Raw genomic sequence first — 72,089 nt, 5'->3', positions numbered from 1 at the left:
CTTTTTAAATGATATATTCTTGATAGTGCATGGTATCGCCACCGCCCCAGGGTCTCTTCTCTTAATTGGGATTTTTCTTGCTGCAGCGACTATACTACATTTTTCGATTGCCATTTTTGGTTCTCCCTCTAGTGATCTTTTTTTCGCCGATACCTCCTTCAAAAATTTCTTATACACAGGTACGTGTTCCAGTGCTTCAAAGAAAGGTAAATTCACTTCTAACTTTTTGAACAAGGACGTAAATTTCCGAACGTCTTTCTCTTTTGAATCCTTCTTTGTTACTCGCAAAGGGAGGGGTGGTTTAATCACCTGTTCAACATCTTTCTTATTTTTTTCTTCAACTGGTTTCATTGGTAGTATTACAACTTCTGGCTCTTTTAGGTCCTCTCTTATTTCCAGATCTACCTCCATCGCCATAGGGTCACCTATCTCTTCTTTCTCTTTTTCCGATTCTAAATCCTTTTGACTCCTTGTTGTAACAGCATTAATTTTCTCTTGGTCTTGCGGTTTTTTCACGGTTGAGTTTGGCAAGGCTCCTTGTGCCTGTAGAGTAAGCTGATGTGTTATTTGCCCCACTTGAGTTTGCAGATTTTTAATTGCAGCTTCCTGGTTCTTCTGATTTATCACTGATGTTTGAATGAACTGATTCACTGTTTCCTCTAACTTGGATTGTCCTCCTTGCTGTTGTTGCGGTGGTTGAGTGTATGGCTGGAATGCTTGTTGTTGATACCCTTGATTCGGTGGCCTTTGTTGGTACCCTTGATTGTTATATCTTGGTGGATAACCTTGTTGGTATGGCTGGTTCTGATATTGATTCTGCCTTTGTCCTTGGTTATTGTTCATGTAATTCACTTCTTCTTCTTGCACTGGTGGACAGAATCCTGTTTGATGATCTCCCTTGCACAATTCGCACTTAGCAACTTGATATGAATTAGATACCCAGTTCAGCTCCTTGATCTGTTGTGGTAATTTAGACATTTGTTGTGTCAAAAGTTCCACTTGTGAAGTTAGCAATTTGTTCTGAGCAAGTAGAGCATCACTGTTGTTCAACTCTAACATTCCGGGTTTCTTATCTCTTACCGTTCGATCATGATTGCCTTGACGATCATTTAGAGCCATTCGCTCTATTATCTGAGTAGCTTCTTCAGGTGTTTTGGACATGAGAGAACCACCAGCTGTGGCGTCCAAAAGTGTCTTGTTTGTAGCCGTGAGACCGTTACGGAACATATGGATTTGGTCAACGTCTGAAAAACCGTGTCCTTTGCACTTTCTCAACATAGCTTTATACCTTTCCCATGCTTCATTCAAAGATTCATTACTACCTTGAGAAAATACTGCTATTGCTGTTTTTGCTTCGAAGAATCGGTTTTGAGAGTAAAACCTTTCCAGAAATTTTTCTTCCAATGTGTTCCAATTAGTCATCACTGCTTCGGGTTGATCCAGATACCAATCTTTTGCCTTAGATAACAAAGAGTGTGGGAACAACCTCTTAAATAATGCTTCCTCATCAGCTTGAGCGACACCCGTAGTACCCGCTAACTCATAGAATCGAGTAAGATGCGTGTACGGGTCTTCATGGTCCAATCCGGCGAAAGGACTTGCACAAATCAATTGTATGATACCGGTCTTCAGTTCTGTCGGTCGCCCGTTGGCGGCAGTTCTCGCGAACTGAGGATTGAGTCTTGGACTATTAGCACATGGACCATTAGCAGCCATGTTGCCAACAGTAGGTTGTATAAAAACTTCCGGTTCTTCCTCCGTGAATAGTTCGTGAAAGAAGAATCCTTCTTGCGACTCGTCAATGGTTTCAAGTTGTTGTGACGATGTCGCGGTTGCGTTGTCTCTTGCTTTTGCTATGTTCGCTCTCTTTCGTGCTTTGCTATTTAACCTCCTAGCGGTCCTTTCGATCTCGGGATCAAAAAGAAGTTGATCACTAGAAACTTTACTGCGCATACACAATCTTCTGCAAAACTAGCAAACACGTGAAACAACCAAATAGAGAAAATAAAAATTAAAACTCAAAATAAGAACTATTGCAATGCATGCAATATTGACACCAATCCCCGGCAACGGCGCCAATTTGTTGAAAGTATTTGTGGGTAAATATTTTCTGTAATATATCGTATCCACAGGGATTGGTTAATATCACTGCCGTTCTATAGTTGTTTATTTTGAGTTAAGAAATTTGGTTTGGTTTGTTTTATACTAATAATAATATCAAAAGCAAATAATAAAATAAAAGCAAGTAAAGGACTTTGTGTTAACAAATAAAGAAAGATGTTGAGTCTTTAGGGTTCATCAACCTAATCCTATACAATTATCAATTAATTCACAATAGAACAATCCTTTGAATCATTATCTTCACTTATCCTCAAATAAGATTCCATGTCTGCAAATCAAATTAGATAACTTTTACCGGTATGAGATTCGATCTCTCCAAATCACAATAACGATAATAGTAATTAAGAACGATAATTATGAAAACCCAATTACAATTCCATCTCTGCAAATTGCAATTGAATCAATATAGTAACCTAGGGCAAAAGTTAAATCCTTTCTTTCGATCAAAGATTCAACAATGATGTAAATTAAAAGCAAGGTTTCTTATTGATAATAAATTCAAACAATTGTTCACAGGGATTAATCAATGGTAATGTATATTCATAGGTTAACTACTACCTTAGACTCAACAAGAGGGATTTAGCTCTCCATAGACATGAAGAACATACACGAATCAATGGAGGAATTCATCTTCATCAATGGAATGTCTTCGATTGGTAAAGAATCCACCTTCAATTGTTGTTCTCAGCTTCAGAATCAGATAGCTCTCCTAATTTCGCTCCCACAAAAGTATCCTAACCACTTGGAAAAACTAGGGCTTTAAAACAGAACTTTTGGGCTTTTAACACCGAGGCCGCGGCGCGGCAACGGGCTGGCGCGGCGCGCCCCTTAAACAGAAGTATTTTCGCGGCGCGCCTAGGAACTCTCGCGGCGCGCCCTTTGTACTTTCCATCTTTTTCTTCAGCCTTTGAGACTTCCAGCTTTCTTTCCTCCTCATGTTCTTCTTAAGTTCTTATTCAGCTCAAAACCTACAACAATAACACCCACAAGTGATTTGATTTGCTTTACGCACGAACTAAACTTATTCAGTTCAATTCTTAATAAAAACCTATGGATTCATCACATTTTTGCATTGGTTCAGCGAAGAAATCACTTATATTAACACATGAATTTACCATTAATTTACTCCTAACACTACTCCTCAATCTGAAAAATAACAGCAGTAAGGGTGAGTCTCATTCACATTTAACTAATGTTATAAGATATAGATAATAAAATATCATTTCACATGCCATTCACCCAATCACAATTATGATCAGATTCAAACCATACAATCAGTAAGCAAACAACCAAATCAACACATATTATAACATTGGACAATCTTCCATTCATGTTATAATAGCAAAAACAGCCTAATGCAATGCAACTACATGCATGTGGTACCAAAATATGGGATAACCCAACTCACCGACCCACCATCGTCAAGGATACGGTAACACCCACTCACTAATTCCACACAATGGGAATTAGCTACCACTGATCCACGATCGTCAAGGACCAGCCACATAATGATTATGAATGCATGCATCAACCATAACATGCTCATCACCCACATAAATCGATCAATGTCATAATCATCAATAAAACACATATTTCACGCCAACAATACATGTATAATAAACACCAGTTATAACCACAACATCATACAGGTAAAACATTCATTAGTGTACCTATAAGCATAACCCACCACAAACAAATAAGATCGGGTGTTTTAAAAATAATTCAAGCCACAACTCAAAACACCATTTGATTATATAAATTATTTGATTAGCTTCACTGTACTCGAAACGGCACCAAAATCCGGTTTACGGTTTAAAAGTTACACATTTTTAAACTTTTCAAAATGGCCTGTCACCAACAGCACGCGGCGCCAACCTTAGTTCGCGGCGCGAACTGAGCGAGTCAAAAATCCCCAACATTCTACCAAGCACTTCGCGGCGCAAACATGTGTTCGCGGCGCAAACATGTGTTCGCGGCGCGAAACCAGCACATATGTACGCCTTCGCGGCGCGGCCATATGCTCGCGGCGCGTACTGAACCCAACAAAACTTCTTGGCTTTCTGCAAAGCAGTTCGCGGCGCCAACTCCTGGACGCGGCGCTAACTGGCGATTTCCAGAACTCCGAATCGCAGAAAACAACCTGCGATTTTGCCCTTCCTTCACCAATTCATTACCAAACCAATCCCATTCCAACCAGATTTGCATACAGTGAAACAAACACATATTATAACACATTTATAATACATTCAACCATCCAATTAACACCATACATGATCAATACAATCATTATACATCAATTCTCCCAAAAACCTAGCATTTCTACAACCTAAGCATAACCCAATTGATACGAATAACACGATCAAATTCTATCATACTACCTATAATCCCATAATAGAAGATAAACGGAAGAGTCCCCCCTTACCTGAAGGTTGATTCTTCGTTCTTCCTCGCGTCGCACTTCCTCGCTCTTCTCCTCTTTTCACGTTCAGACTTCTTTTCCCAAAATGCTGTAACCCTCTCTATTCCACAACTCCTTCTATTTTTCTATTTTATGAAAATAAGCTTATCATTAGTAATGGGCTTCACAACTGACACTCCCCCTTCTACTAAAAGCGACACTGGCCCATTAGCCTCATTATTTCCATTTTTCTCAGTTAACTCAAATAATTCTAATATTTAATCCAAAAATTAATTAAATTAAATAAAGAATTTTATGGGGTGTTACAGTTTAATCCTGTAGTACGCGACAGGTGTGTGAAACACTGTTGGTACTTATTTGTTTTGTTACAGGAAGTAGTTTGACAATAAGTGGGGGAGAAACCTTGCTTCTCAAAGAGATTTCTGTTGTAAGAGGTAGTCTGGTATGCTGTCGACAAGCGACGATACAAGTGTTGTTGAGAGTTTTGGATGTCACACGAATTCGAAGGCGACGTGAAGCTAAGAATGAGTTTGGGAGATACCATAAAGATTATAGATGCTTGACGTCAATGGTTGCAATTTTGGATAACGTCGGAGATTGTATCTTAAGTTTCGAGTATCAGTTGGATTTACCATTTGAGCCTACTAAGAGGTGAAGTTGTATTCTACCTTATGGAAATGTGTAAGTGTGTTGAATAAGAATGGTTAAGCATAACTTGTTGATGATTAAGATGAGAGGACGAGATGTTCAGTATTAAAGATAATTTAAGTGCTGATGACTCTTAAGGAAGAGTGAAGCAGTAGTGAAGAAAAAGTGAGACTTAAGGATGATTGAAGTCGTATTTGGGATGCCAAGGTGGCGGCGAGTATAAGAGAAGATTGTATAGAATTTCTATCGCCAGTTTATCGTGAGAAGGACTTCGGTTGAGACGAGGCGAATTATGAGATGCGAGTATAGAAGTGATTCCGTAGATAGAAAGATGTTCGACGATTGTGTGATACCAAGTGACTGTGAATCAAACTTTGTATTATGTTTGGACGTTGGTGTCTCATCAACAAGATCGATTGAGTAGAAGGTTGTAGGAGTTGTGAAAACCTAAAGTGGATCATTGGATTATATTGTGTTATTGGATTTGAGTAGAAAATTCGGAAAGGACGCTATTATGATGTAACAACGATTTATACTCCACTATGGTTATCAGATACTAATTGATAAATTAGGGAACTGATCTCCCTCAATCTATAGTTAATGGTAGACGAAACTCATGTTGGATGTTATAGATTTGTCTTGCGGTCTTAATAGTGTGGAAAGAGTATTTATAATTTATCGTGTAGATGGTTGCTAATCAGTTTGTTTAGCTTGTTAAGAGGGATGATTGAGTGAGAATCAGACGAAATGAACAATTCGGAGTAGCGAGTTTTGTGCAAACGAATGTCGCAAGGTGAAAGATTTGGAGGTAGCAAGTGAAACAACGATGAGGATGAGTATTAAGGAATGTCTGCATTGGATTGAAGAATTGTGAACCATACTGTTGACGGGATTTTAACAAGGACAGTGGCTTAAAGAAGAAGTATCAGAGATGCGCAGCGGAAGCATTATGTGGCACTGTTGATTATACGACTTGTAAGAAGTGAAGGACTATATGTCAGAAGTCTGTGAAGTGGAATTATCTTGATGTTTGGATTGATAGACTGTTAGGGTAAGTGTGATGCGCCAGGAATACTGCATTGAGTCGTTGATTATTGCGAATATGGTAAGAATAGTAATGTGTTTCTGTTCTTGTGGAATCGTTGTTCTGCTGAAGAAGTAGTGATTGAAGTGTTACCAAACGCGATTTGAATATTTGAGAATTGGATACGAGATTTGGTTGCGATGGTGTTGTCAAGTAGATTTTCAAGGACGAAAATATTCTAAGTGGGGGAGATTTGTAACGCCCGGAAATTCGATTATTCGCTTAATCTAGATGTTCAGAGTGTTTAGTGAAGTTTTCGTATTTTGAGACGATTTAGTCGATATTAGTTCGGGATAGCGGATTGATATTTAATCAAGAGTTTTGATATTTTTAGTATTAGAAATATTATTGGAATTATATTTGAAGTTTTGGGAATTTTCTGAGTAATTACGATTAGACCGGAAATATGATATATTGGTTGAATTTAAATTGTCGGTGTTATTTTAAGAAGCGTATTTGAATTTATTAAGTTAAAAGTTGGATTTTAGTCGGACGGTCGAAGAATAATATTAAGAATAATAGTATTTACAAGTCGGAATTTATTATATTGTTGGAATATTAATAAAAATGATATTTTGATTTAATTAGAGCTATTTATTTTATTGGGCCTAAATTGCGCTAAAGGCTAAGCCCAATTGGAAAATGATAATTAGGGTTTTAGAGATGAGAATAAGTAGTGTTGTCATTTTGGGAGAAAACAAGATTTGAAGAGAAAGAGACAAGTCTTGGAGAAGAGGAATGAGCTTAAAGATTTTCATCCATGGTGCCAAATCGGAAGTGCAATCGGAGTCTTCATATTGAATAAGGTAAGGGTGAGGTTCTCTTCCTATAATGGGGCTTATGAAACCTTGTATGTTGGGGATTAGAGATTTATGTTATTGCAATTTCTTGTGTTAATTGTTGCTGGAAATTAAGGATTTCGGTTTTGTGGTTGATGGGTTAAATTGCTCAGAAAACATGAATTTATGTGGTTGCTGTGTGTTGTTATTTGAATTGTTGTGTTGTATATGTTACTGTTGTTGTTTGGAATTGCCATGAGTAGTCCTGAAAATAAACTGTGCGAAGCATAATGTGGTGACAATATTATGACGGGCGACAACCAAGTATCATAATAAGCCAATTGACGAACGGCATGGGCTGTGTGATGCTATTTGTATCTTTTTCATGCTCTGTTCTTGCTTCCATGCTTAATTAATGAATATATATATATATATATATATATATATATATATATATATATATATATATATATATATATATATATATATATATATATATATATATATATATAATCGGAACAGAAGGTAATTAGAATAATAACAATAGTAAGTATAGAACTAATAAATAGTTCCGTTGGATCGAAATAGCCGAATTAAGCGGTATAATTAATTGTCTGGAATTCGATGAAAATTTACGTGGTAGCTAAGTTTAATTAGTACATTAACGTGGTGGTGTTCTTTTGTCGAAATTGTGATATTAATCGGTCGATTAAATTAATAGTTGAATTAATTTTTAATAAGTCTATTTAATTGGAATAAACTTGAACTTAGATAACTGGTAAAGAATAGAATTGTATCCGAATTAACCGGTTGAGCGGTGTTTTAGTGACTTGGGAGTATAATCCGAAAATCCGTAAAGTCGTGAATATTAAGAATATAACCGAAAATTAGATAACCGGTAGCGCCCGCGAAATGTGCACACTTAATTGAAGTATGCTTTGTGATTAATTTTGGTTAGTTGATAGTTGATTAGTGAGTTAATTAGAAGACTAATTTATAGAGGATTAGGAGACTAACTTAAATTGACTTAATAAGTCGAATTGTTGTGATATACCGAAGCACGACGTTGTCGTTTTGATACTTAACATGATATCTAATTTAGTTAAATGTTAATTGAAAGTTGATTCGTTTACTAGATAAATTAGCATGTTGAGATTATTTTACGAACTGAGCGAAAGTTGTGATTTTGGTTTGAATGCCTTTGGTGCGAATGATGTTGTGATTGCCAATATGTTTATTATTGTACATTGTATGTGATTAGCCTTATGGCATGAACCCTAGAGAGTTGTCGTTAGTTTAGTCGATTATGATGATATTTATGATAGTCTCGATGAAGTGTGTATTTGTGAAGACGTGTCGAAACATGACGATGTTTGTGATGATTGGTAATACGTGATGTTGTATATATTTGTGATGATAATTTTGTGACTAAGTGAAGATGAAATATTATGGTGACGTGAAATACCTCGTATAACGGTAATTGATTGTGATATAGGCTTATGCCTTGTGACGATATGTGATTGTGATGAGTATGCTGTGTTGTCTTGTTTGTCGAGTCACATTTCATATGCATACTCTGTGACGGCCTGAATTGGCAAACTAGTGACAAAGGCTTATGCCTTGTGCCTCTGAATTGGGCAATTGGTGACGGAGGCTGAAGCTCCGATTGGTACCACATGCATATACATGAGTCATGTCCCATGTGTCTTATGTGATTCATAGTTGTGACATTTTGTGACTATATCATGATTGTGTTTCGTGACTTGTTAAATGATGGAAGTATGTGAAGATGTGAATTGATGATTTTATGAATAGTATGATGATGTTAATACTTGTGATGTGATAACTATATATGTCTGAATTCTAATATACAATTTATCATACGCTCACTTATATGATTTGATATCTCACCCTTTTCTCTTGTTCGCCGTTGTCTTTATATTAGTAACGTGCATGTGTTCGGGTATGAAGATTTAGTAGCTGTTTATCGATTCGGTTGTCGCTCTGATACGTAGCACTCGGGGGGATGATTTATGTTGTTTACCATGTTGTTGTTTATTATTTTATCTTAGCTGAATAATATGTTATTGACTCCAAGATTGAGAATTATGACTCCGCTGTTTTAATGAAAGAAGTTATTCTGTTTTAAAAAGTATTATGTGCATGAGTACTTGTTCATTGATTAAAGGTAGTGTTATGTATCCGCTAAATGCGATTAAGTGATTTGTTTTGAAATGAATATGTGACGTCTCATTCGTTTGTTGAGAAATTTTGAAATTCTGGTTCTTGCATATAATTGCCGGGTAGAAATGGAGTGTTACAAGCATCACTAGAGCTCTTCTCCTTTCAATCACACCTCCCCACAATTTTTTGGGCTCATGGTGTCAGTCATGCAGCTCACATTATCAATAGGCTACCCACTGTTTTCTTGAAACACAAGTCTCCTTACCAGATTTTATATCAAAAGCTACCTGACATTACAAACCTCAAAGTGTTTGGCTCTCTTTGCTATGCAGCCACACTTAAATATCATAGGAAGAAATTGGACTCCAGATCCAGAAAATGCATTTATTTGGGGTATGAACCTGGAGTCAAGGGACATATCTTGTCTGACTTGCATTGTAAGGAACTGTTTCTCTCTAGAGATGTGCATTTCTTTGAACACTTATTTCCTTACAACCTCACTTCTGTTTCTTCCTCTAATCCTCTCACTCATCCACATTCTTCATATAACTCTTGCTTAGATGATTTCTTTGATCATCACTTCAGATCTCTCCCAAACACACCACCTGATAATACTCCTCAACACACCAATACTCCTCAGCATTTTACATCTTCAAATCCTACCATTACTCCTCCTACCAATTATGCCTCAAATAACTCTCCTCCTAGCCATTCCTCTCCTGTCAATGACACACCTCCTGTACCACACACACCCATTCATATTCCTGTCAGAAAATCCCAAAGACAATCCAATCCTCCTCAATATCTTCAAGACTATCACTGCAACCTTCTGTCCAATGCAATGCTCTCAACTGATGTCACATCATCATCTTGTAAGTATCCTATTTCATCTCATATTTCTTATGATTCTTTATCATCTTCACACAAACACTACCTGTAATGTCCTATTTATTCCCTTTTAGAATAAATGGTAATAACATTAGTTGAGATAGAACTGAATGGCAAATTGGACAATTGGACCTAGTTGGAGGGCATTATAGTCGTGCACTTAATTAGAGTAAGGAGTTGTTTGGCTAAGGCAATTCCTCTTCATTGTGAACAAAAAACAGATTTTGTGGGAGGAAGGATTGGAAACGTGAAATAGAAGAGGAAGAGAAGAGAAGGAAAGCCACTCCAAGAACTTCAACCCTTGCATGTTCAAGAATCTGTCCTAAAGCTCCGATTTTCGTCCAAATCTCCCTTGCTCCAGCTCTACTTCGTTCATCTAAGGTGAGTCCATAGATAGAAAATGGGGTTTTGACTCTTTTGGGGATTTTTGGGGTTTAAGGGTTTTGAGAGATTATGCTTAAATCCTTGCTAATAACATGTTTCGATGCTGTTTATTGCTTGTTCATACTGTATCTGCTATGGTCCGCTAAGCGGATGCTGAGCATTTTTCCAGAAATTCGCGGTTCCGCTGAGCGGACCCAGTCTGCCCGCTGAGCGGAGGATGCTGTTTGTGAAGAAAAATAAAAATCGCGAGCCCGCTAAGCGGACGTGAGACCGCCAAGCGGGGAAACAGTTGAGGTTCGCCACTGGAAAGCCCGCTTGCAGGCCGCTAAGCGGCCAGTGCTGGGCAAAATTTTATTTTTCCTTCCCCTGAGGGCAGTTTCAGATTCTAATCGTAATCGGACCCCTCCTTAATTATTAATATGCATATGAATGTCTGAAGAGTGGTGTTTTATGACACACATTACCGATAATTCCATTCATTTTGTTTATGTGGAATATTATACATAATGTTGGATAAGTTTATTCCATAAATCCTTGTCTATTCAATTGTGATTGATTTTGAATACCTTGATGAGATAAGTATGGATCTATATTAATGTCCAATGTTTTGGTTGAACATTCGGATTGGTTTGTATTATGATATTACACTTGATGCGTGTACGTATGCTTGAATCGAAGTGGCCGGGGGCTAGGTTGGGATATACTTCCTACTATGATGTAAGGTATTATCCTGGATCATGTGGTCCGTGGAATAGTCCGATGTTATGATCAGAGGTCGCGCACCTGAGCTACCGTTGTTGTGTACTCATGAGTGCCGTGAGGGGCTTATACTCATTGACGTTGATACACTTGCGTGCTCGGTATGGTGGGGTTATGTGGCCATGTAGGCTATTACATAATGATTGTAACTCACCTCTAGTAAAGTCATGTAGACTAATACTAGGCTTTCGCCCGGTGGGACCATGCGTCAAGGTGGCGGTTTGTACTCGGTGTAACCCACTTGCGTAAAGAAGGTTAATGGGACAATGACGCCATTTAGGCCAATGTCATCTCGCGGCCACTTAGGCTTGTGCGAACCCGTTTAACCATCTTGCAGTGAGCTTGTACAAGTCCCTTGACACTAGGCATGGGTGGACTCATCGAGAGTGCGTTCGTTCCATAATCTAGCCGAGGTTTATTACACTTCTTGATTCCCCATATATGGATACGGGTTTTGCATACTTGTTTGTGATATACTTGTGTGTTTGTATGCGATGAGTCCAATGGTGGATAAATCATTTGGTTGCTCCGTACTTGTACCGGATGTGAGGATTGCCCGAATCCATGGTGGATTCGTTTGTTTTGCATGCACCCTTTAGATCCGAGTGGACTAATAGGATAGATGGACTCACTGAGATTTAGTAATCTCATCCCATTCCAATTCTATCTTTTTCAGGTGGTCCAAGGCAAGATCGTGGCAAAGGCAAGGCGGATTAGTCCTTTGACGTTGTTGCTAGATATTATCTTTTGTTCGCATTTTATGCTTTTGTAGTACCTTGTTGGATATTGTACTATTTTAGATGTATTATCATTTTGGCCATGATACATTTGGCTTTTGTACCTCGTGCTTGTGATGTTTTTATTATCTTTCCGCTGCGACATTATGTAATCGTTGTCTTTATGAAACCATATTTAATACTTTATGCATATTATTCTAGACAAATATGTGTGGGGTATTACAGTTGGTATCAGAGCAGGTCGATTCTCGGCTTTGCTAAAGACACATCATAATGCAGTACAATTCTGCCTCATATGTGTATAGCCGGCATGATTCTGTATGTCTTACCTATGGCATTGAGCCTGATCAACTTAATTCTGTGTGTAGGACAGACAGGGAGATGGCTGAGCAACGCAGAGGTCCCGGAAGGCCGAGAACTAGGAATGTGGAACCCGAGCAAGCAGCTGGGAACGCAGGCGTACCTTGGCAACAGATAATGCAACAGATGCAACAGCAGAATCTGATGATGATGCAGATGATGCAGGGTATGCAGGGACAACAACCTCCTGCTCCAGCTCCTGTTCCACAAGCTCCAACAGGGCCAGATTTTCGTGCTTTCTTCAGGATGGATCCTCCAGAATTTGCAGGTAGTCTAGACCCAGTGGTAGCTCATGATTGGTTGGCTAGTATGGAGAGGATATTTCAGGCAATTCAGTGTAATGAAGAAGAGAAGGTGACTTTTGCTATTCAGAAGATGAAAGGACCAGCTCTTAGGTGGTGGAATACTACATCTACCTATTTCACTACCCAGGAGATCCCTAAAGACTGGCATCATTTCAAGGCGGCATTTCTGGAGAAGTATTTCCCTAACAGTGTTCGAACCCAAAGAGAAAGAGAATTCCAGAATTTCAAGCAAGGCAACCTGTCTGTTTCCGAGTATGCTGAAAAGTTTGAAGACATGGCTGATTACTCACGACAGGATGTTTATGCTCCTGATGAGTTATGGAAGATTGATCAATTCTTGATGGGTTTGAGGGCCGACATTGCTCATAGTGTGTCCCAAAGGGAGTTTACTACTTATGCTGAATGTTTGAGGCAATGTTATGTTGCGGAGAACAGTCTAAAGAGGGTTCAAGAAGAGAGGAACCAGAACAGGACTAACTACAGGGAACAAGGAAAATCTGCTCAACACTTGAAGCCCCGTAGTTTTCCACCAAAGAAGAAGCAAGGATATGGCGACCAATCGGCTCAACCTCCTTATTGTCACAAGTGCAAGAAGAAACATGCTGGGGAGTGCGAACCTACTCCAATTACTTGTTTTAGATGTGGCGAGCCGGGTCACAAATCCCCGTTTTGTCCAAAGAAGAAAGATCAGGAGAGGACTACAGGTCGTGTTTATACCTTAGATGCAAGAAAGGCCAAAGGAAACAACAATCTCATCGCAGGTACTTGTTATGTGAATAACCAACCATTATGTGTTTTAGTTGATTGTGGAGCTACCCATTCCTTCATTTCAACCGAGTGTGTTTGTCAACTTGGTTTGGAAGTTACTCCATTACCCGATCCTATGGTCATTTCTTCGGCAACAGATGATACCGTGGAGGCTCGACTGATTTGTAAGGATTGTTCAGTATCTTTTAATGGCTGTGACTTTCCGATCGATCTAATTTGTTTACCTCTTAAGAGACTTGATGTCATTCTTGGAATGGATTGGTTGTCTCTTAATTCGGTATATATTGGTTGCAAGGAAAAAGCCATATTCATTCCTGCTAAAGAAACATCCTCCGATGATGCAATTACCAAGTTGATTGAAGGTACGATCAGCGCGGTCAATTATCTCTTTTCACAAGAAAGATCTTTTCTTTTGGTTCTTTCCGAGGAACCCTCCGTGAGAGTGGTATTGTCGGAGATACCTGTAGTGTGCGAATATCCTGATGTCTTTCCTGAGGATATCACTTCTCTTCCTCCGGAAAGGGAAGCGGAATTCTCAATTGATCTTATTCCTGGTACTGCCCCAGTTTCTATCACTCCATATAGGATGTCTCCTATTGAACTCAGAGAACTGAAGAGCCAGCTAGAAGAGCTTCTAGCTAAGCATTTTATTCGGCCCAGTGTTTCTCCATGGGGAGCTCCTGTTCTATTGGTGAAAAAGAAGGATGGGAGTATGCGTTTGTGCATCGACTATCGTCAGCTGAATAAGGTCACTATAAAGAACAAATACCCCTTACCGCGGATTGATGACCTCCTAGATCAGTTGAAAGGAGCCAGTGTGTTCTCGAAGATTGATCTTAGGTCAGGGTATCATCAGATTCGGGTTAAGAGTTCAGATGTACCTAAGACTGCATTCAGGACTCGGTATGGTCATTACGAGTTTTTAGTTATGCCTTTTGGTGTGACTAATGCTCCGGCGGTTTTCATGGATTATATGAATCGAATTTTTCAACCGTACCTGGATCAGTTTGTAGTGATCTTCATTGATGACATCTTGGTGTATTCACGTTCTCCGGAAGAACACGTAGAGCATTTGCGGATTGTGTTATCTACTCTTCGAGAGAAGCAATTGTATGCCAAGTTCAGTAAGTGTGAATTTTGGCTATCCGAAGTAAGTTTCCTTGGTCACGTCATCTCAGGAGGAGGCGTGGCAGTAGATCCTTCTAAAGTAGAAGCGGTGGTGAATTGGGATCGACCGAAGAGTGTGACAGAAGTCAGAAGTTTCCTGGGTTTGGCAGGTTATTACCGGAGATTTATCATGGAATTCGCTAAATTAGCATTACCATTGACAAGACTTACTCGGAAGGAGGTTGCATTTGAGTGGGACTCCGAATGTGAGGAGAGTTTTCAGAAACTTAAGAAGAAGTTGACTACTGCACCTGTACTAGTGATTCCAGACCCAGACCGATCTTACGAAGTGTTCTGTGATGCTTCTAAGAAAGGTTTAGGCGGAGTATTGATGCAAGACGGTAAAGTCGTGGCTTATGCGTCTCGACAATTGAAATCTCATGAAGAGAATTACCCTACTCATGATCTTGAGCTTGCGGCAATAGTCTTTGCGCTTAAAGTGTGGCGACACTACTTGTATGGCGTCCACTTTGAGATGTTCAGTGACCATAAAAGCCTAAGATACCTCTTTGATCAGAAGGAGTTGAACATGCGACAAAGAAGATGGATGGAGTATCTTAAAGATTTCGACTTTGAACTGAAATACCATCCAGGGAAGGCTAATAAAGTAGCGGATGCCTTAAGCAGGAAGGAATTTCGGGTTGCAGAGTTGATGATGTTAGAGCATGGATTATTAGAGAAGTTTCGGAACCTCAACCTCCAGTTCGATTGGACACCCAATGGTGTACTAATTAGTAACTTGAGTATTCAGAACGAACTGCGAGAGAGAGTTCGAGTGACTCAAGGATATGACGAACAATTGCAAGCAAGTGAGTGTATGCCCGACTTTAATAGAGCACCTGATGGACTTCTTTTATTTAAGGGAAGAATGTGTATACCGGATGATGTTGAACTGAAACGCTTAATTCTCGATGAGGCGCACAAGAGTAGATTTTCTATTCATCCTGGGTCGACCAAAATGTATCAAGATTTGAAGAAAGACTTTTGGTGGCCAGGAATGAAGAAGGAGATTGCAGAATATGTGGCACAGTGTCCTATCTGCCAACAGGTTAAGATTGAACATCAGCGACCAGGCGGAATGTTGCGGCCGTTGGAGATACCTATGTGGAAGTGGGATTCTATCTCCATGGACTTCATTGTGGGATTACCTCGTGCTCGAGGCGGATATGATTCTATATGGGTAATAGTGGACAGATTGACTAAGTCTGCTCACTTTTTGCCTGTAAAGAAGACTCACCAGGTGATACATCTCGCGAGACTTTTCATAGCGGAGATTGTGCAGTTGCATGGTGTGCCATCCAGTATAGTGTCTGATCGAGATCCAAAGTTCACTTCAAGATTCTGGAAGGCGTTCCATAAGGAAATGGGGACTAGACTGGATATGAGTACTTCTAATCATCCTCAAACTGACGGACAAACGGAAAGAACCATTCAGACGATAGAAGATATGTTAAGAGCTTGTATTCTGGAAGAAGGCGGGAGTTGGAAGGATCATTTACCGTTGGTAGAGTTCGCATATAATAACAGTTACCATGCTAGTTTGGGTATGGCTCCCTATGAGGCCCTATATGGAAGGAAATGTCGATCACCACTATGTTGGGCTGAAGTGGGAGAAAAGAGTATTCTTGGACCGGAGATTTTACAAGAAGCCACTGAGAAGGTTAAAGTGATCCAGGACAACCTTAAGAAGGCCCAAGACCGACAGAAGAATTATGCGGACAAACGAAGAAGACCTTTGGAATTTGAAGTTGGAGACCACGTGTATTTGAAGGTCACCCCGAGATTGAGATTGGGAGGGCCGTTCAGAACGCGTAAGCTTAGTCCGAGATATGTGGGACCCTACCAGATTTTGAGTCGGGTAGGCGAAGTGGCGTATCAGTTAGCATTGCCACCTTTGCTATCTGGTATGCATGATGTGTTCCATGTGTCTCAACTCCGAAGGTTCGTGCCTGACGCTTTTCACCCCATCCTCCCGGATTCCGTTGAGGTAGAACCAGATCTCTCCTATGATCCACAGCCTTGCGGTATTTTGGAGCATGCTAGCAAGTCCCTAAGGAACAAAGAGATACCTCTCGTAAAAGTGTTGTGGGACGAAGCGCGTCCTGAGGAAGCTACATGGGAGCTTGAGTCGGAGATGCGTGAATCCTACCCTCATTTGTTCTGGTAAGTTTTCGAATTCGAGGACGAATCCTAATTAAGGGGGGGAGAATGTAATGTCCTATTTATTCCCTTTTAGAATAAATGGTAATAACATTAGTTGAGATAGAACTAAATGGCAAATTGGACAATTGGACCTAGTTGGAGGGCATTATAGTCTTAGTGCACTTAATTAGAGTAAGGAGTTGTTTGGCTAAGGCAATTCCTCTTCATTGTGAACAAAAAACAGATTTTGTGGGAGGAAGGATTGGAAACGTGAAATAGAAGAGGAAGAGAAGAGAAGGAAAGCCACTCCAAGAACTTCAGCCCTTGCATGTTCAAGAATCTGTCCCAAAGCTCCGATTTTCGTCCAAATCTCCCTTGCTCCAGCTCTACTTCGTTCATCTAAGGTGAGTCCATAGATAGAAAATGGGGTTTTGACTCTTTTGGGGATTTTTGGGGTTTAAGGGTTTTGAGAGATTATGCTTAAATCCTTGCTAATAACATGTTTCGATGCTGTTTATTGCTTGTTCATACTGTATGTTGGCTGGATATTCCTTTAATTCGTGCATGCAGGTGATTTCAAGGGGTTAAAGTACCCCAGGACAGAACTAAAGAGTTCTGCGTTTTTCTGTATCTGCTATGGTCCGCTAAGCGGGCTAAGGCCGCTAAGCGGATGCTGAGCATTTTTCCAGAAATTCGCGGTTCCGCTGAGCGGACCCAGTCTGCCCGCTGAGCGGAGGATGCTGTTTGTGAAGAAAAATAAAAATCGCGAGCCCGCTAAGCGGACGTGAGACCGCTAAGCGGGGAAACAGTTGAGGTTCGCCACTGGAAAGCCCGCTTGTAGGCCGCTAAGCGGCCAGTGCTGGGCAGAATTTTATTTTTCCTTCCCCTGAGGGCAGTTTCGGATTCTAATCGTAATCGGACCCCTCCTTAATTATTAATATGCATATGAATGTCTGAAGAGTGGTGTTTTATGACACACATTACCGATAATTCCATTCATTTTGTTTATGTGGAATATTATACATAATGTTGGATAAGTTTATTCCATAAATCCTTGTCTATTCAATTGTGATTAATTTTGAATACCTTGATGAGATAAGTATGGATCTATATTAATGTCCAATGTTTTGGTTGAACATTCGGATTGGTTTGTATTATGATATTACACTTGATGCGTGTACGTATGCTTGAATCGAAGTGGCCGGGGGCTAGGTTGGGATATACTTCCTACTATGATGTAAGGTATTATCCTGTATCATGTTGTCCGTGGAATAGTTCGATGTTATGATCAGAGGTCGCGCACCTGAGCTACCGTTGTTGTGTACTCATGAGTGCCGTGAGGGGCTTATACTCATTGACGTTGATACACTTGCGTGCTCGGTATGGTGGGGTTATGTGGCCATGTAGGCTATTACATAATGATTGTAACTCACCTCTAGTAAAGTCATGTAGACTAATACTAGGCTTTCGCCCGGTGGGACCATGCGTCAAGGTGGCAGTTTGTACTCGGTGTAACCCACTTGCGTAAAGAAGGTTAATAGGACAATGACGCCATTTAGGCCAATGTCATCTCGCGGCCACTTAGGCTTGTGCGAACCCGTTTAACCATCTTGCAGTGAGCTTGTACAAGTCCCTTGACACTAGGCATGGGTGGACTCATCGAGGGTGCGTTCGTTCCATAATCTAGCCGAGGTTTATTACACTTCTTGATTCCCCGTATATGGATACGGGTTTTGCATACTTGTTTGTGATATACTTGTGTGTTTGTATGCGATGAGTCCAATGGTGGATAAATCATTTGGTTGCTCCGTACTTGTACCGGATGTGAGGATTGCCCGAATCCATGGTGGATTCGTTTGTTTTGCATGCACCCTTTAGATCCGAGTGGACTAATAGGATAGATGGACTCACTGAGATTTAGTAATCTCATCCCATTCCAATTCTATCTTTTTCAGGTGGTCCAAGGCAAGATCGTGGCAAAGGCAAGGCGGATTAGTCCTTTGACGTTGTTGCTAGATATTATCTTTTGTTCGCATTTTATGCTTTTGTAGTACCTTGTTGGATATTGTACTATTTTAGATGTATTATCATTTTGGCCATGATACATTCGGCTTTTGTACCTCGTGCTTGTGATGTTTTTATTATCTTTCCGCTGCGACATTATGTAATCGTTGTCTTTATGAAACCATATTTAATACTTTATGCATATTATTCTAGACAAATATGTGTGGGGTATTACACTACCCTTTGAACTTATCCACCATCACTAAACCTACCACTTATGAGACTGCTATTTGTGATGAGCATTGGAGGACTGCTATCAAATCTGAGTTGGATGCTTTGATTAAAACTAAAACATGGGATCTTGTGTCATTACCCTCTAATAAGAAGGCCATTTGATGTAAATGGGTGTTCAAAGTCAAACTACATGCTAATGGTACAATTGAAAGATATAAGGCACGGTTGGTGGCAAAGGGATTCACACAAACTGAGGGGCTAGACTATATGGAAACTTTCAGTCCTGTAGTTAAAATGACTACCATCAGGGTATTCTTAGCTATTGCAGCAATTCACAATTGGCCTTTGTTTCAACTGGATGTTAATACAGCTTTTCTCCATGGTGATCTTAATGAGGAGGTATACATGAAGCCCCCACCTGGTCTTATTTTACCTCGACCAAATATGGTATGCAAATTACAAAGATCCCTATATGGTTTGAAACAGGCAAGCAGGCAATAGAACAAGAAACTCACTGATACTCTTCACACTTCAGGTTTTATTCAGTCTAAAGCAGATTATTCTCTCTTTACCAAGACTTATCCTTCAGGATTCATTTCTATTTTGGTCTATGTGTATGATCTTGTCCTAGGAGGCACTGATCTTCAGGGTATTCAGCATACCAAGGATTTACTCAACACAAAATTTAGCATTAAAGACTTGTCCTAGGAGGCATTGATCTTCAGAGCTACAAGCATTTCACTTTGTCAAAGAAAATATGCATTGGATCTAATTCAGGATGCAGGTCTTACTGCTGCAAAACCTTGCTCTACTCCTATGCAACCTCATCTCCAACTTCATAAACAACTTGGAACACCTCTTTCTGAACCTACTGCTTATTGTAGGCTCATTGGCCGCTTGTTATATCTCACCCACACTAGACCTGAAATTGCTTATGCTGTAAGCAAACTCAGTCAATTTCTTGCCAATCCCACTGATTCTCATATGCTTGCTGGACTACATGTCCTGAAATATCTCAAGAACCAACCTGGTTGTGGCTTATTTTTCAGTGCCTCATCCCCCATTCGTCTCAAAGGATTTTATGACTCAGATTGGGGTGCCTGTCCTGACACTCGCAAATCCACCACTGGCATTTGTTTCTTCATTGGAGACTCTCTCATTAGTTGGAAAAGAAAAAAGCAAGTGGTGATCTCGAGGTCGTCCTCTGAAGCGGAATATCGGGCTTTAGCTCAAGCTACTTGTGAAGGTGTTTGGTTACTATCCTTACTTGCAGCATTTCAGGTTCCTCATCCCATGCCAATTATCATATACTGTGATAATAAATCTGCCATGCACATAGCCGCCAATCCGGTCTTTCACGAAAGAACCAAACACATTGAAATTGATTGTCATGTTGTTCGCGACAAGGTTCTTGCCGGAGTTATCCACCTCATGACTGTTTCCACCAAGGAGCAAGTTGCTGATATTCTTACTAAATCATTACACCCCGGTCTCTTCAATTCTCTTCAGGTCAAGCTTGGAATGATTGACATATATTCCAGCTTGAGGGGGGCTGTTAATACTGAAGATAGAAACCAAACTGAAATAACTAACTAAGTGTTAGTTATTTCATGGATGATAGTTAGTTGTTAGTTAGTTACAAACTCTCACCTTGTATATAAACAAGTCTTATGCATTGTAACAATTTGAGATTGATGAATAACAAACTTTCTTTCACTCTTATGCAAGTTCTCTATTCTTTCTTCGTTCTCAAGCAATAACCATGCACCAATGTAGTGCATCTTCATAGTGCAGCCATGGCTATGCGAACAATATTATCATCGTGACACATCATGTTTTATTACCACGTTGAAAACACCCTTGCACTTCATGTGAAGGCAAGCTTCTACAACACTATGTTTTGATGAAGACAACTATCATAAGTATGCATCAATAAAGGATGAGCAAAAAGATCAAATAAGCAATGGATCAAGTATTTTAAAAAGAATCAAGATTCAAGATTCTCTCAATGATTTCAAGCTTGGTTGATCTAAGGTATTAAGATTTATGGCAAAGCAAGTCTATTAATGCATAACAAGTGTTTTCAAAGATATATACATCATCTATAAATCTTACATACATCCTAGAATCATTTCAAACCTTTCCATAAAGTTTTTTGGGTTTTTTCATTCTTAGGAACCGGGTTCCAAATTGGAGGAACCGGTTCCCCAAGACTTCTGCCAACTTTTATTTACGATAAAAGAGTCAGGAACCGAGTTCCAGTTTTTGGGAACCGGTTCCCCAGTTCAAAATTTGAATTTCTTTTTAACGTTGGGTTAGGGAACCCGGGTTCCATATTCTGGGAACCGGTTCCTCTGTGCGCAGTTTGAAAAATTATATCTTTTCCAACAGCTTTTATGTCATACCTCTTCACCCTTTGTATTGGCAACCTTCCATGGATTATGATCTTTTGTAGGGGTGTTTTAGAGGGTATAAAACACAGAATTTCAGTTTTATCAAATCACCTCTTTCATTCAAAAATTCATACAAATCTTATACATCAAGAAATCTTCATATAAACACCAAGTGTCATATACTTCAAATTTCATTGAAACCTCTTGCATATATTTTCTTTTAATATTGCAAAGAAACATTTCATACCATTCATAAACACTTGTGTTACATTAAAAGATTTGTGTACTTGAAAGAGAAGATCAATCAAGTGATTGATTCATTGTATCAAAACTTCTACTCAAAATATATTTTGTTATTATTGATTTGCTATCCAGGATTGTTGGAAAGCAAGGGTCTTTGATTAGTGAGAGGATTGTTCTCATAATCAAGTTGATAAATCCAAGAGGATTGTTCTTGGTAGTTGTAACCTTGTTGTCCATAGTTTTGGAAACAAGAGGTATCCTTAGGGAGGGTGTTCTCTTAAGGACTTATTGAAATCCAAGAGGATTGTTCTTGGTGGTTTTGTTAGAAGATTGTAGGAGGAGTCTTAGTATAGGCTTGTACAAAGATCTAACAATAGTAAAATCTCTTTCGTGTTTGAAAGGGGACTGGAGTACTCTCGGATTGTGAGGGGAACCAGTATATATCGTTGTGTTCTTTACTTTTCCGCATTTTACCGCTTCCATCACTATTATCAAGAAAAGAAAAGAACTATTCAAGAACCTTCAAACACTTAACCAGAAAAATAAGTACAAGCATTCTCATAAAACCGGATAAATTTTCAAAGTCCTAATTCACCCCCCCTCTTAGGCGCACTCTTAAACTTACAATTGGCATCAGAGCAAGTTATAGGTAACTTGTTCCTAAAGATCCAGAATGGCTTCCGCAAATCAGAATCCAGTTTTTAGAGATGGTGGTAGTAACAACAAGCCTCCATTATTTTGTGGTGAATACTTTGACTTTTGGAAAATCCAAATGAAGGCTCATTTAGAAGCAAAAGGAGAAGAAGTATGGGAAGCAGTCCAAAATGGTCCCTTTGTTCCTACAACTATCGTCGATGGTGTTGAATCAACAAAGCTTAAAGTTTCATGGAACGATGATGATAGAAGGAAAGTTCTTGCTGACAAAAAGGCGATCAGTCTTCTTCATGGTGCTCTTAGTATGGATGAATTCTTCCGAATATCAACATGTACAACATCAAAGGAAATTTGGGATACTCTTGTAGAAACTCATGAAGGTACCGCTGAAGTTAAAAGATCAAGATTGAATACCTTAAGCCAAGAGTACGAACTATTTAGAATGAAGCCCAGAGAAACTATTCTCGAATTGCAAAAACGATTCGTTCATTTGACAAATCACTTGAAGGCACTCGGTAAGACTCTCCCTACCGAAGAACTAAATTTAAAGGTGCTCAGATCTTTAACAAGAGAATGGCAACCGAAAGTAACGGCGATATCCGAGAAAAAGAATCTATCAAAGATGACTTCCGCAACCTTGTTCGGTAAACTTCAAGAATATGAAACAGAACTCGGAAGACTTGAAACGCATGAAATTCAAATGAAAGATTCAAAAGATATTGCCTTGAAGACAAGAGTCAAGCATCATGATAGCAATCAAGAGGATGAATCCACTAGTGAAGAAGATAATGAGTTTATCAAAAAGTTTGAAAAATTTCTAAGAAAAGAAAAGAAAAAGGAGATCATTAAAGATGAAGTACCAACAAGGAAGATTAAATGCTTTGAATGTGGAGAAAGAGGACATGTCAAAAGTGAATGCCCTAAACTTGAAAAGAAGAACAAATACTTCAAGAAAAATAAGGATAAAAAATCAAAGAAAGCATATGTAGCATGGGATGACAATGAAATAAGTTCATCTTCAGATGAAGAACATGCGAATCTTGCATTGGTAGCAACACACCATTCTGATGATGAAGACAATGAGGTTAGTAATGAATTTTCTCTTTTTGATAATGATGTTCAAGAGGCTATAAATGAATTGTTAAATGAGTGCAAAATTCTCTATAAAACTATCTCATCTCAAAAGAAAATAATATCATCTTTAGAAGAGAAGGTTAAGATAATAGAAGAAAAAGATGACAAGGAAAAAATGATTAGTGTTCAAGAAGATAGTGTTGCATGCAAGAATTGTGAATCATTCTCTTTTGAAATTGTTCAATTAAAGAGAGTCCTTGAAAGGTATGAAAAAGGACAAATTGGGTTGGAAGGTGTCCTTAGGCAACAAAGATTCCCTAATGATAAAAGTGGTCTTGGATATGCAAAGTCTAAACCAAGTACTAGTAAAACTATCTTTGTGAAGACAAGTGAACAATTCAACAAATTGAATAAAGTACAAAAGGTTCATCATCATCCTAAAAGGTTTCCTAAAAAGAAACCATATGTTCCTAGATATAGAAATAACTTTGAACCTACTTGTTTTTATTGTGGTATTATTGGTCACACACCCAATGCTTGTTATGTAAGGAACTTTAGTGTTCCTAGTGGACATTATGTATGGGTGAAGAAAGGAACTAACTATGATGGACCCAAAGCACATTGGGTACCAAATCAAACTTAATTTTTTTTGTAGGTTTGCTTGAGGACCACTTAAAATCTATGGTGTTTTTATCAAGTGGTGGTTCTAAGCTTTTGATGGGAGACATAAACTAACTTTCAAATCTAGTTATAAAGTCCAAGGGTGATTTCACATATGGAGAATAACTTAAAGGAAGAATTCTTGGCATTGTCAAAGTTGAAGTACTAAATTTCACATCAATTGAAGACTTACTTTATGTTGAAAGACTAAAGCAAAATCTTCTAAGCAAAAGTCAACTTTGTGACAAAGGCTTCAAGATCAAATTCACTAAGGAAGAATGCTTGATCATTGATGAAGTCACCAATGAGGTAAAACTCATGGGTAAAGAATTATTTGTGTTCATATTTTATAATAATTTATCTTTTTCCCATCCTTTTTGATAATGACAAAGGGGGAGAAGATATTTGTGTATATGTGTATGCTTGCTTGTCTCTAACATTTGCAGCCACAAAGAAATAATATTTCTCAAGAATCAAGGGAGAGCTTTGTTCAAGGGGGAGTTATCAAATTTAGGGGGAGCATTCACATAAGAGCATTACACTTCATATTTCAAATGTTGTCATCATCAAAAAGGGGGAGAATGTGAAGGCAAGCTTCTACAACACTATGTTTTGATGAAGACAACTATCATAAGTATGCATCAATAAAGGATGAGCAAAAAGATCAAATAAGCAATGGATCAAGTATTTTAAAAAGAATCAAGATTCAAGATTCTCTCAATGATTTCAAGCTTGGTTGATCTAAGGTATTAAGATTTATGGCAAAGCAAGTCTATTAATGCATAACAAGTGTTTTCAAAGATATATACATCATCTATAAATCTTACATACATCCTAGAATCATTTCAAACCTTTCCATAAAGTTTTTTGGGTTTTTTCATTCTTAGGAACCGGGTTCCAAATTGGAGGAACCGGTTCCCCAAGACTTCTGCCAACTTTTATTTACGATAAAAGAGTCAGGAACCGAGTTCCAGTTTTTGGGAACCGGTTCCCCAGTTCAAAATTTGAATTTCTTTTTAACGTTGGGTTAGGGAACCCGGGTTCCATATTCTGGGAACCGGTTCCTCTGTGCGCAGTTTGAAAAATTATATCTTTTCCAACAGCTTTTATGTCATACCTCTTCACCCTTTGTATTGGCAACCTTCCATGGATTATGATCTTTTGTAGGGGTGTTTTAGAGGGTATAAAACACAGAATTTCAGTTTTATCAAATCACCTCTTTCATTCAAAAATTCATACAAATCTTATACATCAAGAAATCTTCATATAAACACCAAGTGTCATATACTTCAAATTTCATTGAAACCTCTTGCATATATTTTCTTTTAATATTGCAAAGAAACATTTCATACCATTCATAAACACTTGTGTTACATTAAAAGATTTGTGTACTTGAAAGAGAAGATCAATCAAGTGATTGATTCATTGTATCAAAACTTCTACTCAAAATATATTTTGTTATTATTGATTTGCTATCCAGGATTGTTGGAAAGCAAGGGTCTTTGATTAGTGAGAGGATTGTTCTCATAATCAAGTTGATAAATCCAAGAGGATTGTTCTTGGTAGTTGTAACCTTGTTGTCCATAGTTTTGGAAACAAGAGGTATCCTTAGGGAGGGTGTTCTCTTAAGGACTTATTGAAATCCAAGAGGATTGTTCTTGGTGGTTTTGTTAGAAGATTGTAGGAGGAGTCTTAGTATAGGCTTGTACAAAGATCTAACAATAGTAAAATCTCTTTCGTGTTTGAAAGTGGACTGGAGTACTCTCGGATTGTGAGGGGAACCAGTATATATCGTTGTGTTCTTTACTTTTCCGCATTTTACCGCTTCCATCACTATTATCAAGAAAAGAAAAGAACTATTCAAGAACCTTCAAACACTTAACCAGAAAAATAAGTACAAGCATTCTCATAAAACCGGATAAATTTTCAAAGTCCTAATTCACCCCCCCTCTTAGGCGCACTCTTAAACTTACACTTCAAAGCTTGAAAGGTGAACCATTATATTTTTTATGTATGTTGCAGCTGCTTTAAATATAATCCAGTGTTAACTTATGGGTTTGCTTTTTCTCCTTTGTAGAATCAATGTATGAAATTTTTAAAGGAGACGACAACAACTACATTAATACCTCGAGGACGAAATTCATGACATACCACATGGAATTTGATACAAATAATGTAAGTTAGCATACTAAATTTAATGTGTAATTCATTTGGGATTATAAAATGTTTCAACCGTGAAAATTTTCATATTTATTTTAACATTCATTTTCTTCTTGTATTTAATTGGTTAAATTTAGAATTAAGTTGTTTTTAAATAGTTATGTTGTTTTATGTCAACAAAATATATACATTATCCTATGTTGTATTCTCTCTACGCTATTATCTCAAAAGATTGCAAGAATGTATCCTTAATTGATGATTCAGTCCATGTTTGGAGTTGTACAATGTGTATTGTTTGAGCTACACATTTCTTTGGGTAGGAGAGTTTCACAAAGTTGAATTAATATTTTTTAGTTCAAACAATTTTAGACAATTCAATATAACTTTTTTCGATTTTACATTGATTTTGAATCAGCAGTTTAACAAATTGATTTGATTGGATTCAACTCTGGTTTCTGATCCATCTAAATTAAGCGGGTTGCTCCTGTCCAATTTTTAAAACATTATACAAATGTCCTAAATCTTTGTTTTTCCATATTTTTTAAATTATATTTGGGGTATTGGTATTAGTAAGGGGTGTTCTCGGTTTGTTTTGAACCAGTTTTAAGATAAAAATTCGTTCGATTCAAAGATAAATTTATTCGCGATTTGGTTTGGTTTTGGATAATTGATTAAAAAAATATTAAAATTTAATTTAGATTGATTTTTTGATATCCAAATTACAAATTATATCTTTTTATTAAGATTATAAAAATATTAATAAATAATAAATTTTATATAATATATAACATGTAGTATATAAAAAATTAATATTACAAAATTAAAATGATTTATTATAATTGAAATAAATGAAATAATAAAAATAAATAGAATAAATTAAATTTATAAATAGTTTAAAAAAAAGTGAAAACCCGTTTTAGTCTCTCATAAAAATTGTAAATTAGTCCACGAGAAAAAAATCTCTATTAAATCTCTTACAAAATTTAAGCGAGGCATGTTAGTTCCTCTACTAATATTTTTTTTCAAATAATTTTTTTTTCACTTTTATGACTGAACTGCTTATGAAGACTCATTTTAATCCCTCACAAAAAAGAGAATTCAAATTAGTCCCTGAAAAAAATCTCTATTTAATTGTTTACAAAATTTAACTAAGTCATGTTAGTCTCTCTTTTAATATTTTTTTCAAACGAATTTTTTTATATTTTTAAATCGTGTCCGGACTTGACAAGATAGACCTGCTTTTAGAAATTGAGTATGGGTCAGAGGTTTAGTTCTTTTGCACATGGTCTTCAAAGTCTGAGTTTTCACCAGAAGTTGGGTTACCTAGTTGTGAGACATCGGAATCTTATCACTCACATTTGAGTCATCAGATTCTAATCTTTCATAATCTGACTCACAGTTTAAAAATAAGAAAAAATCAATTTGAAAAAAAAAAACTAAAAGAGGGACTAATATGGATTGATTAAATTTTGTAAGGGATTAAATCCAGACATTTTTTTCTCAGGGACTAATTTGGACTCTCCCTTTTTGTGAGGGACTAAAATGGGCCTTCGGTGGCAGTCAAATCACGGTTCAAAAGTATGAAAAAATTGGTTTAAAAAAATATTAGTTGAGGGACTAACATGACTCGGTTAAATTTTGTAAGAGATTTAATAGGGATTTATCTGACCTCTGCAGTTTTTGTGAGGAACTAAAATGGGTCTTCACTCTTAAAAAAATAAGTATATCGAATAATAAATTAGTACAACATATTATACTAATAAAAAAATAAATTTATATTAAAATATATACACGCGCTTCAATTCGATTTAATTTGAATCGATTTTGAAAAATCAATCTAAAATCTAATCTAAACCAAATAGTTTTTACAAAATATATAAGATCCAAACACATTCAATAATACTCAATTTTTTACAATTTTTATTTAGATCGGTTTAATTTGAACACCTATAGTAGGGGGTGCACTCCACTAGCCTTTTCCAAAAAAAAAATGGTTTAATTTTGTTGAACATTAATGATATAGATGAACGCCGCTTGGTTTTGTTCATAACCTTTTAGAGGTCACAGCTAAGAGATATAGTGGTAGGACATAAAGCAGCAAGCAAATACATCCTAGGATCCAATATCAGCATCAATGTACTCCAATTTAAACATATGCATGTAACCAACTAATCGGTTTATGCTCCACCAATTGATCACATAATTATGTAACGATCATGCAGTGTTAAAATTAGATTCTTTTAATTAATGGATCAAACCTATAAATCAAGTATAATATTTGCTCTATATATTATAACATTATCCTTACTTGGGAGTATTGATATTGAAGATTTATCAACAATGTGTATAGCTTTGTTTCTATGGCAATCTCATCCACTCTATCCTTTTCTTCTCTTAAACAATAGAGATGAATATCATAATAGGTAAGGTTGATTAGTATGCATATATAGATTTTTTATTATGATGTTTGATTGTTGTTAATTATTTGGATTTAATTGAAGGGCTACGAAGAGAGTGTCATGGTGGGAAAAATGTGATATAGTGGGAGGAAGAGATGAAGTTGGAGGAGGGACATGGTTGGCTTGTACTTCACAAGGAAGAGTGGCTTTTCTTACTAATGTTTTGGAGGTTCATACTCATCCTGATGCCAAAACTCGTGGAGACTTACCCCTCATGTTTCTCAAGGTATATAAATAATATGCACATATATGTGTATAACTAGTTACTACTTTTTTTTTATAGTGTTTATAGACGAAGTAATAATAATGGTTGGAAATTTACATGCACAATCATAACATTCTGAATTTAAAATAGAATATCTAATTTAATAATATCAACATTTATTAATTAAGTTGAATTATATAAATGTGTATAATTTGTTAGTATTATGTTTATATAAAATAAAATAAAAAAGTTAATATTATTAGATTTGACATTAACAATTGAGTTTGAATTTTAAATCTCACAGTTTGTACGTGAATTTTTAATAATTATTATTATATTTTTTACCAATAAAAATTAGAGTTTACTTTTTATTATATATATATATATATATATATATATTTTAAATATAAAGAAAATTAAATCCACAGATAATACAGTTATAGAGATAATACAGTTTACATTTTTATATTTCTTCATTTTGTTAATAAATGGCAGAACAACAAGAATCCCAAAGAATTTGCAGAAAGCATAAAAACAGAAGCTCAATATTACAATGGATTCAACTTAGTCGTTGGTGATATCACCTCCAAATCCATGGTGTACATCTCTAACAGGCCCAAGGGAAAGCCTATTACCATTCAAGAGGTTCCTCCTGGCCTACATGTTCTTTCAAATGCCAAGCTAAATTCACCATGGCATAAGGTTTCATAACATACTTATTATTAATTTCATCACACTTTATCATTCAACACCAATCTTGCACATCTATATTTATCTTAACAGTGCAGTTTGTTGTCTGTTTATTTTTTTTTTTTTGTATATAATTTTTGTTATATATACAGGCTCAACGGCTTCGAATTAAATTCAAAGAGTATCTTGCTGAAAATGCGGAGGGTGAGATTAATATGAAGGAAGTAATTAAAAAGCTAATGAAGGACAAGGTTAAAGCAGAAAAAACCATGCTACCTAATATATGCTCACTTGATTGGGAGTTCAATCTTAGCTCCATTTTTGTTCAAGTAGAAACACCATTGGTAAGTTAATTAAGAATATAATAATAATCATAGAATTAATGTAATTTTTCACTAATTATCTATAAAAATATATATAATTTTGTAGGGTTTATATGGCACTAGGAGTAGTGCTGCTTTAACAGTTAGATCAAGTGGGAAAGTAAGCTTTTATGAACATTATCTTGATGATGACAAAGTGTGGAAGGAGCATGTTATTGATTTCAATATTCAGAAGAAGTAGAAAAAGTAGACAAGAGTTAGGTTTATGTTGAGCTCTTGAATAAATAAGACATTGCTTGTTTTCTTGTCTTTCATGTATGAGGAAGGAAGGTATCATGTTAACTGATTCGTTCTCTTCACATTTAATATTTGTATTTGTATTCAATAAATGTATCATGGGATTTCAAATAATCATAAAAATAAAAGTGTCATTAATGAGTACACGTTTCGGCAGCATTGGATACCTTAAAGGGAATTATGGTAGGTGGGTGGTTTAAATGAAAGTGATATTTTGGTTTGGAGATGTTCTTGAAAGTGTCATGGATAACGATGCTCATGGGTGAAAATAGGTTGGGTCGAATTAGGTTTTATCAAGTTTAAGTTAAGTTTGTAAAAAAAAATTGAACCTGTCGTAGGCTTATTTTTAGGCCTGAGTTTGACATTTTCGAAGACCCGATTAGCATGTTAGCCTACATAAAAGTCTATTTATTTTAGACATATATAAATAAGTAATTAAAATAATGTTTAAATAGACTAACTAAGTTCTTCAAGATAACCAAGTTTTATTTATGTATTTTAATTCAAAGTACAAAACATAACATAATGATAATAAGAAAATTATTCATATTTATTTAAATAGGCCGGTCTGATAGGCTTAAAATTCTTTATTTTGGGGCTTGAGGCCAAATCTTTTTAACTAAATAGGCTTATAAAAAAATCTAGGTCTTTTTTATTTAAAAAAAATGTGTAGTCTGACCTGAATCTGTATAGACTGGCCTGTAATCCCCTATTACCATCCTTATATATTTCCACTCCTATAAATGGTGTGCCCACACTTGAAGAATTTGAAGAATGTGTGATTTTAATACAGTGAATATATTTGATACTGTGGGGGCTGAATCTATTCTTAAAGTACCTTTGGTGGAGGATGTAGTGGAAGATAGGCTGGTTTGGCAAGAGGAGTAGAATGGTGAATATAGTGTGAAATCGGGTCATAGGCTATGGAGAGGGTTGCAGAGTAGTAGGCGGTATCATGGTATGGAGGGTAATTGGAAGAATTTGTGGAACATTTCCGCTCCTTCGAGAGCTAAGCACCTGTTATGGCGAGTTTGTAGGGGTTGCCTTCCGAATCGCACTAAGTTGCAACAACATCATGTCCTTTGTCCATCTCTTTGTCATTGGTGTGAGTTAGAAGAAGAGGATGAGTGGCACATTTTCTTCGGTTGCGTTTCTACTTCTCAAAGTTGGTGGGCAGCAGGTTTGTCTTCTATAATTGACCCTCGTTTACATACTTTTCATGATGCTAAGTCAATTATTTTTGACGTCTGTAGCTAGGAGGACCGTAGAATGCAGGTAGGTTTGCGGTCATGCTTGAGGTTCTTTGGAAAAGTATGAATGATGTGGTTTGGAAAGATAGTAGAGAAGATGCTATAAGAATTGGATTACAAGCTTATTACAATTGGTATGATTGGTTTGTAGCTAGAGAGGAGCCTACGGTGTACGATACTAATAATATTTCAGTTGTTTGGAATCCGCCTATGGTTAATCAGGTGAAGTGCAATGTTGATGCAGGTTTTAATAATGTTCGTGGTACTACTAATAGAGAGTGGTGCTTTAGGGATCATTTGGGGAGATTCATCAGAGCAGGTGTTTCGTAGGATGTGGGCATTTTTTCGGTCTTGAAGCCGAAGCCATTGCTTTGAAGGAAGCAATCCAACATGCTATCTCCTCCCAATTAATTCTCTCATGTTATCTTTGAAAGTGATTTTCAAATTGTTGTCAATTCTATCCAAGCTAAACATGTCGGCTCCTCTGAATTTAGTTTTATCATTAAATCTATTCAAAATTTGTTATGTTTATTTCTGAACTTTGAGGTAAAGTTCATTAAGCGCCAAACGAACTCGGTTGCCCATACGTTAGCCAAGGCGGCTAATTCTTAGACTAGAGTAAATTTTAATTATAAATTGATTTGATTCAATTTAATTTTCTCAATATACCATCACATAAACCGCCCTAGATGTTATAGCTAGTTCAATCCCTTTAACCTAAAGTAGATGCACTAACCATCACATAGACCAGTGTACAACATTCAAATTGACTATACTTCTATCTTCTCGAAATTTTGATTTGGTACAGCCAAGTCTTTTGAGATATATAGCCACTAGTAGATCAAGTTACAAAGAAATAAAATTGGTGAAGTTACAAATAACTTGTTTACAAAGATGATAACAAATGTTTTAGTACAAATACAAGTCAAAATATTTCAAATAAAGAGTAACATAAATGTGAAAACTTCATTTTCAAATAAATATAATAAAATGTGTTTGGTTAAAAGTAAAACTTTTATGAACTTTGTAAAAAAAAATTCAAGGTATAATCATATCGTGTTTGTTTTGTAAAGCATATTCCTGTAATTAATGTTACAACTATAAAAATAACCCTACAGAATATATATCCATATATCAATCAAATTGATAATTAATACACAATTAATTTATACAATTGGTAAACTGCTTTTATAATCAATTGATATTTTTTTTTTTTTAAAAATAGGCTCATTCCAATCCTGTATAACAATTATTAGTTAATTCATATAATTCTATCAATTAATTTATATAATTCAATCAATTAATTAATATAAATTAATTCAAATAATTATATCAGTTAACTCATATCAATTAATTAATATAATTCTATCAATTAATTTATATTGGCAAAATATAACAATCAAACGTACCGTAACTTTTTTTAAAAGGAAAAGGACCTTATTATTGCATTAGATTTTACAATATAAATTCACGTATCTACTAAAAAAAAACTTTTGAAGTTAAAAATATACATAGATACAAAAGTTGGTCACACTTGGCTACTGCACTAAAAGTTCTGCATGTTAATTAAAATAAAAGCATGCAAATGATGTCCAGGGCCGGTCCCAACATTTTTAGAGGCCCCGGGCTAATAATAAAAATGAACACTTAATAAAAAAATTAATAATGAATTTTAGTCAATATAATAATTTTTTAAATATTTAATTTTATGAAAATAAATATTATTTAATACTGTTTTAATTAAAAAAATATTATATATCATATTATATCTTTTTGATTCCAAAAGTTTATGATTAAACATTAATGGCTCGGTGGGAGGAAATCTCATCGATATTCATAATATCATGGGTTCGTTTATGCATGTCCAAATATATGCCCAAATATTTAAAACAAATTACTGTTGACGGTTTTTGCCCAAATATTTAAAACAAATTACTGTTGACGGTTTTTGAAAAAAAAAACTAAAAACAGTTGCCTCTTATAAGTATCGAATTCAAGAATTGGTTGGAATTAAAACACATAATATTGTAATGTTGCCGCTAGTACATAGTCACAAGTCTGTATTAACTTTTCAACAAAGAATATATATAAAATGATTTAATTATAATACTTACAAAGCCCACCACCTAAATTTGAGGCCCTATTTTTTTGAGGCCCTGGGTTATGGGCCTGCTTTCCCTGGCCCAGGGCCGGCCCTGATGATGCCATGCAAACACATTAAACACATCATTGAACTAATGAAATAACACATGCCACAATCATACTCAAAATTAAATCTATAATATAAGAAAATTTATTGTTCTGGATTTCACCAAAACACCATTTGATTATCTTACTCTAAATTAATATTTTTGGGGCAAAAAATGTCTTTTATTTTGTTGGTTTCTTACAACCAAAAGACTTTTTCTGATAACCATATTTACTTTTTGCAACCTATTCTCTCACGACTGATTTTTTTTCAGAACCAAAACCTGCTTTGCAAAACACAAGCAATGTCTCTTCTATCTCATCCGAACCCTCCTCCTGTCTCTTCACATTCCTCTTTTTTTTAGTTGTTTCTTCCTCTTCTTTCTTCATGTTCTTCTTCTGCTATTTTGATTCTTTCTGCTAACATAGTTTACGAATATACTTTATAACGTGCAGTGTGGGGTTTAACGGCGTAGCAGATCTGTGGTGAAGGCAACCTATTTCTGGTGGCGAGGGTGGTGGTGGACGAATCATATGAGTTCAAGCATAAACCAGTTTGCGGAACATTTGTTTTGATTTCAAAATAAAAAGTTAATATTTGCTTTTGGGTTGTTGATTCGATTTCAAGCAAAGAAGATGGAGATTTGTTTGTGGTTTGAGGTTTTGTTTCAAGCGAAGAGTTTATGGCGGTGGATATGAAGTTTTTGACGATTTCACAGTGGTGTGCGATTTAGGGTTTTTGTTATGTCATGTTTTGAAATGTCATGTTTTAATTTTAGGGTTTTTCGTTACAAACTTTAGCATCTTCCTTGTCTAACAATTGTGCTCTCTTGGATACAGTTAATGCTGAAGCATTTAGTGCATCTTCTAATTCTGATTTTAGTATAGGTTCATATATGGTGCTACATGTATCAGAAGTTGATTTCAGCTCATTAGAATAAACAAACTGAACCTCATTTGATTGAACTGATACTAATCTAGCTTTTACTTTCAAATGATTTTAAGAAACTTTAATAGTTTGTCAGCCGCCTTTCAGATCTTATTTTGATAGAAATGCTAACTTCTGTTATCTTGCTTTATAGATAGACTGGTTTGGATGTTTCAAGATATGGCATGGTATCGGATATTAACGGTGGGCGACCCATGGTCCGATCGATAGGCTCTGATACCATATTAGAGTTTGACCTAACTCATCCTTACAAAACTGGTTAGTAAGGTGAGGAGTGTCACTCTATATAAACTATTTTCAAGCTCTATGTCTAGCTAATGTGGGACTTAGGATATTTCTAACACTTTCAACATGTCACATAATTTTTAGAAAGAAGCCTTATCCATCCTTGAATTCTCAATAAATGCTAAATCACTCATGTAAATAATTCTACAAAAATGAACTTCTCTAATTAAACTTCTTTCATAACAATCTCATGACATTTTTCTCTTTTTTGAGTGTTTGCTTAAAGCAAGGTAGCATAACATAATTTTTCATCAACATAAAGTAATTTAACATCTCCATATACATGAGAAACATTTCTATGATTCTCTTTTTTTCTTTCACGCACTTTCATCAATTATTTCATGATAAAAAATAATGAGAATATATCTAAAAAGAGAACTGAATTAATTAACCTACTAACAATTATGACATACATAAAAATATTAGGTGCATATTGTTTGTTTTTATTAGTAATAATTTTCTTGAATTTTAGGATACACTCATTTAAGTTGTTACCTAAATTATATAGGAAATCAAAATTAATTTTTTATCAAACCTCATACAATAGTTTATACATGTTTTCAAAGGCTTCATGAGTTTGTTATAATTGACTAAAAGGTTAACAAAAGGAACGCAAAAAAGATTCTAGTCCATATCAAATATATAGTCAAAACCAAAAATAACATAATAGATGATATATCATAAACCAAGCAGCACACTAAAAAGATGTAGTTATCATTTCAACTATAGCTGAGAAAAATATGGGAATCATGTATGTATTACATATCAAAGTTCAAAGGTTGTTTATTCATAAAGTATTTCAAGCATAAGACCTACATAAACACACTAAAAGGCATCCAAGCACTGAAAATTTGATTGACTGTGAAATCTGAAATAAAAATGAAAGATTAAAAAGGATTATGACAATACATTGAACAAGATAGTGAAATCCAAAGCTCATAGGAAGAAATAAAGACAATTAGATATTGAGCAAAAAAAGTACAATTTATTAAACATGGAAATCATTTAGAGGGGAGACTCAGCGGTAAATCAAAGGGTAGAAATGGATTTTCATAGGATATAATGTGTTTATGGTTCTTGGGAATAAAAATTTCCCGTCTCTATCTCACGAGAATAAAAATAATGAGAAAATGTGTCTTTCTCTTTCTCGGCTTCCTACCAAATAGAGGAATAACTAATTCCAGCATTAAATGGCCAGGATTCTTTATTATGTCACCAAAAAAAACTCTCCATTAGATAATAAACAATTAAACATCCATAAGAGTAACAAATTTGTTCTCGAGCTCTTTGTTATCATTAAAATTAATTAAGATTCCTCGTTCTTAAAATTAACTTGATTTTTACACTTCTGAAGCTCAAAGAACATTGAATCCAGAACAAAATTAAAATGAGTACAAAGCCTTATTTTTTATACATCAATGTGTATATAAATAAATTTTTGAAAAGATTATGCAATACAATGCAAAGCATGGGATACTCTTGGAAAGTCGTGTAGTAGAGACGAAAATTTGAAGAAGGTGAAATTGTAAACCTTAAGGAGACAATATGAGCTTCGATAAACGAGGAAAGTAAGAAACAATGTTCAAGTATCTAATTAATTCAGAAACTATAAACAATCAAATGTGTAACAATGGTAAACTTGTTATGGATGAGATGAAGTTTTAAAAGATTTTAAGAACCCTAACCCATAAATTTGATAATGTTATTGTATCAAATTTGAAGAGTTAGAAAGATCTCTTGAGGCACGTGTGTTGTGAATAAAGGGAAGAGAATTTTAAAGTTTGTAGAGAAAGTTGCATAGTCAATACTCATGGAACAATCTATAAAAAAAAAGGTGGGAATGAAGGGTGGAAGAACATGAACAAAAGAGGAAAAGGATAAAACAAGAAACTAAAGAGCCATAGTATTGACAAATGAGAGAATTTTAAGTATGAAAAATAGAGCAGCAACAACATCAATGGAGAAGGAACGAGTAATAATGGAAGAAATAAGTTCAACAAAGAAAATAATAAATGCTAATTAACAAAAGCGGTGTCACTTTTCTAATATGTGCAAGAACGACATAGTACCAATAACAAAACATGATTGAACTGAGATAGTTTTATTGGGCATTGGAAGGAAACACCATATGACTCAATCAGTCAAAAGCATCATAAAGTTGTCATTGGAAAAGTCGGGCAGGTACAATACGGTGGGCCATGGGTCTCCCAACATGAAGCCCATCTCACTTAGGACATAGGTCGCTCGACCAAAATTTAAGTTATTCAAGTGGAAACTGCAATAATATGTGTGAGGTCATGCATTGATGAAAAGGATAGTATTTGTCATTACTCAAGGAAAACATTATTCCTTCCTATTAATATGGACATTTGGGTTTTTCGATTCATACTTGAAGGAAAACAAGTCTTCCTATTTCCACATTATAGCCAAGCAGTTGGGATTGAATAGGTTTTTGACCCGATAATATATCCCATGAGTTGAGATAATAAATATCCCAAACCTTAGGAACGTGAGGGATTATTCATTATCCAAATATTCAGATACAAGAACTCTCATACTTTCTACTACGTAAGAGGATTTTCATCTCTTTTGTACTTTTTCTAAGTACTTAAGATTAGGAATCCTTGTCACCTCTTTAGGTTATTATGTTGGATCCTTATAATAAATTATTGTTGTTTCATTATGATATTATAATGGACCCTTATAAGAAATCCTTACTGTCTCATTTGGCTATTTTGTTGGATCCTGATAAGGAATCCTTGCCGCCTTATTAGGCTATTAAGCTGGATCATGATATGATACCCTTTCCACTTTATTAGTATGTAATTTTGGACTCTTATTATGGTTCATTTCTGTATTATTAAGCTATCTTGCTAGACCAATATCAAGGGTCCTTGTCATACTATTAGGATATCTTGCTGGACCTTTATCACGAATCCTTTCTGCCTTATTAGGTTATCTTGCTGGACCTTATCAAGGAGTATTGCTTCCTTATTATGATATTGATGGACCCTTATCATGGATCCATGTTGCCTTATTAGTCCATCTTTCTAGATCCTAATAAGGAATCACTTTCACCTCAATAAGTTCTTATACTCTAGTCAAATCAAAGGAGCACACTTAACAGGGCTTTTTCGCAGGCTTAGACGACATGAACTTAAGAATACAAAACAATAAAGGAGAATAAAGAAAAATCAAGAAACATGCCTCCCAAAGGCATGCATATTATCTTTAAATGATCATGAAGATAAATATTACAAACACCCCTAAACGGCAGCAATAAAAGCAACTTATAATAATATAAACGGCCTTAAAAAGGTAGAATTACAAAAAGTCAAGTCTAACGAGAAAAATATGAGTGGGGTGGACTACCTTTCATCATGAGAGGATACTACCTTTTCCTTAACTTGAGCACAATTAAAATTACCTACCTTCCCAAGTCTCGCTTGAGCGAATCGTCCTTCCAAGCCTCTCCTGATGGACTCACATTTATAAGTCTCTCATAGGGGACTCACATTTACAAGTCTCACCTAAAGCATTCACCTTTACAAATATCACTTGAGGGACTCGCCTATAATGAAATGAAAATTTTAGGCTTACATGTTTAAAAACATTAGCCATTATTACAAAAGTTTGGTTTTTCACAAGGATGTGGAAACAACACTTAAGGTGGTAAAATTAACCCCCAAATAAAAATAGTGTAAAATCGTCAACAGCAGGATTCGAACCTGCGCAAGCATAGCCCAACAGATTTCGAGTCTGTCTCCTTAACCACTCGGACATATTGACAATTTGTTGTTTGTAACCCACAAAACAATTATTTGTAGGGTATTAACTCTTCTACCCTAAGTGGTTGACAAGCACCTTATAGAAATCCTAAAATCCCCCTACGAATTCAGAAGTATATTTTTGAACACACCAATTTACACCAAATTCACACGTAATTAAGTTACACCTCTCTGTTTTTTAGACATTAGTCCGAAGATGATTTTTGTATTCACCTTATATGAACCTCATCCATTCTTGACCGAGACAGCCTCATTTTGACATAATTTAGTATGATGATGCATCTTTGTATTATAATATGGATGTACACTTCCGTATTCACCATATAATTAGTAAATTTTGACATTTTTTTTAGAAACCATATATTATAATTATATTATCATAATAAATTTTCTATCAATTAAGCCAAATGCTGATGTGATAAGATAAAATTCAATATATAAATGAATCAATCATGAATCCATAATACAATCAAAATAAAAAATTAAGAATGGCAATATAATCCCTAATATAAATACAATGCTACTGCATATATCAAACCCATTGTTTCTTCTTTTCCTCCTATATTGCAATGTCGTATGTACCTCAATAAGAATGGCATCTACAATGGCCCTCCCAAAACTGATGCATGCAGCGACACTCTACCGAGGGTTTTGAGAGCCAGTCTCTTTCTCTACAAATTGATTAATGTTTCAATACTTTGCGAGCCTCATTCGATCTTGGTTATTAGCCATGTTGCCTATAATTAAACCACAAAAGCAATAAAAAGTAAATAAATAAACCCAGATGAAGCCCATTAAAAATCAAGCAAAACAATACACACATACAAAATACATAAATGCATTTTTGTATTTATGGAAAATCAAATTTTGAACAAATATGGAAGTGCATTTTCGTAGAAACCTACAACTCAGAAAAAAATAAAGAAAAAAACAAAATAAATGCATGGAAACTAAACATGCTCAAAATGAATTGCGCATCCAAACTACATATCAAACACAATGCTCAATTATATTACCTATACATTGATGTATATTACAAACCTAATGCTCAATTTCTACAAACGCCTGAATATAGAGAAATCAAATATGAAAATCTTGAATTCAAAAACTTACAAAATGTGAGTTTGATGTTGAGCACTTCGATTGATTGGATGTTGAGAGCAGAAACTTGGAAGTGAGTTGAGAGAGTTTGAGGGTTTGATATAATTTGAGACTTTGAAAGAGTTTCATACCTTTGAAGAGTCTTGAAATTTTGTTCCTCAGGGGACAAATGTTTGACGCGATGTCCTAGCAACTGGTTCAACAAGTTAAACCAGAGCCACTATAATTAACTAGTACAAGATGATGGAGCATAAAAGAAATAAATAACACAATTAATTGGTAACCTTGTTCGGTAAAACCACACCTACGTCTGGAGGATTGAGTCCACAACCCAAGAAAGGAAATTCATTATTATTAGCTTAGTACAATCAATCTTACAAGTAACAACAAACCTTATTTTATCATATGCCTTTCCTAACACTACCCAATGATTTTCTATTTAGGTCTCTCCCTAAATATGAGAACCTAGTCACCTTTTTTCTATCACACAACTCGTGACTAGGGATGACAATCATTAAACCCCAGTGACCTGCCTCTATAAAAACTATGAGAGATGTTGAATCTTACAACTCAACTAGATAAACCTAATATGCCAGGTTTTTGAAACATGGTGGTGTACATAAAACAATAATGACTCCTTGTAAACCTAGCACTCTAAAATCTTCAATGTGAATGCTTAAATTCTAATGCACGTTGTGAGCTCCTTATATAGTATAAATCTTTTGGGATTTTCTTCATGGATATTTGATTTGATTTCGTCTAAAATTAATGCAGATTCTATTGAATATTTAATTTGTTTCTTGATTATCTCCAACGAAAAGATATGATTTGGTTTGTTACAAATTCAAATTTAATTCTCTTTAAACTTGATTTAATCTTCACAGTTGTCTAACAAATCATATAAGCATATGGTTAAAACAATAAAATCGGATCCAATCTTTAATCAGAGAATCTTCAAAAACGGAGCAGCAAAGATCTAATGTGTAAGGCTCGAATGTCGTAGAAACATGTTGGGGCCTCATGTCCAGCATGTGTCCCTTTTGTACCTCTATAAAGCTTAAGAAATCTAGATCAACTTGGACACTTTGAACACTTCTACATGTTGTTGTTTTGCAAAATGCAGCCAATCCAAAGGACCAATTCATAAAGAACTTCAATCCCCCTTTGGAAAATTGTGGCAAAACAAATATTCAAGATAAAGACTTAGTTCAACTCTTTAAGATATAGCACTTTGATCAGATCAAAACAAGTGACATCCAGTAGAATCACTAGACTTCATCAACCAGTAGAATCATTTGTCAGCATCAAAGCATTCAATTAGCAGCCGCAACATTCTTCCATTTATCAGAGTTAAGCACAACAACATAACTCAGTAACAACAAGATCAGATGCTTACACATAATCCATTCAGTTGCTCCAAACCAAACAGACAATTCAACTTGAAATCATATAGAAGATATAGAACAAGACCCGAATATGGAAAATTCAATAGAAAACCCAAGCCAAAATCAAACAATGACTACGACATCACTAAACATCCAGAAGGAAAATGAAAGGGGGAAGTTAAACAATGTAAAACAAATCGAAGAAGAAGAAGAATAAAAAGAATAAGAAGTAGAATACTTCAATAAGGAGACAAGCATTGAGTAGAAGAGCATATTCAATCAGCAAGAAAAAATCAAGTCAAGAAAGTCTTGAATGAAGAGGAAAGAAAGCTTGAAGAAGAAATTAAAGAGAAAGCTCAAAGAATTATGCTGAAAGAAGATTCAGAAGATAAGTGGAATTGGAGTAAAATAACTTATTCGATAAAGGAAGTCTATTGCTCAATTTTGATGGAAATCACAGAAGATGGAACGAGGAATTTTGCAGCCGCGTGTAGTAATTTGATCCCACTTAAAGTATCAACACTGATTTGGAGAATATGACAAAAAAAGTCTCTACTAAAGACAACCTTGTCAAGAGGGGGTTTTGGATGATCTCAAGTGGCGTGTTCGTTAAGATGCGGAAAAAAAAAAAAAGACTATTTCTCACATTTTCTTTGATGTCCAAAAACATGTGACATATGGAACACAATCTTTCGGTGACTGGATGTATATACATCAATATATAATTCAGGGTTAGAAAAATTTTTGCGGTTTGGGGGTCAGTTGGACAACGGAAGGGTGAAAAAATAGATCTTCAAAACTATCTGATTTGCTTGTCGGAGCTTAATCAAAAGATGGTATGTTAACAATTGATTTTGAGTAGGGTTTGACTAGAGCATTTTTATCTCAACTGTAGTGCGTTTTTCTTTAGTTCATGTTCTATTTTTCTGTTTGTGAATAGGAGCTCTGTAGAGGTTGACAAGTTGTAACTCATACTTTGCTTTGCTTTGGTACTGGTATCTCATGTTTGAGATTTGTATTCTAATGGTATATCTTATGCCCTACACTTTTTTTTTTAATTTAATGTTATTGGCTTTTAAAAATATAAAACAACTATAACTAGTATCTGTTGGTTCAGTGGATATTATTAGATTTTTTTATCAGAAAAAAAAGTTACAACTGACTCGTTACTTGTTTCATCTGTTGTCATTTAGAGCTACCTTGTGTAATTAACAATAGGACTTGAACTTTGATATATTTTATATTTCATTTCATCTATATATGTGGAACTCATACGTTTAAAATATCCAAAAATATACTTTCAAAATAAATTCGAAAATATATTTTCGTAGCACTTGAGGTAAGAATGTCTTCTTAACTAGTGAATTTTGTAAAATTGTTTAAACAATAATGACAAAAAGGTCCATAAATAATTATTGAAAACAAATGCAATTTCAATAACTAGGCGATCCTTCTAGATTATAATTGTGTTGCGGTTGGTTGAAAAAAAAATATGTTGAAGAAGTTTTACATCATTTAGTTTTGTGAAGAAAGAGTGAGTCCAAAGTTATATATAAGATTTAAGTTTTTTAAAGACGCGTATCGTTTAGTTTTGTAAAGGAAGAGGACGTCCATAGCAATATACAGGATTCAAGTTCTTCGTCACAAGATGTATTAGTCAAAAGCACTTTAAGCTTATATTTGACTTTTTATATTTTTTTCTTATACTCTTGTTTTAAAGTGTTGTGAGAAGTAGAATATTTGCTTTGGAGAGTGTGGGTGTATTGGGACATTGGGGTGGTTGAGGGTAGTCTATGTGTTATAATAATTTTTGCACAGTGTTATTCTCTCGTTGTCATTTGACAACGGTTGTGGTTTTTTCTTCGATTTTTGAGTTTCCACGTTAATATTTTGTGTTATTGTGTTCCACTTTCTTCTCTATGATTTGTTTTTTTCCAGCAAGTGGTATCAAGAGTCTTGGTTTGGAGGGGTATAAACTTTTTTAGTATGCTATGTAGTTGCAGTTTTGTTCGATCTTCCACATCATAATGTAGGAAAGATTTTGTCTGCAATATCAAATTATTTATGTTCAGTGAAGATTGACTTTGATAAATTTGATGGAAGAATCAATTTCGCCTTGTGGAAAATTCAAGTCAAAGATATTTTTATACAATTCGGGTTACATAAGGCGTTGAAAGGAAACATTTTCAACAAGGACAACGAGAATTGAGAGGAACTAAATTTGAGAGCTTCGAGTACAATCTGCATGTCTTTGGCTAAGAATATTCTTGCGAATGTTCTTGCTACGTCGTCACACAAGGATTTTTGGGAGAAATTTGAAAGGTTATATCAAGAAAAGGTATATCAAATCGGTTGTTGTTGTTGAATAAGCAGTCTCATAGCTTGCATATGGATGAACATACGAAAGTATCTGATCATCTAGGTGTTCTAAATAGAATTGTTTCTGAATTAGAAATTATTGGAGTCAATATTGATGATGAAGATAAATCTTTGAGACTTATATGATTTCCTCCATCTTCCTATGAGTATATTAAATATGTTTTGATATATAGGAAGAAAACTTTGAGTTTTGAAGAAATTGCTAGTAAAATTACTTCTAAAGAAAGAAGACTAAAGGGTGAGGATAATACTTCATCAAACTCAGTGTCGATTGCTAGAAAAATGTCCTATATGAAGAAAAACAATAAAACGGGTGTGAGATGTTGGAAATGTGGAAAGATTAGACATATAAAATATAAGTGTTTTGATGGGGAAGCCTCAGAGAAGGGCTATGAGTCAAATGCTAGCAATGTCTCCCTCGATGTGGGAGGTGATGATCTTCTCTGAAAATTGATAAGTGTGTCCTCATGACATCTCTATTGTCATAGAGAATGACGAGCTATTGTTAGCGGATTAACGCATGAATATTAATGCAAAGAGTGTTGTGAAATTATGTCGATGGTTGAAGAGCTTCTAACCAACATGGAAGTTGCCCCATAAAATTTCAATCTGATTCTTGACATGTGAAAATTCTTGAAGTGATTTAGCTTCAAGTGAAGTATACTCTTTTTCAGGTGGAGTGTGACAGTTTTTAAAAATTATGATTATCGGTGAAGACAATGTGAAAATGCTTGTAGTGTTGTAGCTTTAACTGACTATACTATTTATGGTAGAGTATGATCGTCGGTGAAGACGATAAAAGATAAAGTATTATATTTAATCAATGTGGAGATTGTTGGGGGTTGGTTGAAAAAGTACATTTTGAAGAAGTCTCGCATCGTTTAGTTTTGTGAAGGAAGATGGAGTCTAAAGCTATATATATGATTTAAGTTCTTCAAAGTCTCATATCGCTTAGTATTGTAAAGAAATAGTGAATGCAAAACTATATATAGAATTCAAGTTCTCCGTTGTAAGATGCATTAGTCAAAAGTACTTTAAACTTATATTTGACTTTTTATATTTTCTATTACACTCTTATTTTAGAGTGTTGTGAGAAACATTTAAATATTTGCTTTTAGAGTGTTGTGAAGGGCATTTAAATATTTGCTTTGGAGAGTAAAAAGCACTTTAAATTTATATTTGACTTTTTTATATTTTCTCTTACAAAACAAGAGTATTATGAGTAGTTAAATATTTGCTTTAAAAAGTGCTGAGAATATTAGAATTTTGGAGGTGACTGAAGGTAGTTTATGTGTTATAGTTTTCTTAAGTGTAACATTTATGGCATTTTATCACTTTCTTATACCTCACATTCCTCCCCACTCACCAACAAAAGATAATTAAGTGTGAAGGAACATGTCTTGTTTTCCACGCATCATTATTTAATCCATTCATTTTACTCTCATTTTCAGTCAAGTCGATTTAAATTTCAGATTATTTAAATAACTGCCGACAACGGACAAGGACAAGTCCGCTAAGACATACAAGTGTGGAACTACGTTCTTCCAAATTCTCATATTGGATTAAAAAATTAAGTTCAAAGCAATATAATAATAAAATGCTTAATTATATTGTTTCAAATATACAATATTCAAGCTCTAAAACAAGGAAAAAAAACTTAACCGGATTAGCTCTGTAGAGCAAAATTTGCTATTTGCAGCACCAAGTTCGGCAAAAAAAAAAACATCTTGCAAAAGCAAATTATAAACCTATTTTAGAAATCTTCCTGTGGATATGCACATGATAAGATCTCTGTACATCTTGAAGACATCCCGCTTAAGATTAAAGCATTGAGTCTAGATACTGATAATAATGTTTTCTGGTGAACTCTAACAAGCTACCGTACATTCGATCAGCAACACCAACAAACAGAGCCTCAGTGTCAGGGCTAAAACATATACCAGCAATCTCACCAAATATATCTATCTCTTGACTATGTGCATAACCAGATTGCGAATCAAAAACATGGACGAAATCTGCTGGCTCAGCCATGGCCAAAAACCGTCCATCTGATGTGAATCTTAAGCCCCTTATTGCACCTATTCTTCCCTTTAAGACTGCTAAGGACTGCGAAAGATTTCTTACATCCCACAACCTGCATGTTCTGTCCTGATTCCCGGTAGCTAAAATTTGTCCGTTAGGATGCCAAGCAGATGAGAAAGAATAGTCCAAGTGCCCTTTTAGGTTTCCAGTGATCTGAGAAATATCATAGAGTGCATGTAAAATCAGAATTTAAATAAAACACTAAGGACAGTATAATACCTAAAAGAATCTGCAAATTAAACTACCTTTCCCGTGTTAGCATCAGCTATTAAGCCCTCAGTACTGTCTCCAAGAACAGCTAACAACTTTCCATCCGGACTAACAGAAGCATTCTGGAAAATTCAAATTGTTATTGCAAAGTGTTCTTATTTCTTAGAGGTGAAAATTAAAATATCAGCAGAAATATCAGTTTATGTCACTCACATTGACAGACCAATCATATTTGAAACTACCAAGAGAAGCGAAATTCTCTGAATCAAAAACCCGAATTTGGGAATCATTATTTGCTGCAATGACCCTCAATGACCCACTGCAAAGAGACAGTCGAGTTACAAATCAACCAAATAAGAAAAGATTACACATAAGCTTCAGCGTTCAGATGCTTACCTGGGGTTGCGGAAGATATCCACTGCATTGGTTATAGCATTATCATCGGTAGTTATTTTACTGCAGAATGCAACTCCAGAATGATTCAAATTCTGGTACAAAAATAATTCAAACCCGTTAAAAAGGGGACCTCATAAGATGTTATAGTTGATTACTCAATTGAAAGAAATTATGATGTGCCCAATGCCCATACCTTGCAAATAAGCTCGCCGTGGAAACCACCTGCCACCATCAGGTTCTCCTTAACAGCCATGGTGCTAATTTGCACTCGCGAGATAGGGTGAGCTAATCCAGAATGCTTCTGCTAATGAACATAAGGACAGTAAAGTAAGATGACATTAAGTATAAAAGAAACTGATTTCGTTTGATCGGCTAAGTAGCTACGTACAAGGGTTGGGATAATCGGTTTTGCCACATTAAGCACTTCTTTACTCCTTCGTAGTAATGAGGACCAATGCATCACGGAGTAGTTTTGCATAAGGTATACATCATGCTTTGATGTTGCCCACAACAGATTCCTCAGCTACAAAGACACGTCGAGAACATCAACATCAACACCCAGAGAGAAATATATGATTATAAAACAAGATATTAATATCACTCTAAGCAAATAAGGCACCACATTCTAGCATTGAACATGACCCGTGATTAGAAAAGCATCTATGAATAAAACTTACTCTAAGTGTTAGAACGATAGGGTATTTGTGTTATGTTAATGTGTTGGTACATATGATTGTTACTGAATCAAGTTTGATGCAATGCGGGTTTGTACTTGACCTTATGTTATTCGTGTAAATATATATATCTGCCAGCATTGTGTACAACAAAACCTCTTTTTTCCATTTCCTTATTTACTCCTAACATTTCAACACTAGATATATTCCATAATGACTCACGTCTACTGAATTCTGTATTCCTAAGTAACTTCAATCCTACTTTTCTTATGATAAAAGATTAAAAAAAACAAAAAGTATTTTTTCCTTCTCTATCTGTCTCTTGAAAAAAGGTAGAGTCAAACAGGTATGAGTGGCCAGACTACAGATGATGACAGCAATTTTTGTAGAGACTGGAAGAAATGAGAGAATGATATGGTTATAATCAAGTATAATTGCCAGAGTAGTCACTGCACAATCAATCACACAACATCATGGAAATCAGAAATTACTTATGTATGGAAACAGTTACGATAACTAATAGGAAGGCCAGGCCAAAACTAAATATTAGCGATTTTATGGTAAAATTGGTAATTTTTATGAAATACCAGAACTTATAAAAATGTAAAATTAGTACTATTTTTAATGAAATACTACCCGAGAATTAATACATAAAACAAAAAACATAGTTCGATGACTATAAATGCAGAATTAAACAGACGTGAGGCTTCTTTTGACAAAACAAATCAATCAATAACTACTAATATCAGATATTTCTAGAGCCCTCTCAAATGTGGTCAGATTTTTCCTATCATACCATAAAATTATGTCCTCCCAAGCTGCTCACTTCCCACCTGCTTTAAAGAGAGAGAGATAGAAGAGGCCTAAATGCAAAAACTGGTTAAGCAATAAACTACAGTATATTGCAGATTTTAATTAATGCTGCAATCATTATATGAACATATATCAATTAAAAGGAGGACAAATACATAAGGGAATAATCATGTATATGAAGTAGCAGATGTAATAATGGGAAACAACCATAGAACTAAAAGTTAGAGCAGAAAACAGAAATATTGAAACTTAGCTTAAGAATTAGTACAATTAACAGTTGTTATTGTTGCCGTTACAGAGGCTATTCTGGAACAATTATCTGTGCTACGAGGGATAACTACATTGTCATAAGTCATATACACCAAACTTAATCTTTCCACATAAAAAATTTATTGAAGACAATATGTCAACCATGAATGCTTTCCTCTCCAAGCATAATGTAAGGAACTTCACAGGACTAAACTATTTGACTAAAGGAATATTAATGTATTGTACCCAACTATTTAGTGCAATACTCTGCTAAATTCAGTTAGGAATAGTACTAGCATAATGCAACTCATGTGTACTGAATTTTAATTGACAGGAAAGGGATGGTATAAAGTCCATAAATCTCTCGTCTGATCTCAAGTGTTGTATGTGGGCGTGGATAAGTGGCTGTACGTGAGAGTCATTATGTTAAATGTAAGAAAAAGACTTTTTACTTCCAGGGAATCACTAAAATTTTAAGCATGCAAGTCATACCATAGCCTTGATGCATCCATATCCATCAATTGGCGTTAAAACGTCTTGTCAGTAGAAATTAGAAAAGAATATCTGGCATCCATTGGAGATAATTCTGAAAATACTTGTTTTAAGAAAGAACTTTGAAGATAAATTTGAGTGTACAAGCAGGATATAATAATCTCTGAGAAATATAGTTCCCCAAAAAATTGGACTTAATGAATAAAACTCAGGCTCAAAAGCTTAAATTAAGGTCAATTTTACAGAAACTGCTAAAACATCTTGATAAAGAATTTATCAAAAAGAAGTTTTAATTAAATCTGAGCACTGCATAAATTTAACCAGGAGAGAAATATTTCCAGAAAAGGTCATGGGACAAGAACGAATGTTTTCACAAATTAGTAATTAGTCTTTGAAAACCTCTGAAACTTCAAGTTGGTAGGAAGCTAGTTTGTACAAAGTGAAATTTCAAAAATATTTAGTTTAAAGACATGTTTAGATTGACTTATTTAAGAATAAATGCACTTGTGAGACTATTTGAATTGTGAGGATTTCTTAGTGAACTTATGCAAACAGTTTAGTTAATATCCACAAGATGTTTTTAGCCTATGAACTTCTGCTTATTTTCATAAGCTTTCAAGATATCCTATAAAAATAGGTTATAAGTTATATGAAAGTATTTTGAATTTATTTTATGTTTTATATAGAAATAATACAATAGCTTAAACATAAACACTTATACAATAAGTGTTTAATTAAGTTGCTTATCATATTCAGGTTACATAATCCTTCAAAATTAGAATACCAAGATTATGCAAAGAAAAATTTGTTATAATCAAAATAACTCATAAGTCAAGTATGACTCCAAACAACAGTTAGAACTAAAGCAATCACTGGAAGTAGTATAAAGCAGATAAAATAATCCATTAATCAGATATAAATAATTCAAAATCAACCATAATATTACCTAAGTAATATAAATATGGCAAATAGCAGCAGAAAATGAACTAAAACTTCTCTTAAATCTAAAACATGCAGTGAATTAAGCATAAAACACATGAATAACCATCCAATTCAATTAGCAACAAAATGAACAAAATCTCTACCTGAAAGTGCACAATTGTTGATTTGACAAGCCTGGTATTGAACTGAAAATCATAATACGATTTCCCTTTCTGCACTTCCAAACATTCCTAACAACCAAAAAAAAATAAAAAATAATAAAAAAAGTTTAGAAAATAGAAAATCGCTTAATAACCGTAACTCTAATTCCTACCGAAACGTAACAAACCTTATCAAGTTCCTCATGAGAGCGCGTGAGGCTCTCGTAATTCTTATACTGTTTCAACCGAGTTTCACGGTACTCATCTCTAGTATAATTAAGCATCTCCCATGGAATTCCCTGAATATCCTTCCCGTTTCTCGCTTCCAAAGCAGAAGTATCCGTCTTCGCATTACTCTGTTGTTTCAAATTGAACTTCTTCTAGTTCGTTATCTCAATTGAACAGCTAAAGAATCAAAAATTAAATAGCGAAGAAAGAAACGGTACCGTATCAAACTCGTCTTCGGAGTCGGAGTCGGGAGTGGCGGCATCGGAGGTACGGTGTTGAGGAACATTGGTGGAGAAGGTTTCGTCGTCTTCGAAATCGGAGAATTCGAAGTAGTCGTCGTTAACGTATTCGAGATCGTCGTTGGTGAATTGCTCCATTATGAGTGTTGTTGATTAACAAAGAGGAAAGAAAATAGTGTTGAGAAAGAGCAAAGAAATGAGTCATTGATAGTGTTGTACTTATAGAGAAGAGAGTGAGAAAGAAGGGAGAAACGTAGAAGGAGGTGGAAAGTGGTGGGGTCCAGTTTGGTATTTAATATGAGGAAATGAAATCCGGGTATCAGGTTTGTGGGCTCCATTTAACCGTCCGTTACTTTACGGCTTTTTTGTTCTGCCGTTTACATTAATTATTCTGATTAAATCAAAACCATTTACTTCGGACCCAGGTTAAATTTTGGAAGTTATTGTGCTTTTCTTCTTTTAAATTTGCCTCGGACCCAGGTTAAATTTTGGAAGTTATTGTGCTTTTTTTTTTTTAAATCAAAAGTCTTTTACACGCAATTATAGATATTGTTCGAGTCGGGTAAGAGTGTGCATTTGGTAACAAAGATTTCTTTTAAATAATTCAAGACTGCTGAGTTTTTATGATCGGAATAGAATTTACTTTATTTTATGATGTTCTTATTGTTTTCAGATCCGTTAGATCCGTTGAGATATGTAGATTTCGAGTTTTAAGGATTGTCTCCTTTGCACCGATATCCATTTTATATCTATATCAATCATTGTGATTGATATCAGATTGAATAGATATGCATATCATTTTTTTACAATGGATTGTTTGGTTCGAAAGAGTTGTTTTACTTACTGTTTTTATTACATGATTTTTGTGGTATATTAGTACAATGGATTGTTGGGAGTGGATTTGTTTTCGTGTTTGCGGTCAGGATCATTTGTCATTTTTAAAAATTTGAATTATGTGTTTATCGGTTCACAAACTTCTATTTTTTTTGTAATTCGATTTCGAACCTGTACTCGGAATCGTTGAATTGTATTTGTAGTGCGTGTTTGTTAACTAAGAATTTAATTTTTTTATTTACTTTTTAAAATTGCTCTTGTATGTTTTACTAGGTTTTGGTATTTGTCCTCCCAAATCTTTGCATTCTATTTTTTATTTTTATATATTTGTAATTATTAAAAAAAAAATTAAGACTTGTGATTAAGTTAGAAGAGATTTTCTACTAATAAAATTATTTTACATTTTCATTGATTTTTTTTATTCTTCTAATTTGCTTACAAAGTTTTTAATTTTGCTTCAAAATGTGATGGAAAAAGTTAAATAACAATGTTTATAAAAAAAATTACATAAAAAACAAGGTTTTCAGAAAATTTATCAAAGTGTCTAGGTTTTGCAGGACCCCCTAGAGTATGCGCCAAACCATTTGGCGCATTAGTATAAATTTTCTTGAATTAGCCAATTCATTTGGCGTATATGTGTTTGTGAAAAGTAAAAAAAAAATAAAAAAATTAAAAAATCCACATTTGCGCCAAACCATATGGCGCATACTCCTAATTTTTGTGCTAATGCGCCAATTCATTTGGCACATACTCCAGGGGGTCTTCAAAACCTAGACACTTTGGTAAATTTTTTGAAAAACGTATTTTTTTGGTAATTTTTTTTAAACCTTGTTATTTAAATTTTTTTTTCAATGTATGTTTAAGAAATTTTATACTTTTCATTATAGAAATTTCATATATTCTGAAAAAAAAAACTTGGTATATTCTTCAATATTTAATTTTATTTTAAAGTCTATAAAGCAATATTTCTTACTACTATGACACGTATACTATGAAAGATACCAGTTGGTTAATTTTGAATGTTTTTATTTTACAGTAAAAAAATTTATTAACAAACACATACCATGCCAATAATTTATACAATAAGAGAAATAGGCTAGCAAAATAACTCAAAGCACCCATTGTCCAACTGAACAAGACAGCAGCCTAAATCAAAATACACCTCAATACAGAATCACACCACCAGGGCCGTCTCAAGTTTTGGGAGGCCCTGTGTAGGTTAGTTATAGTTTACCGATGGCAAAAACAAATCAAGGCCTTTTTTAATACGATTTAACTTAAAAAATGATTTAGGAGGCCCTATTTACCTATAGTTTAACCTTGAAAATTTTGAAGCCTTGAGCGGTAGTCCGCCTTGCACGCTCTCAAAGACGGCCCTGCACACCACACTAATTATAATTCAAAAATGAAAGTTCACACCTAAACTAGATGATACCATAACAGCCTTGCCCCAACAAACTATCCAACTCAAAAAATTGCTAGAAGATCAATAAGTTTTACCGACACTAGGACGCCACAAAGCAACGCCAACACCTAAGTTGGTCAACCAGAAACTCCAACCATTAAACATCATATCACAAAAGACTATTGACTCAAAGCAGATTAAAATGTTAGCCCACTCGGTCCAAAAAACTATGCAAAAGAGCACCGGGACTGATGTGGAGTGACTAACTGCAGTTGAAACGCAAACTGTAACTTCCAAAAACAACCCAAGGCCGACATTGCACTACCTAAAACAGAACACCAGCAGACTGACTTCCGTCGAAATAAAACAAAACAAACTAAGAAAGCACAACAGTATCCTCCACACAAAAAGAAGGATCAATTGCCCCTGACATGAAAATATCTCTAAAACCACAGCAGCAAACCGAACACACGAGAAGCAACAACACCTCACAGAACCCTGAACCTGACGAAATCCAATGTCACTCCCGAAAGATTGAACTTATAACTCAGTTAAGCCTAAGTAGGTCCTTGGATCTACATTCCATTGAGTTATATTTAGTTTTATGATGATAATTTTTATGGACATCCACCTCCATGAATATTCTTTAGCATCCTCGAATAACTTTCCAGAGGCTAGCTCCTTATTGCAAAACAATTTGTCGTTCCTAGCTTTTAAAATACTCACACACGCAAACCATGCTACGTCGAATTTAGACGACACATCCCTACCGCCTCCAACCAATCCTTCAAAATGAGATAAATGAACCATTTCTTCTCTATGTAGAGTTGTGTCTATTCTAAGCCATTTGCAATCGTTCTGCCACAAACCTGCGAAAAACGGGCACTTGAAAAATAGATGTGAGACTCATTTTACACCCACACTCACTAACGCAATTGAGAGAACTACTCTCATTATACCCTTTCTAAAAAGGTTATCCTTAATAGTTATTTTGTTTTGGAATAATCTCCAAACAAGGCAAAAACACTTTCAAGGGAATTGAATTATGCCAAGCTTTAAACTAATAGGGGCTAGAGGTATTAGTGACACTAGATAGAAAGTCCCTATAAGCCTCTTTAACTAAAAAGAAGCTTGAATTTTCCCACTCTCCTATTTCGGATCCTCGAACGTTATTCCATCACTTTGAACCTCTTTTACACTCTATTTCGCTAAGATCCTCTAATTTGTCATATGTGTTAATCAATGCGTTGTACCACAAACCATTCATTTCCAATTTAATTTTCCACTTCCATTTACCGAAGAGAGCCTTGTCGAACATTTTAAGATTTATAAGACCCAATCCCCCTTCATCTAAAGGCCTACACACCTTATCCCAATGGACCCAATTAATTTTCCTCTCCTTCTCACTCCCAACCCATAAAAAATGTTTGAAAATTGAATTGAGCTTAGAGATAATACTTGTTGGAGCATTGAATAATGATAAAAAGTATACTAGAAGCGCATAAAGGACTGATTTTAGAATCACCACTCTACCACCGATCGATATATATTGGTTTCTCCAATTAGCAAGTTTTTATCTAACAACTTCTATCCCAAGATGCCAAGTTTTTAATCTCTTTGGATTAGCTCCGATTGGGAGTCCAAGATATTTGAATGGAATTGAGCTCGTCTTACATCATGATGTTTGTTGCTACATCAATTCACCTTTGCTGAATATTTATCCCCGCAATAATGCTCTTATTAAAATTCACTTTGAGCCTTGACATAACTTCGAACAACGTTAGATTTGCCTTTATTAATCGAATATTTGACCAACTTTTTTCTCATATTATCAGCGTATCATCCGCATATTGAAGGTGGGAGAACCGAGCTTCTCCATTCTTGAATTTGAACCTGCTAAATTTACCGATTTCCACCGCTTTTTTTCATTATCGTGTCAAAACCTTCAGCCATAATAAGAAATAAAATTTTGACATAGGGACTCCGTGTCTTAAACCTCGCTCCATTATCACTTCCTTGATTGGACTACCATTAACAAGCACTGGCATTGTTGATGATTTTAAACATTTTGCTTTCCACCTCCTCCACTTATCATGAAATCCCATCTTTAATATCACATAATCAAGGAAGTTTCAGTCCACCAATTCATAAGCTTTCTTAAAGCAGACCTTAAACATTAACACTTTTTCTGTTTCCTAGCTCCGTCAACGATTTCGTTTGCAAATAGAATCCCATCGAGGATCTGATTACCGGATATGAAGGCAGACTGAGGTTCTGAAATCACCATACTTATCACTTTTTTAATTATATTAGTTAGGACTTTATAAAGCACCTTGTAAATGCACCCTATAAACGATATTGGCCTATAATTTGAGACTTGCATCATATTTCTCTTCTTTGGTATTAATATAACGAAGGAGTTGTTGGCACCCTTCACCAATCTTTCGTTCTCATGGAATTCAGCAATTAACCTCATGAAGTCATGTTTGATTTCATCCCAGAATTCTTTCAAAAAACCAAAGTTCAATTCATCCGGTCCTGGGCTTTTGTCACCATCACATTCCCACACCGCTCTTCGAACTTCCGCTTCCGAGAATTCTTGCACCAGGTTTACAATATGCTCGGCTCCAATTATTTTAAAGTTAATATTCTCCGAGATCACTCTTACACCACCAGCTGAGTAGTGACGTCTAAAGTCCTCAAAGATCTCATTTTTCATTTCCTTCGCCTCCGTTATCCTTCTTTCATTCACTAACTGACTCAAGATTTCATTGTCTTTTCTTCTCTTATTTATGAAACTATGGAAATATTTAGTATTTGCATCCTCTTCCTTTAACCATCTCGACCGAGCCTTTTGCCACTGAATTTTACAATTTAGTCTCTTGAGATCGTGTTGTTTTGTTGAAGTATCTCTCTTAATTACCAACTCCTCCTCCGGTAGAGCTGTATTTTCACCCTGTATCTCTAGTTGGATTAAATTTTCCTTTGCCTCGAGAAATATTTCTTCCATATTTTGAGTATGATTCTTGTACCATTCTTTGAGTCTTTCCTTGATTCTTTTAAACTTTTCTTTCAAGATGAACATTCCCCACCCCTCCACTTTTATGTCGCACCAACTTTCGGCAATGAAGTTATGATACCCTTGAGCATCCTTTCAGCATTTCAGCATACGAAAAAGTTTTCAGGCCCCAGTCTTAAACTGAATCGCAAAGCATGATGGGACAATGATCAGATAACCCCTTATCTAGGCACCACTAAATACATTTCGTCCAGGTTGTCATCCATTAATTTGAGGTGATAAATCTATTCAACCGACTCATGGTTGAACCCCCGTATCTAGCCCAGGTAAACCTTCTGCCATGCAACGGAAGATCCACCAACTCTGCCTCTACTATAAAATTGTCAAACTCTTCTATCTCATCCCTTCGAATATTTTCATTGCCCCTTTATTCTTTCAAAAGTTTCTCTTATAGCGTTGAAGTCCCCCATTATGCATAAAATTTTTCCTTTCTTCCCTTCTATTCTTGAAGTTAGTTCCTCCCATATTTTCTATTAAGAGTTTCGAAGCATGGAATGAACCGGGCTCTTGATGCATGCCACTTGTTAGACGATGAAAAAGTATCTAGAGGGGGTGAATAGATCCCCAAAATAAAATGCACCAATTAAAATTTGGTTTTGAAAGTTTATTTAAAAATAGTACGAGCATAAGATATCCTTATAGATCGAACAAGTCGTCTATACGAACCACGCTATTGGAACTCTGATATGCACTAAGCTATATGGAATGACTTGACACAATAATATTTTATTACTTAACTTCGATCAAGTGTCACTCAATTATTTGTTAAGCCGAATTATTTGCAATGTTATTTCCAATGCCAAATAGTAGAAATTTTAGCCTACACAATTTATCAAACACTTGGTGTGCGAACAATTTTTCACAATTTTTTGATTGAATTTTATTGATATGAAAACCACTTATAATCAAAGTGATTATAAGCTGGTCAACACACCCCTTAAACAAAAACAGTTGCAGAAAAATTCTTATGATTTGATCGATCAAACAATGTAATTCGATAAACTGCGTAATTGAATCAAAGCGAGTAAAGAGATCAGAGAGAGAGAGACATGAGGAAAATTTTCTTACTATGCAAAAAGTTGATTAGAAGAGCAACCCACAAACACAATAGTTTGATGTTGATTCAACCCCCTCTCTTCTTTTGATCATGAGCAAGACCAAGACACAATAGTTATCAATTGATTATTCGACTATTGCTACTCCTTTGTGTTCTTTATCTCCAAAGCTTTCGCGCATGATCAATTATACCTATTGTAACATAATACTCCCAAATTAATCTGATGTTCTCGCGCTACTCCTTTGTGTGATTTATCTCCAAAGTTTTCACTAGGTTGCGATTCCTTCTTGGACCGTCTTGCACGAAAACCCCCAAATCTATCAAAGATCTTGGAGGACAAACCCGCAGTTTTTACGAATGAAACCCCCTACAAATCTCAACCCAATATTCTCGGCTACACAAGAACCTAATCAGACGTTATCAAACCTCGTTTAGATGGCACCCCAACAAAAGATGATTATGTGTGATTTGTCAGTGTGTATGCATAGATTGGAGGTTGAAGATGAAGAACAAATGTAGTAAGTGTTTATAGTTTCATCAAGTTGAAATGGTGCATGAGTGATGTATTTATAGTTGTGGAAGTTTGGTGGCAAAAGAAGGAAATTCGCAATAAAAAAATAAAAGAAAGTGACTCAATAAACAGTATGTGTCAGCCTGTTAGATGCATGTGCCGACACATAATGTTAAAAGTAACAACATGTTTTGGCTTGAAGACGTCTACTTGTCAGCCTAAAAGAACAGAAGCTACATCCCTATTTGAGCACTTACAAAGTGGTTTTTAATGATTCCTAAGATCTAATGCAAGGAGTGTCACACAAGTTCAGAGATACCTTCTGACTTACATAAATGTTAAATTTTTTTTATAATTTTGACATCATACAAAATATTTAATGGTGAAGTTGCACACACAATGACTTTTATAAGGGGCAGTATTGACAATCAAGGTTAAAAAATTATTTTTACTGTTGAGATTGAGTATATTGAAACATCATAATCATTTAAATAATTTTTAGGAGTGAAAAAAATTGATATTAAATAAGAGAAGTCTGTGTTGTTAAATGACAGTCAAAGTGCAATTTATCTTAATAAAAAGTCATTCCATGTCAAAACACACTTAAGGATAATACTATCATTGAATACAATATGCATTAGAGAAGAAGTCAATTTTTACTTGAGAGGATCGATAAGATCCATAGTTATGCTAATGGTTACCATATGATGACAAATCTTTTACACGTAACAAAGATGATTGGTTAAAAAAAAGGCGAAGATGGTGAAAGAACACCTTCCAACTTGTAAAATGAGAGTAAGAAGTGAGCACGCGCAAAAGGAACACATGACGCTACAAATTTTGCAGTTCAAGAAACACAGTGAACGACAAGGATTGAATTGAGGTCCCCATTGAGCCAATGGTTTTTCGCTAAGGAAATAAAGTCCACAAATTGCTATTTGCACATCCACGTGTTGGTTAAAGAGTATAGTTCACAAAGCCTGGCACTCAGTGGTTCCACCACGTGTCTTTGCATAATAACTGCGTCACATAGTAACACTAGCTACCACCTTATAACTAACGCCGTTTATTCATCGTTATATAATTTAACCATGATTAAGTTGCTTCACATGCAAACAAGACACCCGTTTCTTTCATGGGTTGAGTTGTTGTTTTTAGCACAAACCACCTCCACTCTATTAATTCTCTAGTTTGTTCTCAATATTATTTTATATTAAAATAATATGCACTTAGAGTTTATAATGAATCAACATAATTTGAAATTCTACTCGACTATTAACTCTTTAAATTCAATTTATAAATTCAATGAATTGAAAATTAAATTAAATGATTAATGAGCTGAATATAAATCAAATTAATTTGATTTATATATAATAATACTATATATTTATGTCTATTCTTGGATTTAGATCATCTCCTTCATTTTTCTCTCCTTCATTTTCCATCTTCTCTATCTCTCTCTTAATTTTACTCCCACTCATCATTAAAAAACAAAATATAATCAAGAGAGAGAATGAAATTAAGAGAGAGATAGAGAAGATGGAGAAGGAAGGAGATGATCCAAAGTGAAGGTCTAACCACATTGACAAGTGATTCAAAGAAATGAGTTGAACCTAAAGACTTAAATCAAGTTGTTTATAAATTTGTAATGAATTGAATTTGAAGTAAAAGAAATACTCTTTAGGTTTTGGTTTTGTTTACGAGTTTGGAGGGAATGGAAGGAGGAGAATTTCAAAAAAGATTTTTTACAAAAATGTAAAAAAAAAAAAAAAAATTTTAAAAAAATAATGTTGTATAGAATGATAAAATAATGTTTATCATTATTATATTTTTAACTTTTAAAATACTATAGTAACAAAAGATATTTGGAAAAGTTATGTAAGCCCTCCAAATTTTTCGATCAATATAAATTTCAAATTTTCTGAAATTATAAGATTTTTAGTGTTACGAATAAAAGATAACTCTCCAAAACTCTCCCAACCAATTTTTTTTATTCTTTTCACTAAATCCTTCATATTTTTTAAAGTCACCCCTCTCTCCCTCTCCAAACTCGCAAACAAAATTTTAAAAAATCCAATGAATTTTTTATATGAACTAATTCTAATCGAATTGAGTTGAGTTTGGTTGATTTGTAAGTGTAGTTACAACATGTTAAGAGAATTAGTAACATGACTATTGTAATAAAAAACTCAAATTTTATTGAAAGATATTAGGATTTAGATAAAAGTCAAATGTCTTGATTGCGACACAAGGACTAATTCTATAGTAAACCTAAACAGAAAAAAAAATTTTTGATCTAATAAAATGCAATTTGAATTTGATTAGTTTGTTTGGTTTTTGAATTGAATTCTAAAAAGAAAAAATTCAAGTAAATATTTTATCACGCATGGTAATGTTAGAGTGAGAGTGAAATTATAAAATAATATCTCAACGGAGTTGTGGTTTTGGTAAGGGAGAAAAGACTGACATATAATCTAAAATGAATAATTCAATATTGAAATTTATAATAAAATGAAAAGAAATTTATAATAAAATGAAAAATAATATTAGAGTGAGAATAAATTTGAATCATATATTTTTCTTTTTTTTTAATCAATTTACATATAAGAATAAATTAGTTGAAGCATCCAAGACAATATCTTACACTGTGCATTATATATTAGTGTTTGAGTATGTACCGTGATGAAGTGGTAAGTTCTTCTTTTACAAAATACTACTAAAGAGGTCAAATTTTATGCACATTGAAAACATGTCAACTTAAGAATGTTAATAAAGCTATATAGCATATTTCTCATTGGTCCCTAGGAAATGGCTTTTCAAGAAAGTGATCTAACATAGTCATCAATGAGGATGTCTAATACAGGCTACGCCATATAATTTCAAACTTTTTATATTTAAATTATAGTTAAATTTCATAATAAAATTTTCATGGTTAAACAATAACGAAAAAATTAATTTGTCACAATTGAACAAATAATTAATCTACCTAAAATCTTAAAAAGAAGACATAGGTGATGAATGGCTCCATCTTTTCCTCCAACAAACTATGTCCTACTAAAATGTCCTACTAAAATGGTCCCATTTATAAGAAAAGATTCTCTTTTTAGGTACATTGAATAAATAATGTATTTGGATAACATACTGTCTAGATGCATTATTTATTCAATGTATCTAAAAAGAGAATTTTTTCTTATAAACAGGACCGGAGGTAGTAAGTTATAACGGTATTGGACCATTTCATGTTATTTCAAAATCATCATTAATTGGATGTGTTGTACGAAAAGCAGCTTCCACAAATTCTGTAACGAAGGAGCACAAAAAAAGCCATGCGGTATTCATGTTAGAATCAAGGGATATCTCGACTTTGATTATGCAGGTCGTATGGATTCTAGAAAATATATTTTTGGATCTGTTTTCACTATGTTTGGCACAACTTTTAGTTGGAAAGCAACACTTCATAAAGTTGTTGCTTTATCAACCATTGAAGCGGAATATATTGCCCTCACCAAAGCTATTAAAGAAGCATTGTGGTTTGAAGACTTTGCGAAGGAGCGAAAACTTCAAGGTCGAGGTATCACCGTTAATTGTGATTGTCAAAGTGTTAATCATCTGTCGAAGAACTCAGTATATCATGAGCGAATCAAACACATTGATGTGAGGTTACATTTCGTCAGAGGAGTAATCGAGCATGAAGAAGTCCAAGTGCTGAAGGTTTTGACATATCATAATGCTGCTGATATGATTACCAAGACATTGCCGAGTTGCAAGTTTTTCCACTGTATGCAGTTGATAAAGCTGCATGACGAAAGCTAGTTTGTTCCTTGATGTTATAGAGTTTGTTCCAAGGTGAAGATTTGTGAGAAATATATCTGATTTAAATCTATTGACTTTTTAAATTTATTGAATAATTAATGTATCTGATTTAAATCAAATACATTAACTATTCAATAAATCTAAAAAGTGAATTTCTCTTATAATATATAACGGAGAAGTATTTTTCATTGGACCCTAGAAAATGGTTTTTCAAAAAAGTGATCTTACATATTAATCAATGAGGATGTCTAATACAGACTACAATATATATTTCAAAAAATTTATGTTTAAATTATAGTTAAATTTCATAATAAATTTTTTATGGTTAAACAATAGAAAAAAAAATTAGTTTGTCACAATTGAACAATAACTAATCTACCTAAATTCTTAAAAAGAAAGACATTGGTGATGAATGGCTCCATATTTTCCTCCAACAAACTATGTCCTACTAAAATAGTAAGTTACAACATATTGGACCATTTCATGTGCTTTCAAAATCATCATTAATTGGACGTGTTGTAACGAAGGAGCACAGAAAAATCATGTGGTATTCATGTTAGAATCAAGATAGATCTCCATATGTTAATTTTCTATCACTTGAGAAGGGAAATTATAGATAATTTATTTCAAGAGAAGCAAACACAAGAGAAACTTTATAGATAATCTATTTCAAGAGAAGCAAACACAAGAGAAACTTCATCAGTTTGGAATTGCACCTACTTTAAGAACATTTACTTCATTTACCTATTTTGTCATGGATACTACTAGTCTTCCACCTTCATCAGAGTCATGTCTACTATGTATAAGTGATTCCAAACCAATAACAACTATTAATTAACTGAGATAGTCATACAAAATTAATAAAAATTACCGATGAAATAAGGAATGTTTCTTACAACTAACCATTTGTATGCCGTAAATTTAGTAGAGAAATTCAAATTCGAAACATTACAAACCCCTCGGTTAAATAGGATATGTGAATAGGAATTAGTTTAAATGTAATTATTTAGTGTAATTGCCGATATAGCCCTGTAACCTTTATATATACGAGAAATAATAATGAGAAAAGTATCTAGCCAAGAATTATTGACATGGTATCAGTAGGTTTTCGATCAAACCTGTGAGTTTTAGGTTAATCTTGGCTTTATTCAGCGACACCCCATTGGGTCGCTCTTGAAATCGTCTCGGTAGATCTCGTTTCTCGGTAATTGAAATCATCTCGGTTCTCGGTAATCTCTTCCAAGATTGCGATTCTAATCTCGGGTGCTTACAATCGTGTTTCTGGTAGTGCTCATAAGTTACAATTTTGTTATTCCTCCTTGTTTGCAAATCGTGTTTGCTTTGATCGTGTTATTGTATCGGTGTCGACAAGTATTCTGAATTAGGGTTTTGACTTGGTGTCGGCGAGTATCCTGAATTGGGGTGTTGATTTGGTGTCGGCAAGTATTTTCTTTAGTGTTCCGTTGTGTTTCTTATTTCACGTTAACAAAATTGTTCTTAAGTCATCTCTGATATTATGGCTTCCGAAGAAGAGATAGATCATATTTGTGTTCGTTTTACCGGAAAGAATTATCTTGTTTGGGAATTTCAGTTTCGGATGTATGTCAAAGGGAAAGGATTATGGAGTCACTTGGACGATGTCTCTTTGGCACCGTTAGAGACAACTGACTTAGATGCATGGAAAATAGAAGATGCTCAGATTATCACTTGGATTCTCGGTACTATTGATCCTCACATGATTAATGATTTGCGATCTTTTTTCCACTGCCCAAGAAATGTGGAACTACTTGAAGCGTATCTATAACCTAGACAATGCGGCCAAACGTTTTCAGTTGGAGCTAGATATTGCCAATTACAAACAAGGCAATCTGTCTGTTCAAGAATATTATTCTGGTTTTTTGAATTTGTGGACAGAACACTCTGCGATTATACATGTTGTTGTTCCCAAGAGTTCTCTCGCGGATGTCCAAGAGGTCTATAATACTAGTAGGCGAGATCAATTTCTCATGAAGCTTCGTGCAGAATTTGAGGTTGTCATCATTCCTAAGCTTTCAAATGCACCAAAGCACTGCCAACCACACTACTAATTCCTTTCCTTCTTTCAAACTCTTTATCTTTAAATTATTAATTCAGTAATTAAAAATCTCAGTTACACCAGTCCTTCAATCCCTGACGGTAAGCCAAGCCACAACTCAATTTACAACCAAATGTTCTTAACCACTCGAAAATGAAAGAATAAATGATCCAAATATTCCTCTTCTTGAAAACAAAGTACATAAGAAAATTCATGAATAAAATTGATAATACCTCTCTTCCTCAATTGGCCTTTATTGGAGAGTCTGTTTAGAAATGTCCTCCATCCAAAAACTTTAACTTTGAAAGGGACACGAGCTTTCCAAGGTCTGTCAAAGGCTACTTCTAATTCATCTTCTTGGCCATCTAAAAAATGTCAGCAGAAATCAAATCATAATCAAATTTGACAGAGTATCTATCCACGTTAATCGGTTTCCACACAACACACTACTATAAATAATATATTTTATGACAAAACTTTCACTCCACCCCATAAAAAACCGAGGTATGCTTCCAGATCGCGTCATGTTTTTTTTATAAAAAAAACACTATCTATTCCCTCGGTTTTAAATATAATTGAGGGGAAAAATAATTCATGACATACTTCGAATTCCATAAAATGCAGTTTATGTTTTAATTTATTAAAAAGTGCTGCCTTTATTTTTATTTGTAAATTAAATGATCTATTCTTTCAGTTTCTATAATAATTGAGGGAGTTAGATAATCAGATTTTACTATAAAAGCATTCGTTAATAAAGTTTTACCCTAAACCTAACTCATCTATAGCCACTCAAAACTCGTAGACATTATTATTTGGGATGGATTGAATGACAGGAAAAAAATCTTCTAGGTTTTGTGTTGTATGTTGTTCATCTAACACCAACCTTGAGCAAAACATTTTTCTCCTCTTGCAATCAATCTCACATAATAATATTGTTATTGTTGTTGTTGTTGTTGTTTCAACCTCTTGCAAGGTCATTGTTATATTTTGGAATAACCTTCTTATGTTGCCCGTCAAAGAAAACATTCTAAATTTTATTGTTTTCCTCAATTGACAACATTGAAAAATTTACCGTTAAATATACTGTAAATTGCAAGCAATGTTTGAATATTGCAGCACACAAAGAAAGTGGTGAATGATAAAAAATTGAAAAAAGAAACATTATATTTTACTTTCCATTTTTTACCACTCACCATTTTTTTAAAGTAATATATTACATCGGTTATTTTGTAAAATCGATGGGAAAGTCTCTATTTTATTTTATTTTTTAATTAAAAAAGAAATAACATTTTCCCTCGATTTTGTAAAAGAACCAAGGGGGTATAATTACTCAGATAGCTAACAACGAATCTACACCCTACGTTCATAAAGTAACAACTTGCAAGATATTGTCAACACATCAATCCATAAAAAATTCCTACATCCAATAAGAATGCAAACACCACCACTATATATCTTGGACGATATCTTGTGAAACTCCAACATTGATAATGAAAATATTTACCATGAAAACATTGATAATGAAATCCTGGAACAAATCTTTGAGATGGATTGCAAGTGCAGAAAAAAATTATTTCAAGGTCGGTGTTCTTAAATAATATCTTATTTGTTTACTAGAATTTTATGTTATGTATCTAACCTTTTTTATGTTATATTGGAAATTGGAAGCATGCAAACCATTAAGCTTGAAAAGCATTGAGTATACAACAAAATCTACATTTATTCAACGTGATGATGAATCAGATTTGTCAAAAATGTGTACATGTAGATCGAACCAATATAATGTAACATAAGAAACTTTGAATTGAATATTATGTGTGTTTTAACTATTCTGTGTAAACAATATAATTTAATATTTTGTGTAAACAATGTAATTTATATTAAAAAATATTTTTTACTCGGTTTTTGATTGAAACCGAGAGGTATATAACTTAAGTTTTGAAAATACAAAAATGTTATTGTTGGGGATCGAACCAATGACCATTTGAACTATTCCCTCGGTTAATTAGAAACTGAATGGTAAAGTGGAGAGTTTTTATGACGACCTTTATTACCTCGCTTGTGTAATGATGCGTCCGCAAGTGCACGGAAATTTAGAAGTAATATAAAAGATTATTGAACCCACAGAGACCAATGTCAATCTACTGTAATCTATCGTCACTTTGTAAAGCTAAGGCTAAGAAATAATTGATTAAGGGGAAACTAAGACTAGAACTGAAATAAAATAAAGATTAGGATAAATATAAGTAAAGAGAGGTCGAAATGTGGATTTCGTGTACCTCAGGAGCATCACGCTCCGATACATCTACATCATTATATTACTTCGATACATCTATGATAACACGTAAATCTATCATATTTTTAGATCCGATTCACATGCTATTTAGTATCTTTTACTTATTTTCCTTAGTATTATGTAGTATTATGTTTTTGTTTCAGGTATTTGTCGAATAAGAACGTTCGTGCGAGAAAACTAAGAAAAGAAGCAGAAGAGAAGAAGAAAGTTCCGAAAAATGGCATTTTTGGTGGACAACGTTCGCCATTACCTAATGGCGTCAGCCATGTACCTAGTCCACATCATTTAATGAATGACCAAATGACGTTCACTGTTGTCCTAATGGTTGCCGCCATTATCATGTAGTAGTAGAAAACGTGGAAGTCAACTTCTCATATTATCTCCACTTTCTTCAACTTCCCATTATCTCCACTACTTCTCACATAAATTTTAAAGTAACCTCCATTAGTTTTCGCTATATAAAGGACCTAGCATTCATTTTTCAAGGCATCCAAGTTTGTGTGCGGAAGCGCTGTTCGTAGGTTTAGGCAGAAATTACATTTGTAAAAGTGGTAGTTTCTCACATCGAAGAACTACCACACCATTAGTATTAGGCCTACAATCTGTGTACTCTTGGATCATCAAATCTTGCCGGAATTAATAGAAGCATTTTCAGTTCATCTTTGTTTCAAGCATCGCACTTTATTTCTAACATTTACATGTTTCCTTTATTGTTTTATTTTTATTATTGTTTCATCATTGTTAATTCAATTATCATGCAGTTTTTATTTGCAATCGTCATGTTTAGTTTGTCTACGCTTAATTTCATGTCTAGCTAAATAGTCTTGAGTCCGGTATGTGTGGAGCGTCGTATCCGGCGGGACTCGATAACGAAGTTGGTATAAGTTTTGCATAAATTCTGTTGTGGCTTTTTGTTTACAAGTTTAATTTAAATAGCTTTGTCACGAGAATGAGAGGTTACTTAACATGATTTGTCACGAGAGTGAGAATTAAATAAGGTTCGAACCAGCATCTCGAGAGGATAGGGTTTGAGCCGGATAGTGGGAACGGGGCATTGATCCTAAAGAGGGCGACAACGCTTTAGGTATCGATTAGGACTTAGTTAGTTTTGTGTTTGGATTAATACATCTTTTTTACTTTTATTTTTTTAATTGTACAAAAAATGTAATAACCCGTGCGTTCGCACGAATTTTGGTATGGTTACCCGTGCGTTCGTAAGGGTTCTGGCATGTTACCCGTGCGTTCATACGGGTACTGGTATAGTACATACACTTTTGTTTTTAAAATGTAATAAAAGTGTAAACAAGAAAAATTAAAACTATTTTACTAGAGTAGTTTATTATTTTAAATAGGGGTGTTCGCGGGCCGGTTTGGTTCGGTTTTGAGAGAATCCGATATCCAAACCGATTAAAATTATATGGATTGATTTGGATTGGATTTGTAAATTTTTGCGATAAAGCCCAAACCGAACCGAACTGAGAAACAACGGGTTGGATTGATCGGATAGAAAAACAATGCAAAAATATTTGAAAAATATAATTTATTTATAAAAATTAATTTTTCATAATAATATAAATAAATAGTATTAATAGTGTTCAATTGTAAATATTAAACTAGCACTTTTTCCTTAATAGATTTAAAATATCTAACAAAAACAATATCTAACATAAAGGCTTTTGAATCTATAATTAATTACTTGAGTTAGTATGATAATGAATGTGTTTTATAACTCTATGATCAATTACCACAATACATTAATGATTTTCTAATAACTAACTAAAATAACATAACTTATCCACATATAACATTTCACTTTTTTCTTGTTGAAGTTAAATGTTTAGTAGTAATTTTCATGATAATTAGTTATGATTGGCTTGGGTTGGGTTTGCGGGTATAAAATTGAAAATCCGATGTCCGAACCAATTGTCATTGGATTTCAATGGTTTGGTTCGATTCTTGTCCGAACTGAAAAAATGTCCAACCCAAACACTATGGTTTGGTTTGGATTGCGGTTTAGTTCGGATTTACCCGAACCAATGAACACCCCTAATTTAAAAAGAATGACATATTTTTTAAATAAAAACAAAATTATTTTACATATCACAATTTTTTATATTTTATTTTAAAAAATAATTTTAAAATAAATACATATAATTAAAAAATAACATATTTTTTCCGTGTTCAAATTCAAATATTATTTTTACATTTATTTTTTTGAATTATAAAAAAATGTAATAACCCATGCGTCCGCACAGATTTTGGTATGGTTACCCATGTGTTTATACGGTACTGGCGTGTTACCCGTACGTAATATGCACGCTATTGTTTTTAAAATACAATAAAAATATAAATAAGAAAAACAAAATTGTTTTATCAAAATAATTTATTATTTTTAAAAGAAAGACATATTTTTAAAATAAATCAAAAATGTTTTATCAAAATTAGTTTAGATCAATAATATATATTTTAATTTTCTATATATTATCTCACAAAATATTGTATCTTAAATTAAAAATATTTTTAGAATAAAAATATAAGTAACATAAATAATGAAAAAAAATCCATTTTTTCCGTGTTTGGATTCATAGAGGATTTGAAATAAATTTATTTTTAGTTTTTTTATTTTATTTTCAACCTATAATAAAAATGTAAAAAAGCAAACGAAATTGTTTTAGCGAACTTTTTTATTATTTTTGGAAAAAAAAAGTCACATTTTTTAAAGAAAAACAAAATTGTTATACCTATAAATAATTTAAAAACTATACATCTTTTTCGTGTTTGAATATTAGGAAGATCCTAAAGTCTCACATTGGTTAGAGATAGAGCATTGAAAGAGTATATATAGAGGGACACTCCTCACCTTACCAACCGGTTTTGTAAGGATGAGTTATGTCAAACTCTAATATGGTATCAGAGCCTATCGATCGAACCATGGGCAGCCCACCGTTAATATCCACGCACCAAGCCCAAAAGAGTGATGGACGTGAGGGGGTGTATTAGGAAGATTCTAAAGTTCCCCATTGGTTGGAGATAGAGCATTGGAAGAGTATATATAGAGGGACACTTCTCACCTTACCAACCGATTTTGTAAGGATGAGTTAGGTCAAACTCTAATATTGAAGAAAGCTTTGTTATGTATTTTTTAATAAACATTGAACTATATCTTCATTCTAATAATTTTTTTAATTCGCTTATAAATGACAAATATTTTTCCGTGAATACATTAATGCAATTATTGTTTTAGTTATATATTAGTAACATGCATTTTAAGTAACTCACTGTTTTTTAGCTCAACTTTTTTTTAATGTTTGGACCAATAACTCATTTTCCGATGTGATTTTATATACATATAAGTTGTATCAACTACATAAAAATGATAATCTAACTTCAACCGTATGAACGAAAAAAACAAACTAAGATTCACCTATTAATGTAAAAGTATTTTAAACTAATTTATAAGAGACATATTTTAATATTTAGATTAGTATTACATTATTTCCGAAGATATATATTTTCTCTTATTTACATAAATAAAATAAAATTATGGTTCATATGATTCATGCTTTGGCAGTTTTTACTAATATAAATCTCAAATTTAAAATCAAAAGTTCAAAATTATGTTCTAATTTTTTTCTTAATTATATTTTATGTACAAAAAAAAACTTATTCGAAAGTCAATACCACAAAATTTACTCATTCCTCTCCAAATTAGTTATAATTTTTTAATGAGTAACAGTTTTTCTTTTGATATATTTTAATATCAACAATTAATATAATATCCAAATCACCACGAAGGTAATGCACGTAGGTGGTGCACGTATGAGTTTGATAAACTTTGTGGCACCGAGATTCATACTAGTCAATTTTGTGTTATAATAATAGCAATAATAATTTATAATTACTATAATGAAAAAGACATTCATTAGATAAGGTAACTAGATTAATTAAGCGTTGATGGACACATTGCACTTACATATGTAGCTTCTTGATTAAGGTTGTTTTATTCAACTAATTTTATAATTTTCATGCAGATAATTTTGAACAATAGGTTAGTTAAAAGATGTTATATTAGACGCAACTTTCTTAAACTAATTCGGTTGTTTGAATCTGTTGAAAAGTGCTCCTTCTGGTTCCATCGGTATGTCGACTTTGATTAGTTCTTAGAGTTTTGCTTTCTCATCGGATTAGGATTCTATAATATTATTTAAACGAGGACTGTGTCATTGTTTGGTTTGTAATTTGAATGACGTTGTTGCTGTGAAAAGAAAAATCTTTTTTTAGAGGACTTGAAACTGACAGCAACGACTTGTCTAGGCGGATGTCGGCAAAATATTTTTCTTCTGATGTTAACATAAATATATTTTAGTTCTTATGAATTTTAAAATTTTAGTATTTAAGATATTTTATTTTATCATACAATTTTTTTGTTTTGCTCCTATTTAAAAATGTATATGTTGATAAATAGATTGTTTTATCTGATAATTATTGATTTATAAGAAGCACATATTCTTTGAATTACTTCATTCACCGATAAATTAATATACTATTAGAGGTGAGTAAGAGTAGACCAGATCAACTAATAGAGTGTGCGTGTGTGTGGTCTAGCGGTGAAATGTTTGGGTCTTGGGAGTGTGCTCCTCTCAAGGTCTTTATAAATCTATTTATAAATCACAGGTATTAAAAAAACATTTTAAACCTATCAAGCCGGCCTATTTTAATAAATATGATTAAATTAATTTTTTAAATTCTATTTTGTATTTCTTATTAAAATACAAAAGTAAAGTGTAGTTATCTTGAAGAATTTGTGAAGATAAATTATAAGTTGTTTTCATAAGTTCTCCGAAACAAATATCATCGTTGATGCCTGTTTAGCTTCTTGGTTAAGGAATAACAGCTTGAGGTAAGGACTTCGTTGATGCCTCCTTAGTTTCTTTATTGTTCGAGTCTTTAGTGGAGTGGCTGTGATATGTAGCATTGGAGGACGAGCTCTTCTATTTTTCTTATTGCATATTTTATGTCATTTTAGAGTTCTTAAACCAATTTAGTTATTCTGAGATCGATGAGACCTTTATGTTAAACTTATTTGTTTTTTCGCTGCGTATTTCTGAAGATTTTTTTGTCTTTATAATTGGATCATGCGTGACACTCTAATTGGTTGATTTTATTTACAGAATTGTGTTATTTTATATCGAGTCAGAAATTAGGGTATTACAATGTACCTCGTTAAAAACTCTACTCTTGTAGGAAAAAAGATTGTCACTCAACCAATATATTTAAGCTTTCAATATAGTAAATCATAATAGAAAAACAATTCATGGCAGGTTAAACAACATAACTCACCTTATTAATTGAAAAACATATAATTATGCCTCGGGTTAATAAGTTCCACATCATAAGGACAAGATCACCATTCATTTCTTTTAACTTGTATTCCATATGAGATGTGGATTTCAACTATGAATTTGAACTTCTAGTACGCTGGAAGAGGAATGACGTGCAAGATTATCACTTCAACGATCAAGTCAATATGAGAGTAAAATGAGTGATAACTAGTTTGAATTCAAATTGTTCCTGAAAAATAGTGCGCTTCATTCTTATATAATAGGACGGTTATAACAATTTGCTAATATTTAGGCGCGGAATGAGCGATCTATTTGATGGATCTTAGATTTAGATCACCTGCACTCTAGACCAAGATAGCATATTTGTTCCGCGAGTGACGTGGTGAATCAATGTGATTTTTGGACAGGAACTATTGAATCTTCTGACCGGCCCAGAACAATTCAAAATAAACAAACCAACCAAATGTGAGTTTAACCAAACTTGATTCGATTTAAATGCACAAATGAATCTATTCGTATGAACAATGATTCAATTCCCAAAAGTTAACTCCCAAACAAACCTTTAAAATATTACCTTTATTAATCAAGTTTAATTCCTTGATTATTTATATTCATAGTATCATTCCTTATAAACTTAATCAATCCTAATGGGATACAGTGGTTGAATTGAAAGTTTCACATGTGAGGCACATCTATTGAAACATAATAATTACCAAATAAAATAACATAAAGTAAGTAGTGATTACCTTAGTATAGTAACTAGTCTTCTCTCTCTATAACAAGCACAATTTTCAGCTCAATAATGCAACTTCACACTCTCACTTCACAGTTCACACTATGTCCCTCTCATCTCCCACCTTTACCTTTCTCACCATCATCTTCCTTTTCCTCACTCTCACTCCCAACCTCACCCTCACTCAGCTCCCTCCATTTGCTTGTGACTCTTCAAATCCATCCACCAGATCCTACCCATTCTGCAACCCAAAGCTTCCCATCACACAACGAACCAGAGACCTTGTTTCCAGACTCACATTGGATGAGAAACTCTCTCAACTCGTTAACTCAGCTCCTCCCATTCCCCGACTCGGTATCCCTGGTTACCAGTGGTGGAGTGAAGCACTTCATGGAGTTGGCAATGTTGGTCGTGGCATCTTCTTCAATGGAACTATCACTTCCGCAACTAGCTTCCCTCAAGTTATACTCACCGCAGCTACATTTGATTCTCACCTTTGGTATCGAATCGGTCAGGTACATCGTCCACATTTAGAGTTTAAGTTTACTTGAATAAACTTTACTTGCTGATCAAGGTGCTTATTTGAGTTTATGTATTCATATAAATAATTGTTAACTAGCACCGACACAGACACCATACACGTCAACATCAGTGTCAGATACTATATGGGCACCAGAGACGTCTGTGATTAGACTCTGGTGTCCATACAGTATCTGTCACTACAGGGATTGTTAGACTAGTTGGCAAAGTGTTTTATTGTTTTTGAGTTAATGTGGAAATGAAATAGGTAATTGGGGTTGAAGCAAGAGCAATGTACAATGGAGGGCAAGCAATGGGGATGACATTTTGGGCACCAAACATAAACATATTTAGGGATCCAAGATGGGGGAGAGGACAAGAAACAGCTGGTGAAGACCCTATGATGACTTCTAACTATGCTGTTTCCTATGTTAGAGGACTTCAAGGTGATTCTTTTCAAGGTGGTAAGTTAAGGGGACACCTTCAAGCTTCTGCT

General features: G+C 34.4%; 4 protein-coding genes and 1 non-coding gene across 7 annotated transcripts in view; 2 read left to right on the top strand and 3 right to left on the bottom strand.

The window, feature by feature from the left end:
- The first annotated feature begins 28,391 nt into the window (after positions 1 to 28,391).
- On the top strand, positions 28,392 to 30,287 carry LOC131656193 (uncharacterized). The gene is made up of 5 exons (XM_058925954.1): positions 28,392 to 28,590; positions 28,669 to 28,852; positions 29,327 to 29,533; positions 29,674 to 29,865; positions 29,951 to 30,287. Exons 1-5 carry the CDS (start codon positions 28,415 to 28,417, stop codon positions 30,083 to 30,085), a joined length of 894 nt encoding a protein of 297 aa, XP_058781937.1. The 5' UTR covers positions 28,392 to 28,414; the 3' UTR covers positions 30,086 to 30,287.
- Positions 30,288 to 38,519: 8,232 nt separating this feature from the next.
- TRNAS-CGA (transfer RNA serine (anticodon CGA)) lies at positions 38,520 to 38,601 on the bottom strand. The gene has a single exon. It is a non-coding gene; the product is annotated as a tRNA-Ser (tRNA).
- A 6,434-nt stretch (positions 38,602 to 45,035) lies between these two features.
- LOC131662044 (uncharacterized WD repeat-containing protein C2A9.03-like) lies at positions 45,036 to 50,150 on the bottom strand. 3 transcript variants are annotated; one of them, XM_058931722.1, is made up of 9 exons: positions 49,910 to 50,150; positions 49,652 to 49,819; positions 49,467 to 49,553; positions 46,542 to 46,676; positions 46,347 to 46,457; positions 46,154 to 46,245; positions 45,971 to 46,076; positions 45,793 to 45,879; positions 45,036 to 45,700 (listed from the first exon to the last, which is right to left on the bottom strand). In XM_058931722.1, exons 1-9 carry the CDS (start codon positions 50,066 to 50,068, stop codon positions 45,287 to 45,289), a joined length of 1,359 nt encoding a protein of 452 aa, XP_058787705.1. In that variant the 5' UTR covers positions 50,069 to 50,150; the 3' UTR covers positions 45,036 to 45,286. The 3 variants fall into 3 exon arrangements, with proteins under 3 accessions (XP_058787705.1, XP_058787706.1, XP_058787707.1); XM_058931723.1 differs by having other exon boundaries at positions 46,347 to 46,454; XM_058931724.1 differs by lacking the exon at positions 49,910 to 50,150 and adding an exon at positions 47,624 to 47,660 and having other exon boundaries at positions 49,652 to 49,808.
- A 4,195-nt stretch (positions 50,151 to 54,345) lies between these two features.
- LOC131658409 (uncharacterized) lies at positions 54,346 to 55,179 on the bottom strand. The gene has a single exon (XM_058927704.1). The coding sequence runs from the start codon at positions 55,177 to 55,179 to the stop codon at positions 54,346 to 54,348; it is 834 nt and encodes a 277-aa protein (XP_058783687.1).
- A 15,939-nt stretch (positions 55,180 to 71,118) lies between these two features.
- Positions 71,119 to 72,089, top strand: part of LOC131662043 (probable beta-D-xylosidase 7) — a 3,807-nt gene continuing 2,836 nt past the window's right edge. The window contains exons 1-2 of the mRNA XM_058931721.1: positions 71,119 to 71,589; positions 71,862 to 72,089. The exon at positions 71,862 to 72,089 is cut by the window's right edge and continues 72 nt beyond it. Of these exons, the coding sequence (XP_058787704.1) occupies positions 71,179 to 71,589; positions 71,862 to 72,089 (639 nt within the window). The 5' untranslated portion in view covers positions 71,119 to 71,178. The remainder of the gene's footprint in view (positions 71,590 to 71,861) is intronic.

The sequence above is a fragment of the Vicia villosa genome, linkage group LG3 (assembly GCF_029867415.1).
Source record: "Vicia villosa cultivar HV-30 ecotype Madison, WI linkage group LG3, Vvil1.0, whole genome shotgun sequence".
NCBI classification, from domain to species: Eukaryota; Viridiplantae; Streptophyta; class Magnoliopsida; order Fabales; family Fabaceae; genus Vicia; species Vicia villosa.
The sequence above is the reverse complement of the archived record's forward strand: the minus strand, read 5'-3'. Positions and strand labels throughout refer to the sequence as shown.

What these genes read in the sequence shown, in the direction of transcription:
- LOC131662044 (XM_058931722.1), bottom strand. Translation starts at nt 50,068, where the DNA reads ATGGAGCAATTCACCAACGACGATCTCGAATACGTTAACGACGACTAC. An exon ending in ACGGCGAGCTTATTTGCAAG is followed by an intron (nt 46,246 to 46,346) that starts GTATGGGCATTG and finishes TTTTTGTACCAG; the next exon opens with AATTTGAATCATTCTGGAGT. An exon ending in AATATGATTGGTCTGTCAAT is followed by an intron (nt 45,880 to 45,970) that starts GTGAGTGACATA and finishes TGAATTTTCCAG; the next exon opens with AATGCTTCTGTTAGTCCGGA.
- LOC131658409 (XM_058927704.1), bottom strand. Translation starts at nt 55,179, where the DNA reads ATGGAAGAAATATTTCTCGAGGCAAAGGAAAATTTAATCCAACTAGAG.
- LOC131656193 (XM_058925954.1), top strand. Translation starts at nt 28,415, where the DNA reads ATGGATCAAACCTATAAATCAAGTATAATATTTGCTCTATATATTATA. An exon ending in AGAGATGAATATCATAATAG is followed by an intron (nt 28,591 to 28,668) that starts GTAAGGTTGATT and finishes ATTTAATTGAAG; the next exon opens with GGCTACGAAGAGAGTGTCAT. An exon ending in TACCCCTCATGTTTCTCAAG is followed by an intron (nt 28,853 to 29,326) that starts GTATATAAATAA and finishes AATAAATGGCAG; the next exon opens with AACAACAAGAATCCCAAAGA.